Source organism: Physcomitrium patens, chromosome 6 (assembly GCF_059467195.1).
Source record: "Physcomitrium patens ecotype Gransden chromosome 6, ASM5946719v1, whole genome shotgun sequence".
Taxonomy (NCBI): Eukaryota; Viridiplantae; Streptophyta; class Bryopsida; order Funariales; family Funariaceae; genus Physcomitrium; species Physcomitrium patens.
The window spans coordinates 3,483,823-3,541,937 of record NC_143415.1 but is presented as its reverse complement, the minus strand read 5'-3'; the positions used below and the strand labels follow the sequence as shown (position 1 = coordinate 3,541,937).

The window sequence follows — 58,115 nt, the reverse complement described above, 5'->3', positions numbered from 1 at the left end:
ACAGCAAAGTCAATTGCTTGACTCAATGTTTGAGGATCAGGTAAGTTGAGCATTAATTTTTTTACCTCATATTGTAATCCGTAGAAAAATTGGCTAATAAGTGCAACATCATCCCACTTGATATCAGTTGCAAGTTGTTGAAATTGTGAAGCGTATAACGTTACTGATCGATTATCTTGTCGTAAAATATGAATCTTATTAGTTGTAACACGAATTATATCATGTTCTCCATACATGGATTGAAACTCCATCAGAAAAGCCTCTAGATTATCTAATATTGGATCTCATCGTTCAAGAAAAGATGAAAACTACGATAGTGCTGAACTTGAAAGAAGCATACCAATGAATCTAATTTGCGATCTTGGAGTTGGATAGCTTTGGGGTTGAAGTTCAATCACAAGTTGCACTTGATTGATAAATCCTCAAAACTTGGATTTGGTGCCATCAAACTTCTCGAGTAGGGTAATTCTTGGTTCTTTAACATTAGAAGGGCGTTCCACCATAAGAGAAAGGACATGGTTTGGTGCAAATGTTGAAGCAGCTCCAACCATTTCTATATCTTCACTTCCTGCCAATCTTGTTGCTCCTTCTGATGGTAAATTGATTTGATACATCACAAGCATTAACTCCCTCAATTGTTCTTACATTTGTGCCATTGCACTCTTTATTTCAACAAGTTCTGCCATGATAACACTTAGAAAAGAGAAGATGTCTAATATCGCTCAAGTCAAATAGAAGAGAGGACTTGAGAACAAAGAAAATACTAAGGACAATATCAGTTTAGAAGAGGGTAATCCATAACTTCTAATATGCTTATATCTTATCAAGAAAAAAGCGGTAATCCATTCTTAATCAAGATTAGACAAAGCTCTGATATTATACGTGTACTCTTGTCAATCTATCAAGGACAAAAACTTGATGAAAAAGTAATTCAGACAAGTAAGCCTTCACTCAAAGAAAGGTATAAATAAACAAGTATATATATTAAAAGAGAAATTGGAATGGCTATTGCCAAAAGACAAGAAAACTAGAGATCCTTGAAACTAGACTAGAAGCAAAAAAGGAGTTCACAAGAATGAAGAAGGCTTCACTCTTGTCTCTATATATAATATCTAACTAGGAGCTACATGGCGACGTTCTATAGGACCTCCAATATGTGTTGACTTTGTAGGACACATGCCTTGACTTAGAAGGTAAGTTTTTCTACATGTGGGTGTTAGGGACATAGTCCTTAGACCTTTCTAGAGACAAGTTTCTAGAACCTTCTAGAAAGAAGTCTCTAGAAACTTCCAAAAGATTCCTTGAATATTCTCTTAGAATATTCTTCAAAGATTCCCTAAATATTCTTTGAAGATTCCCTAAAGATTCCCTTAGAAGGCTCTAGAAGATTCTTAGAATATTCTAGTAGATTCTAGGAAGTTACTTGAGAAGCTTCCTAGCTCTTGGGTAGTTGCTCGAGAAGCTTCATAGTTCTTAGGAAGCTTCTTGATGCGCTTCCGTAGAACCATAGGCTAGTAGTATATATAAGAGTCGAGGCTAAAGAGTTCTTCAGTCTCGACAACACATCTCTTGAAGCTCTAGCTCAATTCTCTTAGCGTTGCTCTTCTACTCATCTGATAATCTAGTTGTTGTCATTTCTTCTTGAACTTCTTGTTTAGATTTCTTGTTTGTATTTTTGGTCCGTGACAGTTTGTCGAGACTACCTTTATCTTAATATCAGAGCTGAATCCTTCTTGTTTGAGAGCGGATTATCCCTCTTCTTGAAGGTATTCTAGCGCTTTAGGGGTTGCGGATTACCTTCCTCTAAACTGATATTTTCTCGATCACAATATCAGAGCTTAGTTCTTTGAGGCAGAGAGTGGACTATGTCAAGGACAAAGACTCGATGAGGAAAAATATACACCAAAAGGCTATCTCGATATAATAAGTCAAAATATAAACAAGTAGGTATATTAAAAGGAAACTGGAATGGCTATTGCCACAAGACAAGAAACTAAAGACTCTTGAACCTGGACTAGAAGCAAGAAAGGAGTTGACAAGAGTGAAGAAGCCTTCACTCTTGTCTCTATATATACTATCTAACTAGGGGCTACGTGGCGACGTTCTATAGGACCTCCAATATGTGTTGACTTTGTAGGACACATGCCTTGACTTACAAGGCAAGTTTTTCTATGTGTGGGCCACATAGTTAGCTTGATCTTCAAGCTAACAACATGTGTGGCACATGGCCAACTTGTTGACCACGTTTCTAATCCAAAAAGTCAATTAAAGACACCTATGAAGTCAAAGCAGCGTCTAGGAAGTTTCTAGGAAGCTTCTATATTAAATATTATACAATTAACTTACTTTTATCTACTTTTACTTACTTCTACCTATTTCTATATGTAATTATTAGCTTACATGATTATGGCCGTGACATTACCCCCCCTTCTAGAGACGAGTTCCACGAGGAGCGGTCATCATATGTTGAGGAAATCTATGATGCGACGAATTGTATTCGCCACATACTCTGATCTCTGTTCTCTTCGAAGATGATTGATAGGGCCTCTCAACCATCGGTAGTGTCCCATACTAGGGCGGGAAGACCACCCAATTATTTGATCATTATTGAGGCCTTCATAACTTCCTTCGAATAGAATATTCGGAACACCATAAGGAGTTGTTCTTACCTCTAGCAAAATCACCAAACATCGGGAGTCCCTTCCCAAATCGTGATACCAAACGCGTTGTATCTCACCATCTGTTCGAGGAAGAACATGTCGTTCTTGAAGATCTTCATCTCGATTGCGTCGTCTTGAAGGTTGTGACAATCGTAATGTCTCGTCCGGCAGGTCAACAAACGAAGGTTCTTGAGTTGAATCTGCTGGTTGTTGGCTCTCCATCTAATTAACGTCACAAATAAAAAGAAGTTATAAACAAGGATAGAAATTGAATGTTGTCTTGCTTCAATCTTGTCTCTTTTATAAGAGAGATTTTCATCTTGGTTTTGATGGATGTCGTTGATGAAAAACTTTGACTTTAGTTGATGCATTTGCTAGATTCCTGGATGGCTCCCATGTGCATTCACTAATATCATATCCGCGCCAATGAACAAGATATTCCAGCTTATTTCGGCGCCGCCTTGAGTCTAATATCTCTTCCACCTCAAATTCTTCATTATTATCTACTTCTATAGGAGGCGGTGGCATTTGTCTTCTTCCTTGTATATCCACTGTCTTATATGGTTCAAGAAGAGATACGTGGAATACAGGATGGATCTTCATTGACTCTGGTAGATGTAACCGATATGCAACTGGGTTGATCTGTTCAGAAACAGAAAAGGGGCCAAGCCTACGATAGTCCAACTTGTCACAAGGTCGAGTAGTCTTGATATTGCGACGAAGTAGCCATACCTTATCACCCACGTTGATCTGTGGTTGCTCCTTACGATATAGATCTGCGTTTATCTTTTGTCGTTCTTGAGCTTCCTTCAATTGTGTCTTCATTATTGCATGTAACTCTGACAACCGATTTGCCATATCTTCTGCTGCAGGATTATCAACTTTTGAAAAATCAAAAGTATCAAGTCGTGGATGATAGCCATAATTGGCAAAGAAAGGTGTTTGTTGCGTGGAAGAATGTACCGTATTATTATAAGCAAACTCTGCCAATGGCAGAAGGGTTGTCCAATCATCTTGTTGGTAGTTGATAGTACACCTTAAATATTGCTCCAAGACTTGGTTTACGCGCTCTGTTTGTCCATCAGTTTGAGGATGAAAAGCCGAAGATAGTTTTATGTCCACTTTTAAAATCTTGAAAAGGGTCCTCCAAAATCTTGACACAAATTGAGTTCCCCTATCCGATATGATATCTTTAGGTAATCCATGATAGCGATAGATATTATCAATGAAAAGCTTAGCTGTTTCTTCACCTGTGATAGATTTTGTACATGGCACAAAATGTGCCATCTTGGTGAAACGATCTACTATCACAAATATAGAATCATAAGATCTTGAGCTTGGAAGATCTGTGATGAAATCCATAGAAACAGAAGACCATGGTTGTTCTGGTATAGGTAATGGCTGAAAAAGTCCGTAAGGTCGATGACGAGGAATTTTTGATCTTGAACAAATATCACATGATTGTACAAAGTCTTTGACTGACTTCCACATTTGTGGCCACCAAAAATCTCTTGATATGAGTTCCAAAGTCTTATTATATCCAAAGTGCCCTGCTGCTGGAAAGTCATGACGTGCTTGAAGAACACGTAAACGTGCTTCTCCTTCTGGAACATATAGGCGTCCTTCAAAATATAATAGATTATTCTTGAACTCAAACTTAGAAGGATCATGAGACTTGGAAGAATTATTCTCGATATCATAAACAAGAGGGTCTGAGGACATACTGGACTGGATTTGCTTGAGAAAAGTTGAATCAACAGTCAATGTTGATTTCATTGCTCGGAGATGAAATTGCTCTGGTTTCAAGAGGACCGTTCTTTGTTGCTCAAAAGCTGCATCTCCTTCTTTTGGTGCAAAATAAGAACGTCTAGATAGGGCATCGGATAAACCTTGTTGTTTTCCTGGCCGATAAGTGATAATGAACTCGAATCTTGACAAAGACATACTCCAACGAGCTTGACGACGATTCAACACGCGTGCTGACATGAAATACTCGAGGTTCTTGTGATCTGTATACACAGTGACTGGACTAGAAGCGCCTTCTAGATAATGACGCCATTCTTGAAAGGAATCCACGATCGTAAGAAGTTCTTTATCGTGGATCTCATAATTGATCTCGGCTGCTGAGAATTTTCTTGAATGAAAAGCTATCGGATGGAGTTTGTCATCTGTTCCCATTTGTGATAAAACTGCACCCAAGGCAAAATCTGATGCATCTGTTTCCATAAAAAATGCCTTGGAAAAGTCAATACGATATAAGACTGGTGCAGAGACAAACGATGTCTTCAAGGCTTCAAATGCTGCTTCCGCTTCTTGATTCCATTGAAATTTATCTTTATTAGTCAAGCGTGTAAGTGGAGCTGCAACTCGTGAGAAATCTTTGATGAAGATCCGATAGTAATTGGCAAATCCCAAGAAACATTGAACATCTCTTACTGTCCTTGGAATCTTTCAATCCACGATTGTTTGGACTTTCTTAGAATCCATCATGAGACCATCATTTGAAATGATGTATCCTAAAAAGTCAACTTGAGTAGTATGAAATACACACTTTTCCATCTTGGCGTACAATCCTGCATCTCTAAGTTTTTGTAATACTTGACGAACATGTATTTCATGTTCTTCGACGTTCTTGGAATAGATCAGGATATCGTCTAGATAGCAGACGACAAAATTGTCTAAGAATTCACGAAATAGATCATTCATGAGATGTTGAAAAGCAGCTGGTGCATTCGTGAGTCCAAAGGGCATGACATTATATTCGAAATGTCCATACCTGGTTCGAAACGCAGTCTTCCATTCATCTCCTTCTTTGATCCGTACTAGATTATATGCTCCTCTTAGATCTATTTTTGTATAGATCTTAGCTTGATTCAACTGGTCAAGGAGTCCTGATATCAAAGGTAATGGATACCTGTTCTTGATTGTGATCTTGTTGAGTCCTCGATAATCAACACACATTCGTAAAGATCCATCTTTTTTCTTTACGAATAGAATTGGAGCTCCTGCTAGAAATTTTGAATGGCGTATGAAATTCTTCGCTAAATTCTCGTCAATATATGTCTTGAATTCAGCCATCTCATCTTGCGATAAACTGTAAATTGGTCCAAATGGTGGCTGAGTTCCTTCCTTGAGGTCGATTGAACAATCATATGGACGATGCTCAGGAAGAATATCTGCATTCTTTTTCTCAAAAACGTCTTGATACTCCTGATATTGACTTGGAATGCCACTTGAAGTCTTTACGTTTTCAAAAATAGGTGCAGCATAAATAGCAAAAGTTGATCCTTCTTTTGCTGCGTGTATAAATGCTTTTGCACCTATCAGTATGGGTTTTACTGTACTAGACTTATAATTTTTTACTTGGTTCGTAGAACTATTAATAACGCTTTTGGAAAAGTCAAGTTTACGCGAATTCCAATCTATTCGAGGGTTATATTTTTCTAGCCAGGATAAACCTAAAATAACTGGATTGGACGGGGATTTAATTATGTTAAAAGCTATGTAGCTATCATGACCGTCTATTGTTACTTTTATAGGATGAGTTTCATGAGTGACATCTCCAGAAGACAAGGGACGACCATCTATGACTTCTACATGTACTGGTTTAGGTTTCTGTACATAGGGTATTTTACGACTTTTAACAAATTGTTCATCTAAAAAACATGCTGAGGCTCCCGAATCTAATAAAGCAGAGGCTTTGTAATTCTTAGGTCCTAAATATAAGTCTATTATAAAACAAGGAGAGGGTTCTGAGGAGAGGATAGGACCTTCATTAGGAATTGTACAAGGTTCCAGCTGCACGGTCCCTATTGTAGCTGGACGAATCCGTTTTCCGACATGTTGTCTTCTTTGACCGTCGTATCCCTCATTTTATAGTTGCGTCGTTTCTTTGGACAATGTTGAGCAGTGTGCTTAGGTTCTCCGCAATATAAACATAATCCTTCTTGACGACGACGAATCTTTTCTTGCTCAGTTAGAGGTTTAAAACGTACCGCGTCAATTTGCATGTCTTCTACTTCCGAATGTACGTTTGGCAAAGATGTTGATGTTGCCATTGAGTAATAACGTTGAGGTTCCCGTGAATGATTCTCAGATCGAAATTCAAAAAGTCGATTATCACATTTTACCACAAAATCGATTGCTTGACTCAAAGTTTGAGGATCAGGTAAGTTGAGCATTAATTTCTTTACTTCGTATTGCAATCCATAAAGAAATTGACTGATGAGTGCACCATCATCCCACTTGATGTCAATTGCAAGTTGTCAAAATTGTGAAGCATATACTGTTACTAAGCGATTTCCTTGTCGCAGAATTCGGATCTTATTTGTTGCAACACGAGTTGCATCGTGTTCACCATACATAGATCGAAACTCCGCCAAAAAAGCTTCCAAATTGTCCAATATTGGATTTCGTTGTTCAAGAAAAGACGAAAACCACGATAATGCAGAACCAGAAAGTAGAGTGCCAATAAACCTGACTTGTGATCCTGGAGTTGGATAGCTTTGCGATTGAAGTTCAATTGCCAATTGTACTTGATTGATGAACCCTCGAAACTTTGATCTCGTACCATCAAATTTCTCAAGTAAGGCAATTCTTGGTTCTCAAGTGCTTATAGGGTGTTGTACAATTGGAGAAGGAACGTGATTTGTTGTAGATGTTGAAGCAGCTCCGATCATCTCTATATCTCCACTTTCTGCTATTCTTGTTCTTTCCTGTGTTGGTGAATTGAGTTGATGCATCGCAAGCATTAACTCCCTCATTTGCTCTTGCATTTGTGCCATTGCACTCTTCATTTCAACAAGCTCTGCCATAATGACACTAAGAAGAAAAATTTGTTTGATATTGCTCAAGACAAAAGAAAAGAAAGACTTGATAACAAAGAAGATACTAAGAACAATATCAGTTTAGAAGTGGGTAATCCACAAACTTCTAATACGCTTATGTCTTGTCAAGAGAAAGGGGTAATCCACTCTTACTCAAGAAAAAATAAAGCTCTGATATTGTAAGTGTACTCTTGTCAATCTGTCAAGGACAAAGACTCGATGAGGAAAAATATACACCAAAAGGCTATCTCGATATAATAAGTCAAAATATAAACAAGTAGATATATTAAAAGGAAACTGGAATGGCTATTGCCACAAGACAAGAAACTAAAGACTCTTGAACCTGGACTAGAAGCAAGAAAGGAGTTGACAAGAGTGAAGAAGCCTTCACTCTTGTCTCTATATATACTATCTAACTAGGGGCTACGTGGCGACGTTCTATAGGACCTCCAATATGTGTTGACTTTGTAGGACACATGCCTTGACTTACAAGGCAAGTTTTTCTACGTGTGGGCCACATAGTTAGCTTGATCTTCAAGCTAACAACATGTGTGGCACATGGCCAACTTGTTGACCACGTTTCTAATCCAAAAAGTCAATTAAAGACACCTATGAAGTCAAAGCAGCGTCTAGGAAGTTTCTAGGAAGCTTCTATATTAAATATTATACAATTAACTTACTTTTATCTACTTTTACTTACTTCTACCTATTTCTATATGTAATTATTAGCTTACATGATTATGGCCGTGACAGACTACCCCTTTCCTTGGAGATACTTGAGCGTTCTAAGGGTTGCGGATTACCTTCTCTTGGACTGATATTAATTCGTTCTTTTTGTTTAGCATAGCTAGTAAAAAAGACTGTTAACATCGATTTCAGAGCTTTGCCTTCTTGATAGAGTGCGGATTACCTCTCCTCTAAAACTGAAATCGTTTAGTATTTTTTTTCTTTTCTCCGAGTAGGTTTTATTGACAGATAGTGCTACAATTTTCTCCAAGAGACTTAGCAATTTCTTCTTCTCTCAAAATTTTAATCCATCTATTCTCTAAATATGGAAGTAGACCAGGTCATAGACAGTGCATCTCCACAAGTAGACAATAGAGTGGCAACTCTTGCAGATCTTCAAGCTCTTATGAATAGTATACGAAAGGAGATTGTATTTCTTTGCAATCCAAGTAAAGAACCTCAAATTGATCTAGTGACCGAAGAAGCTAGACGCAAAATTCATAGCCTACAAGAAGAGATTATTCGACTGAGAGAAGCAAGACATGTGTCACATACGACCCCTATGGATACTTCAAGGATTACTACGAAAGAACCAAAAGCGAGTATGCCAGACAAGTTTGACGGAATAAGAGCCAACTTTCGAGGTTTTGTGCAACAAGTACGGCTTTACCTACGCCTATACCCTTCTCGTTATCCGAATGGATTTACCCAGGTTGCTTTCATAGGTACTCTTCTATCAGAAAATGCTCGCTCTTGGTTTGCTCCACTATTGGAGAAGGATTCTCCAATATTGTACGACCTAGAGGCTTTCATAGAGAGACTTACTGCTGCGTTTGGAGATAGCGATCGAGAAAGAGTGGCTGAAAGAAAGATACAAAATCTGCGACAAGGATCACGTTCTGCTGCAATCTATGCTGCAGAATTTCAACAGCTTACATGTGATCTTGATTGGAATGATAAGGCATTCATGACACAATTTCGATATGGACTGAGAGATGATGTCAAGGACTTATTGATCACCATGCCTAAGGCGGATACTTTAGAAGAACTTATATCTCAGGCAATTATTTGTGACAACCGCCTCTTTGAATTACGACAAGAAAGACGATCAGGCTGGAGAAATGATGGAGCATTTGCTACATTTTCAAAAGGTCCAGAGAATCACTCGACAGATCCTGAACCCATGCAAATTGATGCGGTACGTTTCAAACCCCTCACAGCTGAGGAAAGGAAGCGACGGTTTGAACAAAACTTGTGTTTATATTGCGGAGAAGCGGGCCATAAAGCTGTAGATTGTCGGAAGAAACAGAAGCCTCAAACAACAAGACTCAGGAGTACAAGCATGCAGGAAAACAAGGACGCCCAGCCACAATAGGGACCGTGCGGCTGGACATCTCAACATCCAAAATTAATCAAGGTCCCTTTCTCTCAGCTCAACCTTCAGATTGTTTTATGGTACCTTTACATCTGGGTATTCAAGAACTATAAGTCGATGCTTTATTAGACTCGGGTGCATCCGCTTGCTTTATAGATGAAGAGTTTGCCAAGCTTCACAATATTTCTCTTGTAAAGAAACTTAAGCCTGTCCATGTAGAAGTCATAGACAGACGACCATTGTCTTCGGGCAATGTTATCCATGAAACTAAACTATTGAAGGTACGTCTTGAAAACCATGAGAGCAATATTGTGTTTAATGTTATCAAGACCCCTTCATGTCCTATCATTTTGGGACTATCTTGGCTTGATAGATATAATCCATTGATAGATTGGAAGTTGCGGAAAGTGACATTTCCAACAAACTCCTTGAAGGAGGAATCTGCCAAGACAATGTCTAGAAACAAATCCTTGTTTATAGGTGCAAGGGCTTTCATGAAGGAAGCCAAGCCAAATACACCTCTTGTCATCTTCGCAACTCCGACTTGAGAAGATGCAACTCCGACTTTGGTTATTCCAAAGCAGTATGAAGAATTCAAAGATGTCTTTGAAAAGAAGAATGCTGATATGCTGCCAGAGCATCGACCCTATGACTGTGCCATTGAATTGCAAGAAGGAGCACAACCACCTTTTGGACCAATCTACAATTTGTCGCAGACGGAGTTGACTGAGTTGCGGAAGTACATTGACGAGAATCTAGCCAAGAACTTCATCGGTCATTTGAAGTCGCCAGTTGGGGCACCAATCTTATTTGTGAAGAAGAAAGATGGCTCACTACGGATGTGCGTGGACTATCGAGGTCTCAACAAGGTGACAAAAAAGAATCGCTACCCACTGCCTTTGATCTCTGGTCTTCTAGAACAACTTGGGCGTGCAAGGATCTTTACAAAGATTGACCTAAGGAGAGCTTACAACCTTGTGCGAATCAAGGAAGGAGATGAATGGAAGACAGCTTTTCGAACAAGGTATGGCCATTTTGAATACAATGTCATGCCATTTGGGCTTACTAATGCTCCAGCAGTCTTTCAACACATGATGAATGACATCTTTCGAGAGCATCTAGACGATTTTGTTGTCATCTATCTAGATGATATTTTGATATTTTCTAAGAACAAGGAAGAACATGAGAAGCACGTTCGTCTGGTACTCAAAAAACTACGGGAGCAAGGACTCTATGCCAAATTGGAGAAGTGCTTATTTCACCAAACTGAGATGGAGTTTTTGGGATTCATCGCAACTACAAAAGGCTTGAAGATGGATCCAAAGAAGGTGGAAGCAATCATGTCTTGGGAAGTTCCGAAGACGGTTAGGGACGTACAATGTTTTCTTGGATTTGCTAACTACTATCGGATCTTCATCAAGAATTATTCTCAAGTTGCTGCCCCCCTCACTCGGTTAACGTGTAAGGACAAGCTCGAATGGGGACCTATCGCAGAAAAAGCATTTCAAGATTTGAAGATGGTATTTACTACAGCTCCAAACTTGGTACATCCGGACTTTACAAAGGCCTTTTATTTGGAGACAGATGCTTCGGATTTTGCTTTGGGAGCTGTACTTTCACAGATGGGCGTAGATGAGAAGCTCCATCCAGTTGCGTTCTATTCTCGAAAATTCTCTGCTGCTGAGATCAACTATGAGATCCACGATAAGGAACTCCTTGCTATAGTAGATTCTTTCCAAGAGTGGCGCCACTTTCTCGAAGGAACTGCACATCCAGTGACCGTATATACGGATCACAAGAATTTGGAGTATTTTATGTCGGCTCGGGTTTTGAATCGACGTCAAGCTCGGTGGAGTATGTCGCTATCCAAGTTTGACTTTGTTATTACTTATCGGCATGGGAAGCAACAAGGGTTGTCCAATGCATTATCAAGGAGATCATATCTCGCGCCAAAGGCTGGAGATGCAGCATTTGATCAACAGTGCACGACATTGTTGAAGCCAGAGAAATTTCGGCTCAACGCAGCTATTGTATCAATTGATGCTGACTTCCTCGACCAGGTACGGGCCGCAACCATTGAAGATTCTCTAGCCCTTGATATCAAGCAACATGCTAGTGATGATAAATTCAAGATGGAAGGAGATCTAGTATATTTCGAAGAGCGGTTGTATATCCCAAAAGGGCCAGCACGACTCCGAGTTCTGCAATCTCGTCATGACTTCCCAGCTGCGGGACATTTTGGATTCAATAAGACCTTGGAACTTATTTCCCGCGATTTTTCGTGGCCTCAAATGTGGAAGGATGTAAAAGATTTTGTTGTATCTTGTGACATTTGTTCAAGATCCAAAAATCCTCGACATCGGCTTTATGGACTTCTACAGCCATTGCCTATTCCGCGCCGACCATGGTCTTTGGTTTCCATGGACTTTATTATGGATCTACCACCATCGAATTCATTTGACAACATTTTTGTTGTCGTAGACCGGCTTACAAAGATGGCACATTTTGTCCCTTGCAAGAAGACATCGTCAAGCGAAGACACAGCAAGACTCTTTCTTGATAATGTGTATCGATATCATGGTCTACCAGATGATATCGTATCGGATCGAGGAACCCAGTTTGTGTCAAAGTTTTGGAAATCTCTTTTTGAGATATTGAAGGTGGATATCAAGCTTTCTTCGGCATTTCATCCTCAAACGGACGGCCAAACAGAACGGGTGAATCAAGTTTTAGAGCAATATTTATGTTGCACCATCATCTATCAACAAGATGATTGGGTCGCATATCTACCGCTAGCCGAGTTCGCATATAACAACACCCTTCATGCGTCAACTCAACAAACGCCATTCTTTTCCAATTATGGATACCATTCGAAGCTTGACTTATGGAGTTCGTCAACGATTAACAATCCGGCAGCTGAAGGATTGGTGAAGGAGCTTTCGCAGCTTCAAACTACATTGAAGCTTCAATTGCAAACTGCCCAAGAATCTTACAAGGCGTCCGCGGACAAATTTTGGAATCAGGCACCTAAATTCACGATTGGAGACAAAGTTTGGCTGCTTCGACGAAATATTAAGACCAAGCGGCCATGTGACAAATTGGACTATCGGAGATTGGGACCATTTGTTATCCAGAAGCAGGTCAATCCTGTAGCGTATCGTCTGGAGTTACCAGCTACTATGAAGGTACATCCTGTCTTTCATGTTTCTTTGTTGGAGCCTTATCGAGAATCGTCTTTTCCTGGAAGAGTACAATGTCCACCACCTAGCATAGAAATAGAGAACCACGAAGAATACGAGGTGGAAAAGGTCCTGGATTCACGACAAAGACGGGGTAAATTAGAATACTTTGTGCATTGGAGCGGTTACGATATTAATGAACGAACATGGGAGCCGGCCGAAAATCTCGCGAATGTGCCGCAAAAGGTACAGGAGTTTCATCGACGATATCTTGAGAAACCCAAGCCGGTTCGACGATAGCTTCTTACTGAAGCTTGTTCATCTAGAAAACAGTAAAGATGAGAGAGCACCACCAAAATCCATAGTTGATGTAGTCATTCTCTCCAAGATAGCGTAGAACTTTGTTAATAATCCAAGTTTGTTCTTATTGTTTTAGCCTTTGAATATAGATAGCCAAGGTACTACACTTGTCATGTCATCTCAAGCAACTAGCTCACGAAGACGACCGCGAGATGAAGAACCGCCTGCACCACGACGACGTCGAAGGATTCCGAGCAACAGATCGCTGGTGATTGTATTTGAGGTCGAGCCTGCCTACAATGGTCAGCCAGAAGGAGTGTTTGCAGGACAATTTCACAATGAAGACACGGAGGTTCATGCTTGGTCAGAAGTTGAAGGCGTGGGCCACTACCGTTGGCTTGAAGGACCATTGAATCACTTGCCTCGTGAACAACAATTGGAGTTCATAACAGAGGTTATGCAACAGATCTTCATTTTCTTGCATTGGTATTGACTGACGATAACATTGCTTCTCGGAGACCTCGAAGCTAAAAGAGGAGGTGATGTTAGAGACATAGTCCTTAGACCTTTCTAGAGACAAGTTTCTAGAACCTTCTAGAAAGAAGTCTCTAGAAACTTCCAAAAGATTCCTTGAATATTCTCTTAGAATATTCTTCAAAGATTCCCTAAAGATTCTTTGAATATTCCCTAAAGATTCCCTTAGAAGGCTCTAGAAGATTCTTAGAATATTCTAGTAGATTCTAGGAAGTTACTTGAGAAGCTTCCTAGCTCTTGGGTAGTTGCTTGAGAAGCTTCATAGTTCTTGGGAAGCTTCTTGATGCGCTTCCTTAGAACCATAGGCCAGTAGTATATATAGGAGTCGAGGCTGAAGAGTTCTTCAGTCTCGACAACACATCTCTTGGAGTTCTAGCTCACCTTTCTGGTGTTGTTCTTGTACTCATCTGTTTAATCTAGTTCTGCCACTTCTTCTTGAACTTCTTGTTAGATTTCAAGTCTGTATTTTGTGTTCGTGACACAAGGACACAAATTAGAAGAAGATATATAAACTCGTAGAATTTGTGTCATAAAGAAAGTGAAAAAATAGAAAAAATTATGTATATTCAAGGAAGAACTGGAATGACTATTGCCAAAGACTAGAAAACATAAGACTCTTGAAACTAGACTAAAAAACAACTATTTAGAAACTAGACTAAACTAGACTAGAAAACATAAAACTCTTGAAACTAGACTAAAAATAAGGGTTTCATTCTTATCTCTATATATACTATCTAACTAGGGGCTACATAACAATATTCTATAGGACCTTCAATATGTGTTGACTTTGTAGGACATATGCCTTGACTTATAAGGCAAGTTTTTCTATGTGTGGGCCACATAGTTAGTTTGGTCTTGAAGCTTAGAATATGTGTGGCACATGGCCAACTTGTTGATCACGTTTCTAATCCAAAAAGTCATTTAAAGATACCTATAAAGTCAAAGCATCGTCTATGAAGCTTCTACAAAGCTTTTGTAGAAGATATTATAGAATTAACTTACTTTTATCTACTTCTACTTATTTGTGTAAATAAAAAGTAGCTTACATGCTTATGTCCATGACAACAAGTTTGGTTTCTACTATTCTTTCGCAATTACTTTCTCCATATATAGCTCTAAATACTTCCAAAAATGAAATCAAATCATAGATTAGACATAAAAATATTTCCATCAAAGGTTAAATCAAGAGAGAGTAGTTTTTGATAGAAGTGCATCTATGAATCTTACTTGAGTATATCCATTAAAATATTATAAAATATAAAATCTTAAATAGAGCTTAATTTGTTGTAGAAATCTTCAAAATTTTGATCTTGTTCTACAAAACTTCTTAGTATAGACTCTGCACTTCTTCTATATGTGTATGAATAATACCTCCATGATTCATATTAAAAATACATGAGATTTCTACTCTTAGAGTATTGATAAGCTTGTGAAGATTTACAATAGTTGCAAATCAACTCTTACTTCCGTTGAGAGTATCATCTATAATTTTTCTTTCTATAGACAACTCAAACAAATTCAAAAAGTTGAATTAGAGGAAGGTAATTGGCAACCTTTAATAACAAATGAAAATTTCTACTAAGAAGCATAATCTACTCCCTTTAAGAAAAAATCAATGTTATAAAACCAAACTATTCATTCAAAGGTGGATAGTTTGCAACCTTCAAAACACAACAATAGAAGTGGAGTAATCCACTCACTTCTAAAACAAGAGAAGAATAATAAATTAGGACACTTGTCAAACTATCAAGGACATGATCCTCAAAAAACTAAAAGATTAATACAATCTAAAGTCACTCAAAAAAGACTAGAAAATCACTTAAAGATGATATAGTATTAAACTATAATGATTATTGCTAAAGACAAGAAAATTAGAAAGTTTTAAAGCAAGACTTTGGACTAAAATGGCATTGACAAGAATAAAGAAGGCTTCACCCTTGCCTCCACATATAGTCTTTAACTAGGAGCTACATGGCAATATTCTATAGGACCTCCAATATGTATTGACTTTGCTAAATATATCATTTAACTTGCAAAGCAAGTTATCTATATGTATGCCATATAGTTAGCTTGTTCCACAAGTAACTAACATCTATGTTACGTGGCTTACTTGTTGATTAAGTTTCTAGCCTATCAATTAATTATATCACATGTAAAGTCAAAAGAAAATTTATGAAGCTTTTAGAAAGTTTTTTTAAAAGATATTATGAAATTAATTTATTTTTACTTATTTCTATTTAATCATATAGGTAATTATTGAAATAAATATATATATGTCTATGATAGTTTTTGGCATGGCTAAAAAAATTAATAATAAAATAAAAATAACTAATTAAGAAGTAAAAATTGCTTCTATTAAATAATGTCCTATTATATACTAAAAGAGATTTAGAATTGATAAACATTAAGTTACTAATGCTTCTTATAAACTTACTATTAGAAATTTAATCCATAGATATTATTATTATTAAATTATTTAATGATAATATTATTTTCATCAACTTTAAGATGTAACTAATATGGATGAATTTTAAGAGAAAAATATTTATAAAACTGACTAGTTGATTGCCATAAGATAGATCAAGAGAATCTTAAATGAAGTTTTTTCTAAAATAATTATAAATTATTTTCTCCTTGTTACATTATTCAAAATTAGAGTAGATTTTGAAAATTCAAATTTAAAATTAAGCTTCAAGAAGATCAATTTGAACAAGAACTTGAAGAAGAAGTTAATGAGTTCTTTGTGCACCATTGTATGTGAGTTGCCAATTTATTCAACCATATAAAAGAAAGAAAAATTGTACACAAAGAAAATTTGGACAAAGATTTGCTTGCCTTCGTTTGTGCAAAAACTATTACTAATAAAAATTTCAATGATAATGGCACACTAAAAAAAATATCCATATCTAAGAAAGAAAAATTAAGTTACTTGCAACATACAATTCAAATATTGGACATGATAAAAGTCGACTATGCTATTGCCCAAAAAGTACTTCAATGCATTCAAATAGATCTTTTTGCATCAAAACAAGAATAGACAATATTAGATTCCTAATTCAAAGCCATTTATAAAATTAATATATCAAAAAAATAATATTTTTTAGTTTTTGAATTAATTATTAGATATCAAGGATATTAATTTTACATGTATTTTATGATTAAGTAAAAACTATTGGTGGATATTAATTTTAAACAAATTGATTTTTATACATTCAATTGTATGTGATTACTTGTGTAATTGAAAAAATTTGTAATTGATATAATATCAATAATAGTGGAAAAAAAATTCAATAGAAATAATACATTGGATTTTTGAATATGTTTGTGTCTGTGTTATGCACAAACACAATATTGTCAAAGAGAAAATTTTAAATATAATAATTAGAACATAAAACATTGTAGATATAAAGAGTGGTGAAACTATTATGAAATTGATATATTTGTGCATGGCCTTTTGTCAAAAAAGAAAAAGATAAAAGGAGACAATTTTTAAAACAATTTCAAAACTTATAGGAATTCTTTGATTTTTCAAATTTCTCCAACATCCTAAAGATTCAAATAACTTGCATACGAACTTTTATTCAGCTTATACTTTTCAATAAAAGCTCAGATAAAAAATAAAATTTTTATTTTAATTTAAATAAAAATGTATGATTTTACATTAAAAAATTTAATCCAAAATATTATATCACAAACATTAAAATATATTTTGTAACAAGTGATATTCATAAGAACATTTCTCTATCAAATAAAGAAAAAGAACATGTGTTTTTGATTCTTAACTATATATATATATATATATATATATATTTGAAATTTGATCCAAACGTTCAAGATCACAATCCAATTTTTCAAAATCGTTTATTTACTTAAATTAAATCAAATTGTAGTCGTTTAAATGTTTTTGTCATATATATACGAAATTTAATTAATGCCTAATTGTAATCGATTTTACTCAATTTCTTCTACTCATTAAAATTTTAATGCTAATAATTATTTTTGAAAAATCAGTAAGTTAAAAAAAACTTATATATATATTTGTAATATGTTTGACGATTCTAAATGTTTTCATAAGAATGTTTTCATAAGAATGTTTTCAAGACTGGCCACTTCATGATTGTGACCCAATAAAGATGACATGGCATCAAACCGACATTTGTAAAGATATGAAATTGTTGCCATACTATCCATTCACCAAATTTATGGATCAATGAACATATCACAGATCAAAAAAATGAACAAGGAATTCTCAAGTTTTCTGTTAATATTGATTTTAAATAATTTGATGTTAAAAAAATATCTTTGAATGAGATGTTGATGTTTCACGGCTTTGGACAATTATTTTTAATTAGATTCACTTGTATCTAAAAATACCAATCATATTAATAAAGTTTTGAAAAATGGTTTTAATAGGATAGTGAAATATGTATATATATATATATATATATATATATTATAAAATAAAATTTCAAATAATTTAAAAATCAAACTTTGTATATATAATCTTGTTACATTATTTATACACTATCGATAAACAAATATATGACTGAAACCACATATTTTAAGATAAAAGACAACTAATAACCTTGCGTTTCCTAAATGCACTCAAAATTCTTTTCACTTAACTAAAATCAAAAGAGTGACCATGTAAAATAAAAATATATCTAATTTATAAAAATAAAAATATAAAAACAGATAAATGACTTAAAATCTAATAAAAAAAACCACTGAATTTGATTAAGAAATATTTTTGAAACATTTATTACCAGAATTACCCATTAGTCATGATAATATAATTAATCTTTAAATTTATTTAGTTGACTGACCTACAAGAGAAAAAGATAGTACAATTTCACTAAGAAAAATCTATTTTTATTCAATATTTGATTTTATTAAAAAAATTAATATACTGAAGTAAGTATGTATTATAATTAACTATTGACACCAATTCAAAAATAAAAGGATTCTTTATTCTATTAATTTTGATTATTTTTAAAATTTTCCCAAATTAAAATTATGTGTTAAATATATGTATATATGTTTATAAATAACTAATTATATTTATTTTTTATATTAAACTATGCTCTAATAATATCTTTAAATAATTAATTTTTATATAATTTTAAAAAATACCTAAATATTGTATTATACCTTATTTTTCTATTTTCTATTCTATAGCCAAAATGTTTAATTATATTGTATCTTAGTTGGTAGTAAAAGAAAATATCAAAGACATAATACTTTATTGTTGTTAATTCAAAAAAATAACTTCAGAATGTTTCAAAGCCATGTGAATTACATTATTTAGGAGAATGTTTTTATTAGACCTTTTATAAATTATTAGAAAAAAGTTGGTATCTTTTTAAGATTAATGTATAGCAATAAGACAATTAATTGTGAAAGTACCAATAATTCATGCATCAATCTAATTTGGTATATTTGTTTAAGCATAACAAAAAAAAAAAAAAAAAAAAAAACAAAACAAAACAAAACAAAAACAAATTTACACTTGTATAATATTGAATTGAATTGATAAAAAAATATAAAAAAAGAAAAAACATGTACGAGATGTTAAAGCACCAAAATCAATATTTTCAACTACAACATTACTGTAAGTTCTTAAAGTAAGATTGAATACAAAAGATGCATTGACAAGCTTGAAGATGGCTTACATATGATAACTAATAAAAAGACTATGTATTCAAACCTTTAGTACATAGGAGTAGAAAAAAAGAAGATTATATATACATAAATATATATATATATATATATATATATATATATATACTTAAAACAACTGTTGCCAAGTACAAAATGATTATGTAGATTTAAAAGAAGACTAGAGTATAAAGAAGATGTTTAATAATAAAAGCTGTAATATTACTTCTATACATCTTAATTGACAAGAAGGTCAAATAAAAAATTCTATTGATCCACAAGGTTTGTAAAAAAAAATATTGAAGTTATGAGATGGTTTTAAAATATTTAATAAATATAAATTAATTTTTTAAATATAGTTTGTTCATCACTGTGATTTATATCATGATACTTGTAGATTCAATCTACGCCTAATTATTTTATTTTTTTTTACATTGTTTTACAATAATATATTATCAAAATATCATGCTTTTACTTATTTCTATACATTTTTATTTATTTAAGTGACAGAGGTGTACATAATATATATATATATATATATATAATATTATCATGATTCAGATAAAATCATAACTTTATATTAATATCTTCTATATAAGAACTTAGGCATTGCCAAATATAGTTAATAATTATCTCAATTATGTTAAAGTTAACAAAAAATATTAGAAATTAGCATAGAATTCATTAAAAAACTAATTTAAAAAATGTATATATGGTACAAAATAAAGGTGATTAATCTTTGTTGAAGCTGTATAGACAAGAATAACAATTGATATTGCTCAATCTGTATGTATAGAAACAATCTTGCATTAGATTTGAGTGTGCAATTTGATACTTACCATTTGAATATAAACAACAAAATTTATACATTTGTTAATACAAGACTATCTACACCTACAACGATATATTAAAAAAAAATTAACTTATTGATATTTCAATAGGATTATTGTCTACTCTTTATTAATGTTTTAAATATATCTATAAAAGTGGATGTAATGTAAATGCTTTTTTTTTTTTTTTGAAAGAATTCTTGTTAAAAGTAAAGTAATGCAATCTTCAGTGGAGTCCATTGGATTTACACCAACTTTATTTGCAAAGTTCTATTAATGGTTATAAACTATGATCAGACAACACAATAGAAAAATAATAGATACAAAAGAAATCCAACATTGCAGAACAAACAATGACATCTAAACAATAGTGTTTCAAATTATGACATAATTAAAAAAGAGGAATGTTAAATAGACCCAAACTTTTACTAAATTAACCCACCCATCCTAACCATCCTAACTATCATGAATGAACAAAAAAAAAAAAAAAAAAAAAAAAACTTAACATTCATTTCTCCACTACTAGATCCATATTCTTCATCATGGGTAGATCAATTTACTAAAAGCCAAGGCCTATTTAACATTCTCTTTAAAAAAGACCAAATCAATAATCAAAGTTGCCCATTATTATGCACTCTCTCTTCCTCCAACACAATCCTTGGTCAATCTGAGGTAAAGGACTTTCTGCAACAACCAAAGCTTTTTGCAACACTTCCACGAACCTAAAGCTTTCCCTTGTCCCAAGAAAAAAATAAAATAATAAAATACTAAAATAATAATAATAATAATAATAATAACAATAACATACAGCAATTCCTTGAGCAAACAATGGGTCCCAGTCACAAGGACAACTCAGCAGTGTCAGTAACCCACCTCACTCATAACCCAACACGTGGCACAACGCCTGGAACGACCGCGTGCGCAATTATACACGCGGTTGCAGACGTGGCATCCTAGTCAGCACCGCTGCTTCTGCGGCGTCGCACGAGGGGGAAGCGGCAGCGGAAAACTGAGAAGAAATTCGCTGGTGGTGTCGTCCAATTGGGTCCAGAATCGAGCAGATTGACAGTAGCATCAGCAGCCCACCATAGCAGATTCGCTACAGGGCGTCGTCATCGTCGTCGCAGTGAGGTTGGAATCAGCTTGCAGGTCGCCCCCCCCAGGACGCTTTCCAAATGGAAAAAAGGATCGGTGTGTGTGTGTGTTTGTGCGAAGTCAAGCGCTAGTCTTGGTTTTCTCCGCCTGCTAGAAACGACACACGATGGGATATGTCGTGGCTCCAGCGGGTTGAATGGAAAGTGGTCACGAGGGTGGGGTGCTGAGGCCCTCCTGCATGCCGCTTGCCCCCAGGTCATCAGGTCACGGAGACCCAGTAAGACGCGACTCGGCTGCAGGGCGGTGGAATCTCCCCGGGATTGCTAGTGTTTTGTTTTGTAATTTTGTTTTTCTTGCTTGTTGGTGCCCGAGTTGCTGACGCGGTTCAGTTTACCGCGCACAATTCGTATATTGGCCGCTCCAAGTTTTTACCTCCAGAAGTGGGTTCTGTCAATGATGGTCCTAGATACGGACCCAACCGAGCTCCGAGGCCACTTCTTCTTGTGGCCGTGCCACCGCGCAAGATTGGCGATGGAGTCGGACTCTGAGGACTCCATACCAGCCGCACTGTTCATTGCCAGTGCTATAAGCGTGCTGTAAAAATCACTGTTTGTTTTGTTTTATAGGAGCTAGGATTGGTTATCCATTGAAGAAAGAATAGTGGGTGTATCTCCCAGAAGGAATCCTTTTTTATAAGGAAGGTTCTTTCTATTCGGTTCTTGTTTAAAGTAGATGTTCAACCCAAATTGTGGCGTCTAGTAAGCTTCTCCAAAATGAACAGAGTCCTGGGAATTTGCACCGATTGTAGATCTCTTGGAAACCAAACTCTAGCTTAATTTAGACTGGCACCATGAGATAAAATCCAAATGCAGACACGTCGGAGGTGACCTTATGAATTTATTATTAACCATGTTCATCTCGCAACCTGTCTTGATTTGCCATGCCACCTTGTGTCGGAGATTCTTCATTCACAATTCGATGAATTGTACAGAATTACACAGAATTCATTGGCTCCTTTGCATACCATTGGGTTTCATTTGCAGGTTTCTCAACCAGGTAAGAAGTGATCTTACGCAGGTGCGGGAGGATAGGGCAAGTTATGACTGGAATCATCCTTAATCCACGCTGGCCGTTGCGAATATTTTTACTTCTGCTTGCAAGCAGAGTAACATAGAGGTGAACTGTTCGGAGCACGCAGTTCCGTAGATTCAGAGGAAGTAACCGAGAGTACGATGCGAAGAGGCGAGAAATGGTGGAATCATTCAAATGTCTTGGCTAAGGAGGACTCGAGCTCTGCAGGAACTAACCAGTTGGAACATCACACGCATCGAGCGGTAAGGTCATAAATTCATCTCAGAATAACCCTCCATGGATTTGAATTGTCTAGACTTCTTGTGCTAGTGCGCAGACTTTTCTTTATTGGGCAAAATTCAAATGTTCCTCTGGGAGGGTGGTGGGTCTGTGCAGATGCTCGTCTGCAGAGTGAGTGAGTGAGACTGAGGAAGAGAGAGAGAGTTGAGAGTTTGAGTTAGTTTCGAGGATCCCTAGGCCAGACTGTTTCCTGGATAGTCTTGAATGCTTCACTCGTTTCCCGGACTTCAGATATAAATCATTCATCGCGTGCAGCTGAGGCTGTATGTCACTAGAAACGTTTCTTCTTAATCTTTGGTTTCTTCGTCTAGCTTGTTACACACTGTCCACAACAACAGGTAAAGCAATGGCGTTTGAGAGTTTGGTTTTCTTGTAGCAAGCTTGCATCCAGATTCTAGAACTAGGAGCATCCTTTTCCCGAGGGATGTGATCAGTCACAGCGAAGTTTTGCAGCCTTAATGCCAGACCTGCACTGCTTTTCGTGGTGGACTTTGGACTGTGTTTGATTTGCTGAGGACTGTGAGCGTGTGTACGTCTGTGGAGGTGGTTACCAGGATATCATTGAAAGCACTGCCCGAATCGTGATCGCGATCTCGTTTCATCGACCAAGTGCGGTACGATTAGTTTTCCTTGGTTGCCATGCTCTTGGATGTTGTGCTAGGTCTGCGGGCGCGGCTGCCTTGTGTGTAGAATTCTCTATATTCGGCGGGCAGGCTTTACCACGCGGGGTGGTATTTGTGCCCAACAGTGGAGAACATAGTCAGTGAGCTCGAAATGGCAGTGAAGTTGCTGGGTTCAACTTTCAAGGTAGAATGCCGTGAACAAGGGTCAGCGCGGTAACTTAGTGCTGGCCAATCTGTGCAAACATACAATACGTGAGAGTGTTTTTGTGTTAGTGAGGGCTATGATTTCGGGATTCGTTTAAATATTTGCATCGTGGTCCCTGATAATTTTGGTCCGCGTTAAAAGGACCTTAGAGGAGGATATTGAAACTTCAGATGAGTATGTCGTGTGAACTTTGAAGGAAATTAGGTGGAGTCAGCATAATGAGTAAACTGCAGCAACTGCAGAGTATACCATGAGCACGAAATAATCTACAAGAAACCATTTACCTTTCTTGTACCTTTGTGTGGCTCCAGCCGGCCATGGTAGTCATAATTTGTTTGTTTCTACTAAAGACTTGCAAATCCACGGTTAAAATTAAAAATCTGTGTCGCGGTGGGCGTAGCAGAGCGCTCATACATTTGTATGCTGGTTGATGGATACGCTGACATTCTGCAAAGTTCCTCAACTGTGCACTAAGTGATAATTGGGATCGTTTTGTGCAGCAGAATCGTAGAAGCAAGTCTTTAGCTGTGGTAGGCTTGCGGATGTATTTTCAGAGTGATCAGAATGGTACCCACTCAAACCCCTTCATACACTCCTCCATGCGTGATCATATGCATATAGATACCTTTATTTCCGTTTCATATTTCCCGCATCATAAGCTCACAAGGGTCGAGAATTTTCAACAAGGGCCCCTGTCTACAACATTCTCCATGTTCAATTGTCCTCACAGAGCTCTGGATAATATCTAGGTGTTGAGTTTTTTCGTCTGATGACGTTCACTTTGTCTAGAAACTGATCATGGGCTAGGGTCTGATATCAGGTCCACAACGAACGAGAAAGACCTGCCGAGGCTAGGAACCTTGCGTATGCACCAAAATGTCGATCTGGAGGGTGCTCTGAACGCGGCAAGCGGCGGACTCTGGAAGATGCTCTTGTCCAAGTCGACGATCTGTCTGATCAACTGGGCTCCTCCGGCGCATTCTATGGGGTGAGTGGTGACAATATCAGCTCATCGTTCAGTCTTTTTTAACGCGTTAGTTATTTTGACTCGGCAATTGAATTTTTACGCTGGGCAATTTTGAGTGCATCATTCCCCATGGAGTCTCGAACAGTTTGTACAGAAACATTAGGGATACATCTTTACCATGGACATTGTGAGGTGTTTCTTCAACCACCTAACAGAGGACGCTTGTGTGGCTTCCTTCCTTCCAAGGTCTTTGATGGGCATGACGGCGCTGATGCAGCCTTGTACGCGAAAGAGCATCTGTTGTCTCTCCTTCTTCAGGATCCACTATTTTCTACTTCGGTAGAGAAGGCTGTGAAGAAAGTGTTTCTAAGGTTAGATAGGGATTTCAAGGAAGCTTGTCAACGGGATAGCAGCCTCGACTCGGGAACTACTGCCCTCATCGGTCTCTTACAATCCAGATATCTTTCTTTCGGCGAAGTAGTGTAGGAAACTGTGGCCTGATGGGTGAAGGGGTTATTGCCGTATTGAGCCTACTCAAAGCTTCTCATGTCTGATCAACCTCAGTAGAAGCTTTGAGCCTATCTGGTTTGGTCTATGAGGCTGCTTTCCTCATAAAGTTCATGTATTGATCTTTCTGGACTGCTATTTTCTTTGGTTAGTTATGAAGCAGTAGATTTCATGTACGTATTGCTCATGTCTTTACTTTTCTCCGAGCCTGACTATCGCTTTTGGGTCACCATCTTCATCGAAGGAAGCATGTTGAAAATCATGAACTTGGAAACGTTTTGGGGATTTTCAGGCACTTGCTGGTGGCGAACGCCGGCGACTGTCGCGCAGTCTTGTGTCGAAGGGGCCTGGCGATTGAATTGTCTGATGATCATACTCCTCTTTCCGAAGGTGAGAGAAAGCGCATTGAGTCAGCAGGGGGCACTGTAACTGAGACGGAGGCCGTGGGATACGTGAACGGGCAGTTGTCCGTGGCTCGCTCAATTGGAGACTGGTTTTACGACGGCTTAAAGGGCCTTAAGGGCCACTGTGAAACTGGGCCTGTGATCGCAGAGCCCGAGATCCGGGTCTATGAACTTTCTGAAGAGGATGAGTTCTTACTCTTGGGATGTGATGGATTGTGGAACAAGATCTCTAGTCAAACCGCCGTCCAATTTGCACGCAACCAGTTGATGAAGCACAATGACCCAAAGCGCTGCTCCGAAGCTCTAGTCCAGGAGGCACTGATGTTGGAAGCAGATGACAATGTCACCGTTATCACTGTCTGTTTTCAAACTAAGGCTCCCCCAGACATCAGTGCTGAAACACCGAGGGAGCCAGCAAAGATTAGATTCAACTACAGTCGTATGGAGCATTTGGTAAAGAAATAGTTTCATGCAGACTTCGGCGTTCATTCTGACCTTTTCGAGTTTGCGTGATTGGTTTCTGTGGACGATTCATTCATTTAGGAGCAGACGTTTCTGGAGAAATGTGATATAATATGTTATAGATGACGACCATCGGATCATTTAGGATCCCTGTTGGGCTTTTGGGTTGGAACGCTGGTGTCTTAGCTGCGGACATGAGAAAGCTTTTACTTGTAAGCACTCATGGAGAAACATTTTATGCTCCCATCATGGACTCGGTATTTTGGGCTTGTATTGTCACATTCTAGGGGTCGATTCTGCCCCTTCAAATTACCTGGACCGAACTTGACAGCAGGAAGAAGACAAGCTTTTGCCTCCTAATGGCAGGGGATTCATTTGTAACCTTGCCAGGAATTTTATACCCTCATCCAGATTCTGCATACGATTCATCGAAAGGCCTCGATTTCCCTGCATGGTTGTGCAGATTCAGTGTGCTAAACCTCACCACAAACTTTGTCGGCGTACAGGAATGATTTCAGGATTTAGTTTATTTTTCGTTTTTTGGTTACTTTTTGTGCAGCCGGATTACCGTTTGACAGATAGATTGTGAGACAGGTCTTCCATCAATTAGGGATTATAGCCATGATTCTCACATCAATATAGATAACTAGGATCAGATGTGACATGTAGTGGAGTTCAACCTTTCGCCAAATATTTCGAGGTATAGTAGTGCGAGGTATGTATATTGCAGAGCTCATCTGTGCGCTTCTTGGAGCTTGTTCATACTATGTTACCTCCTGTGCAGTGCATCTCAAAGCAGTGTATTTCAGCAAGTCTTGCTGATAGAGTTGATTAATATGTTAGATTTTTCTTCATACATGCCTCACTGCTTGGAACTTATATAATCTGTGGTCGAAAAACCACATGATCCCTTCTTACGCGAACCGCGACTTGGGATCATGAGAACGACCTAATTCGATGGTATTGACCATTAAGTGGGTCATCAATATCAGCAATGAACATTGCGCTCTTTATTGATACTGAGGCCATGGTTAGGACCCCTCCTCAACTGGCCCAACTGGAACTCTGAACCTACCATGGAGTCGCTTTTGAGAATGCGGCAGCTTGTCCTTGCGCAGAATTTGTTGCCTTCGTTTTTTTTTGTTAGTTTGTTCGTTTATCACACCAAGTTCCGTTTTCACAACGTGGGCATGTCGCAATAAGTGCGAGTATGAGCAACCACACATTCGAGACGGTTCGTCAAGGCTGTCGGAACCTTCTACGCCAAATAAAACGATTTGCAATATGGTCACCACAGGTGCACCCCTTGGATAATGCACTGCTACATACAAGCACACGCCATGGCACAATTTTCTGATAAAAACCAGATCTGAGTCAGGAGGGGAGGTACGATTTTCTCCGACTTGTCCACTTGTATTCTCCTCCAGCTGACGTGGATCCAAATCCCAGGTATAAAATCATGTGGGCCCATCCGAATCAACGGATGGTCGACGACAGAAGTCAACTCCTTGTGGAACAAGTCAGCCTCCAAGGATTAGGTGAGCCCAACTCGGATCCCAAAAGAACACAAACAGAAAAAGAAAAGTCATTTAAAAAAAACACCCCGCAGAAAAGTACAAGAGGTGACCAGCCGCAACTGCTAAGGGGGCGGACCAGGATTAGAAGCAACTGCCACGTGCCGCACGAGCCAGTTCTTCGCCACGTGGAAGGAAGGAAGTGATAAAAGTAAAAGGCATATATTCAAAAAGTTCCAGAAATTGGACCCTTGTTACAGGAAAGGGCCCTCAGGAACAACGAACGAGGTTCTTTTTTTTCGTTGGGGATGGGAATAGAGATGAGAATTGAGATGGGGACCGGGTTGGGGGGGGGGGGGAGAGACTGCAAGGGATTTTCAGATTTCCACTTTGCCCTTCCCGTGCTCTGCTGCTGCGTCGCTTGTGCCCCGAATTGCCCACAGAGTGTGACCCCGTCGCTAACGCGTCTCGGATTGTGGATGCGTCTCGTGAATGCAACTTGGGTTGTTAGAATCGCCCGCATTTTCCAATCCACCCTCGCCTTGCCGTTGGTTTGTTCGCATCTAGGTTGCCTCCCTGCCTACCCGCGATCGTATTGGTGTCGTTGAGAGTTATCTCGGTTGCTGATTATTGTGCGCGAAAGAACTTGGAATTGGCGTGTGCTCTGTTTGACTTCGCTTTGTTGATTCTTATCTGCGTCGGTTAGAGGTGGTTTGAAGCTCCCCGTTTTTGTTCTTCGTAAGCCGCGCTGGTTTGGAAGAATTGTTTATCAGTGTAGTCCAGACTCGCCGGATTATTGAGCTGCATACGGAGTATCTGCAGTGAAGTGCTCACTCTTCACCGTTATTGCTTAAGCTTTCATCTTCACGCGTACATCGCCAGTGCTCCTAGGGTTTTTCATTGTAATCTAGAGATTTGGAGTGACCGCCGGTTTTGGGTTTTATGGTTCTTGGTCGATCATTAACAGCTTCTTATTGATGTGTTTGGTTTGATCCTGAGCAGGTTCCAGGGCTTGACTAGATTCTTCGATCTCTGCATCTGTTCTCAAAATGCCAGAACCTTCTGTGAACGAAGACACTAAGGTTAGAGAAAAGTCCCTGAAACGTATGGCTTCTCCGACCTGCGGGTCCTCTCCTTCGTACGCGAGGTGTTCAGACTGTCCGGGGAGAAACAGAACGCCCATGCTTCACGCTGATCATTGTTCATCTGATAATGTAATGCTCAACGAATCTGGTGTGGAATCGGAAGTCAAAGCAGAGGTCGTTCTTAACAAAGCTCCTCAAAATCAAGCCATTGAGTAAGTTTTCCCTACCGCACTGTCATGCCACGAGTGCTTAATCAACTGTCATGCACTGGGAAGTCTCGATATGTCATAGAAAAATCCTCGTACTTGTCCAAGTATTACGAGCGAGTTATCTTAGTAATCACATTCTGGTTGTCAAGTAACCAGCCGAGTCTTGCTTACTAGTTGATTTAGAAGCTAAATCATTGGCAGATATCTTCGATTTTTTTATTTTTTTTGTTTTCCTTTAATAGCATGATGGGTATGTGTGTTTTTGTTTGTTTGCGACTAGGTTGTATGTTTCAAAACATCAGAATTTCTCTCGGTGAATCCTCAGGGACTGTAGCTCAAATTTGCAGAGGCTCCTCTTTATCAATTATCAGTCATCAATGCGAGGTTGCGTTTAGCGGTAGGCGTGTGTAACATTTACACATAATATGTTCGAGAACACCCATGTGATCAAGTTTTGTATTATGGGTTATCAATATACTTTTCTGTAGAACCAGCTCATGTAGAGCTTCTCTTCCATCCCGTCCAGGAATGGTACAATGTACGAGAAATTTTTCTTAGTTTAAATTCTTGTTTAAACTAGTGAAACGTCAACCAGTGAGATTTTTATTTAAATTCAAGCTCCACCAAATGATCCATCAGGAAACTAGCAGGTAGTAGTAAAATATAATTATTTTGTTTTATTTTATTGTACTCTTATTCAATGTGCCTTAATAATTCCCCATCATTTTGAGAATGTGAACATGCGATTTTCCAGTATATTGTTTTTAGTACTTTTGTAATATTCCGCATATTATTTAGGATCTGTTGATATTCCTGTATGTAGGAACATGTTTTCAACACATAGGACGCTGGGCTCTTGTACTGGAATTTCGTTCCTTGCACGTGAAAATAGAAGAGAATAATTCAAAACATGCTCGCTTCCCGGTCATCCTCTTAAGGACATAGCAGTAGACTCAGAAAGTTTCTCCCTGTCCTAGGTGTTGTTGCATGGAATAATATATTATCGCTAACACAGGGAAGTCCAGTATTGATTACGACAAGGTATCGTTTGGGAAATCTGTACTTGACTGCCCTATATGAGTTATTCATGTCACTTTCGTGCAGCCGGAATTCCACACTTTATGTCGTTCTAGGTTGTTCGTATTGTTACTTTACATGAACTTTTAAGCAGTGAGGCTTGCTCTATGTGTGTGACCCACCCCGACGCTTGAAATAGTCTCTATAAGAAGCGTCTCACATGATAGTATTGAAAGGAAGAAACTATAATACAGGACGGTATTGAATTCTCTTTTGTTTCTGAGAGCCTCAAGGACATATTATTCATTCTGTTGTGCCTTCCACTCTTCAGAGTCAGTCGGTCTTAACGATTGTTTTACGAAGTCTTACAGTAGCTCATCGAGGGTAATAATGCCACGGATGAGGTTCAGTAGCGTTAAGGTATAGTTCGTTTTAATATATGTGCGAACTTTCTTTTTGTGGACATTTGATGTATTGTTTTGACGCGCTGCTAGTTAAGAATCTAGCAAATCATTGACATACACGTCCGTCGTGGAAACGGTGTTGTGGTCAATCGAATCAAAAATTTGATTTATTAGCCCCTATTCGCTGTGTAAGCCAACCATGTTGATGGAAGTCATGGGAACTGTCGGGGGTGCAGATCTTCACCTAGCTGCAGCTTTCGACAACAATTTGAAGTGGGCACGATTTCCCAATTTAAAGATTCGAAAGTGAAAGACTGTGAAGAGGCGCCATCACCCTCCGACACTGCTTCATGCGTCGCCGATCCTTCCGTGTTTGACTCGACCCCCGACATCAGAAATGCCCTTACTTTGAGTCCTCGCAAGAGGCCTCGCAACTATTTTACGTCCGAAGTTAGTGTCGGAACTGTAATTAACTACACCCTCCTTTCGCATGCTCTTCTCACTTGGTGTGACATTGAACTTCGTATATTTCATGCAAATAGTTGCGTGTGCTTAGTCTTTGTTTTGCACGAGTAGCTGACCTGATTACTGTCCAACGAACGTATTTGAGAGGCTGCAGCTGGAAGGTGGACTCTCCAACCAGCGTCAGTTAATTGACGTTAGTTTCCATTTATGAAATGCTTTATCCTGCATTTTAGATTCTGACATAGCATGATGTAACGGTTCACAGAAGGAATTGAAAAGGATTGGGGAACTGCCAGAGCAACCAGAATCTTCTAAAGCCCGAGTAATTAACCACCTGCTCTGCGCACAATCTTACGCCACGACAAGTCCCGACATTTCTTATTCGCCCAGCTTTTCAATCGACCTTGATTCCGATTCACCTGGTGGGATAAGATCCGATTTTGTAGAATTCTACGATATTGGGTAGGTTTGGAGAGGAACTCGCTATCACCAGTGACATCTTTTACAACTCGTGTGTTTCGGGTCCGTATTACCGACTAGCTGGTCACTTTTTATCGAGCAGAGCAAGCAGCCTTCCTTGGCTACGATTCAACGACTGCTGCGACTCGACAGACTGGCGCTGGGAGAACTGCTGAAGTGGTACAATGCCAACATTATTTTCTAGAGTGAGGAAGCCATTATATTATCCTGTCCGTGTATTCTAACTATGTTAAGGCTATTTGCTTTGAGATCCCAGGGGCATGTCGCGAATTCTGCATAGAATGTCTTGTATGTGCATTGGTGGTATATAGTAGTTGCCGCTCCGACACCAAAACCCGCTTCAATAATTTGGTTTCTCAAGTATTTGTCAGAAATTTTCAGGTGATTAGTAGTAGAGTACATATATATGTTTCCCATTTTCTTGTTTTCCTACTATAAGTGAACCAAGAAAGGGTAAAAGATGCTATGGTCTTGGAACGTTGTCGTGCCTAAGAAGACATTCTTTATTCTAATGATAATTGATACACATTTTACATTCATTTCAAAGAATTTTTTTTCGATCTTTTAATGTTTTTTTCCGTAAAATATTCGGCTATCTGTTGCTACCGTTTTTGTGAAAAAATGTTCTTTATAACTACATTTATCGAAAGAATTACAAATTACTACCAGGTAACAATTTACAAATTGTATATGTTAAGAATTGCTAAGAAATAGTTATATGTTTTAGCTAGTTTGTGTGAGAATGATAAAAAGAAAATTGAATGTAGGAAACCCAAAAAAACTTCCTGGTAATCTTCTATATTAACGAGGTCCACTAGAGAATTACGATTGATTACTAATTTTTCCCCGTCACAAAGACTATCCATTTGCATGTATTCATATCCAATTTATATCTAAACCCCTTCAACCTTTCTGACAGTTACAGTCTATCTTTACAACAACCATCTTCACTTCATTAGAATATTGATTAAAATCAATACATATTATGCGAGATGAAATCCTCACATCATTATATGAGCATTTAATTTTATAACAAATATATATAATTTTTTACCTCAGTAATTCAGGAAGAGTTGAGAGGAAAGAGAAAACTTCCAAACGCAACGTGTGTGCTCCTGACCTGAGAAGCTAAGCCTTGTCTCACTGACGCCTTTCATTGAATGAACGATTACCAATGCCGGCCAACCCAAAAAAATTCATGCCGTGGACTTAAAAGCCGTTTTACCCATTCAACAATTGCTCAGTCGGAAAGGAAGCTGCATTCAAAAGAATGAACAATACACACAAATTTGAAGCTCTGTGTACCTGGCAAAGGATGATGAGCTACAAAGCCTGAAGATGAGCACCAGGGTAGTTTACAGAGCGCGGGGTTTGGTGCAAATCTGAAGCTGGAGCCTGCAATATGAAGCACTCTGGGATGAATGTCCTGTCAGATCTTGTTACAGTAACATCAAGTCCGCTACAGGTTGTTACCATCTCCGGAAATCCCACTTCCTGGACGTACTTGTAGCCATCGCATTCCTCCAACAAGGCAGCAACTGTTGTAGAAACGGATCGAAACATAACTGCAACAATGCCGCAATCGCAGGTCTTTCTGTTGTTGACTACTGTGACTATGTTCACCGCCAGCATGGGGTCTTCCTCAATGGGTTTCTCAAGAGGGCTTTCTGCCTGCCTTGAGCGAGAGGTCGAAATTCCATTCTAACTCGAATGCAACGGTAGAGCACATTGGTTCCGAGATGGACTACAACGACGTGGATTACCTTTCCAATGAGCTTGAGCAGCAAAATCTAGAGATTCTCGGCAATGAAAAAGGCTCGGTGCACAAAATGGAAGATATTTATCCTGGCAAGATGGGCAATCCGAAAAGCCATGAGAATCGTGTGATGTACACTGGGAAGAAGACGCTATATCTCCGGTAAATGTATTCCTTGCTCTAATTGGTACGTCCTTGTTCGAATTTTTAAGCGTGGAAACCCTACGAAACCTCTCAATTCACAAAACGTTGCGTTGATTCATGGTTGGGGGAAAAGAACATTCACAAGCCTCGAGTGGTGACCTGCAATCGACCGAACCCCAATCCTTTACAGGAGATAAACTGTGAAATTTGTTCGCAGCAAGCAGAGGTTGCCAATTGACGCACTGCGATACCAACATAGCAAATCCAGAAACATCGTGCTCATGCCGTTTTTTCGGAGGAAGATCGCCAGCTGGCAGCTAGAGATTTTCTGCAACGCTATGTTCGAGCCTTTCTGGCCAAAGATGCGATCACGGTTGAACTGGTCTGACAACCGGCAGTTTGAGCCCCAAATCCTGCAACTGGTAGAGTACGTGAAGCGGTCGGTTCACGAGTGTTCTGATAGACTTTGGCATGGCGTGGTCATCAACCCCCAGAAGCGGTAACGCACATGCGCAGTGATAGGAAACAGCGGCATTCTATTGAACTCTTCCTACGGAGCTTCCATTGACGCACACGAGATGGTGATGCGAATTAACAACGCCTGAACAGTGGGATTCGAGACTTCAGTGGGGCGGACGACAACCATCTCATTCATGAACAGCCACATACTGCGTCCTTGTGCAAAACGTAGCCAATGCCGGAGACATCCCTACGGCGCCAACGTAAGATCATGCCCCCATCTACACACCAAACCACAAATCGTCTCAAATTCCTCAACACCCAGACAATGATCTACAAAAATTCTACTCCAAGACGCTAACCCTAACATCAAGACCTTACAGGTACCGATCATCACGTACATCTGCGCGCCGTAGCATTTCATGCCCATTGCATTTTGCAGCTCAGAGCACTCTGCGCCCCTGCTGGTGACAGCCCCGCGCTTCGACAACGATTGCAACAAGATTGCGAAATGGTAATCCTTCATCGTCATACTTGCACTGAAAATCTAAGACGAGTTAAACGAAGAGAGTAAAATGCTCAAGTTAGCGGTACACATTTACAGGTACTCCGTGAAACTGTTTAGCAAGAGATAAACATGAAGCCCGAGTGGTGGACAACGCTGCGCAATCCGACTCGCCAGTTCCATTACTCCACGGGATTACAAGGCGTGGTGATGGCGCTAGGGTTGAGCGAAAGCGTCCGCATCTACGGATTCGGAAAAGCTGCGAGGCTGAAGCACCACTACTTCTCGCAGCATCACGAGGAGCTCAAGGAGGTCCACGACTACAATGCCGAGTACGAATTCTACAGCGATCTAGAGCAGCGCAACATCGACGAAATGCCGTTCTTCAAAGCTGCCAGCATTACGCAGCTCCCAAGCTTCCGAATCATGGCGTGATCGGTTGAATCTGCGCAGTTCTGGAAGGTTTCAGATATTAAGTGTGGTTTAAGAATCAGCAGGAAGTCCTCAGCGCCGCCGATTTCGGCAACAATGACGAAGGCGACGCCATCGCGGGCACGATCTCGGCAATGGCATCGTCCCCGAAAGGACCCTGGAAACCAGAGCGACAAGGAAATTAGGGTCTTCCATTTTAATCTCGGAAAGGAACAATAATATTATAAATTATAATAAAACTCAAAAGAAAAATAACTAAATCAGAATAAAAATATTATAAATCCCAACAAATTCCTTGTCAAATTCTAATCAAATCCTGTAGTAAATTCAAAACCTCAATTACTAATAATTTAACAATTGATCTTAATTTAAATTTTTTATAATTCTTAATTTTTTTAGTTGAAAATAAATACAACAAATTTGAAGAGGATCAAACTTATCAACTTATCAACAAAAAGGCTCATAATAGGCTTCTTCTTCCAATCTTGATGCTAATCTTTTAACACCAATGTATCTCTTTTGCACCATTCAATTGCTCTAAAAAAATTTACAATTCTTAGAAATTAAGTTTGCTACTAATTCATCAAACTTCACCTTAATCCAAGTGGCAAATTGTTGCAAATCTTAGAAAACCTTACTAGCCTTCAAAATCCACTTTTTGATATCCTAATCTACTTAAATTTTAATGACTTTTACTTTAACAATTTGATCAAGCTCAAATTTACAACATTGGTAGATTTTCACTTATAGATCTATTACAAATCTCACAAGAATCAAAGTCACCTCAAAAAAACCATGACTTTACAAAGCTCTTACAAAGTTGTTACAAACATAAATTACCTACAACTAATGCTCAAAAAGTTCACTTTACTCTACTCTCAAATTCTACTCTCCAATCAACAAAAAAACCTCAAAGTCACCTTAGGTCTGTAGGTTTGTTTTTAGAGGCTTGATTTCAACCTTGATTATCAATAGGTTATCTTTGGATATCTTCTTATAGCTTTTAAAGGTAATATTTGTCAAAAACTATTCTTAATTCTTTCCGTAAAATGTCTATATTATTATTTTTTTATTTTTTTTTTAATCCACTTTATTTTTGTCTTATTTATAGTCCTATAAAAAGTATAAGTTTTTTATACAAAAAAATAGCATTAGCACTTGTTAGTTTTACTACCTTCTTAACTAATATCTATATTTATAAGGTAATTTGTCACAACATTTTGAAAGAAGATATTTATAATTTTCTACTAATGGTAAGATATTTTTATAGAAGATCTTATTTCAAAATATAGTAGCAAATTACTTTGGAAATATAGATGATAAGATATTTAAAATTTACTGCAAAATTATTTATAAAAATCTTAATTTAATTATGCATTTATATATATATATATATATATATATATATATATATATCATTTTATCTTGGTTTAATAATTTTATACATGTTTAATTGAAACCAATAATTAATTAAATATATTTTTTAAAATAATAAAAATATATATATGTATGTGTGTGTGTGTGTGTGTGTGTGTATATATATATATATATATATATATATACTATATTTATTATTTGTAAAAGATGTTTGAAGGATTTAAGACTTTGAAAATCTTCTAGTATATATAAAATTATATGTATATATATATATATATATATATATATATATATAAAACATAAAAAACATAAAAAATATTTATAAAAAGCTTAATTTAATTTTTTTTAATCTATCAAAATTAATTTGAATCTTTAACTTTATTTTTAAAACCATTGAAATTATATTCATATACGAGTTAGTGACTATATATATATATATATATATATATATACTTAATAGTCTTAGCTAAAGTTATCTCAAAACTAATATTTAATCAATTAAAGTATATGTGTGGATATATATATATATATATATATATGTATGTATATACACATGTACTTCTAAAATAATATCAAAAGATTTTAATCTAGTGTTTCGATGTATAAAGTTATATGTAAATGAAATATTTTGTATAAAGTTTGATAGAATTCTTTTAAAAATAAAACCAATTAGAACTTTCTGTATCTTTGTAAATAATTTTTATTACAAATATATTTTTAAAAATTAATAACATTTAAGTTTTAATTTAACAGCATTTAAAATTTGTTCATTGGCTATGGTATGATGATTTTTTACTCATTACTAGATTCTTCATATTACTATCAGGATATGTATATACACAAATTTATACAAAGACTATTAGATTATGTCAGCATTGTTTTATTTATTTCTTATGAAATCCATACGAAATATATATTTTTAATATAATTTTGAATTTTTATAAAGAGACATAATTCAAAGAAATATTTTCTTTTTTAGAAACTCGTTGCAGGAAGAAATTTAAATAAAGTAATATCACACAAAAGATATGTACATATATTTTTTCAACAACATACAATTAAAAAAATGTTTAAATTATCTATTCTTTCTTTTAAACATATTTTGATGAAGATCTCTCTATAAATTAGTACAGATTTAAATTAAAATTTGAGATTAGTTTTTTATTTTATTGATTTTATTATTTAACTTAGTAAAACTCAACACTAGGTCTAATAAATATGTAAAATTATTATTCATCAAGTTGAAGACGGTGTGAAATTGGGTTAGTGAATGTACTGACCCAAACTTCAAAGATGGTGAGATTTGACTAAGAAGTCTACTAGATAGTCCAAGTTTGAGTATTGAGGTTTGTCTACAAAAACCTTACATGCATTATATTTTTTTTGTGTGTGCAATGTTACTACTTGTTGTTGTGTGTGGAGTGAACTTTTCATGACCAAAAGGATCCAGGTGGTGGCTTCCAAAACAGTGAAAAAAGCTTGGTGGCCAGCCCTAGGGAAGGTGGTGAGGAAACACACAACAATATCAACAACAGCGGAAGCAAGTTATGAGGAAGGATAGAAGCACTGCCCCTTGTGGGTTTAGTAACTCTTCGTGTGGTGTGATAACAGATGGATCGGGACAGATTTTTCAATGCAGGAAATGTTGCTGAATTTGTGTCTACTTCTTAGTTTTAAAAAACGCGGTCTGTTCCCTAACATACTATCTTTGATTGCAAACACGACTGGACACCTTGACTGTTTTAAAACAAAGCTAATAAACTAATCTGGAAAAACAAGTCCACAGTTACGATAAAATTTTTACTGGGACCGGATTATAAGGACCCGACTGAGCTTTTTATGCTTCTCATGATTCGAGTGGTACGTTTAGTATTTTTAACTTGTAGACAGTGGTATACACATGGCAGGAAAGCCCCTTTCTAACCTCGAATCATGGAGTAGATTTTAGCCAGATTATAAACCAATGGCATATATGTGGAATCTCCAGGTCAAGAGAGACGTAGGGGCGTCTTGAAGGGTGATCACATTGACTTATTGCTCACATTAATAGTCCTCGCGAACTTTGTTTTCTATTAGACTCAACCGCGTTGACGTTGACACCCAAAATTGAACAAGTCAATCAGATGTGAACACATTTTGGATGCAATAGGCCTCGCTGATTATCAGGCAATGTGACCAGCAGTGGTTTTCCTAATTCTGAAGTTTTTTCCCTTTATTTTTCCCTCGAAGCAGGTAGGATACGACAAAGATTATCTGCATATCTTATAAAATCAACAGCAAATTGTTTGTCTTCCTGTTCTCTTTTATTTGTGCACTTTTCTGAATGCTGTTCACCTGGATTGCTTGTAGCTCACTCGAGTATGCTGATCAATCATTTGCACTTTCCCGAAGAATTAAAGAAACAAATTTCATGCAACGACAATAGTGCAGTTCACATGACACCAGCATGACAATAAACCCGAAACCTGGCTGGAAACTACATGCGGACCGTCTGCTGCGAAGGAGAGCAACCAGGTATTTCAACAAAGTGGATCCAGTTTGCGGAGGGGCATGGATCATCACGCACGCTGCAGTCTGGATCGCAGGGTCCAATGCATTATAAAATTGTTCTCTCGTTTAAAAGGGTCACAAAGGAAGGTAACATTGGAGACAGCCGACCCCGTAACTTGTCCTTCAAAGATGACAGGTAGGGTGCATGGTGACCAGCCAAGCATGCGCTGGCACAACCATTTCACCCACCCAATCCACGCCTAGTTTGACGCTACGCTGCGAACCTCCGAGTCGGTCTTTGATAATCGTGAACATATTCCCATGGCTCTTCAACCCTGGTAATCAAGGACTCGATGCACAAAGAGGGACTGTACATATTAACTACCTGTTCTTGAATGTTTCACACTGCTCACACATGAGCTTGCTGGAGCAGCCCACCCTAAACTGAAGGCTCTCTATCCCATCTTCCATTGCGAGGCAGTAGGCAGGACGCGTGTGCAACGAGGCGAAAATCGGTTCTTCATTACGTTGAGGTTTTTGTCTGCACCTTGTACCTTGTGGCGCTCTGTCTATGCATGTCGTACATTTTCTTTGAGCTAGTTACTTGCTCAAAATTCCTATAGAGTTGTTTTCGTATCGTAGCTTTCTACACTATCCTGTACAGTCTTCATGCAACTTAGCCAGTGCATCCACCTACTTTTATGAGAGCTGTGGGATCCTCTCCAGTTTAGTTGCTCGCAAAAAGTAGCTAAGTATTCTCTACTTGGGTATAGCCATTGCTGTCCTTAGCTTTATTATGCGAATTTGATAGCCATGACTCAACTTTAAAACACTGGGTTAATTTTAAGGGATGCCGGATTTTTGACAGGTTTAATCCGTAAGCAGTGCAAGTGTACCCCTTGGGAAACCACAACAAAAAAAAAAAAAAACAAATGGCCCAGGGAAGAGGCAGTGCGATGGTCATCGTTGTTGTCTCAGCTCTACTTGTGCTTGCGCACACTGTCGTCGCAAAAGATTTCACTGTCGGAGGCACTCAGGGCTGGGGCTTTCCACCCGGAACACAAACGGACTACTATGACACCTGGTCATCTCAGCAAACGTTCGAGGCAGGAGATAAACTGAGTGAGAACCTGTAGCTTCCTATACTTTTCTCAATCCTACACGGCAGTTTTCATACTGCTATTTACTTGAATTGTGAATTGAATCTGATCAGCCTCCTTGGACTTGTCATCTTGCAGTTTTCACATATAGCCCAGTACAACACGATGTACAAACCGTGACCGTGTCGGAGTACTCAGGCTGCACCCCGAGCCAAGGCCTGAAATACACAACTGGAAAGGACACCATCGCCCTCTCCGCACCCGGCACTTACTACTTCTACTGCAGCATCGTTGGCCATTGCGACCAGGGGATGAAGATGAAGGTAGTGGTGAAGGCCGCCACCGCGGCTGCTCCCGCGCCGCTCGCCACACCACCAACCGGGTCCACCGGGTCCACCGGGTCCACCGCCACGGCCTTGTCGATTTCTCACCGTTCCATCGCGGCTGCCGCGGCGGTAGCTTCGCTCATCGCGGCATTTCTGATCCAAGTCTAGATCTCCAACAACCTGATCACTGCGATCCGAACGCCAGCCGCGAGATCGGCTTCGTGAGTGCGACTGCGGCGACGACTCCGAATGTGACTAGAAATCGCACACAGTGCTAGTGTCGACTGTTTCCATTTTGATAGAATCTAGAGTGAATATATGAGTAGAGTGCGATGATCCAGGGCAACGGAACAGTCGAGATCGAAGGTAGTGCTGCAGGGTCAGTGGATCCATCGCCACAGCGACACACTTACCGATCGATACGTAGCATCTCCGACCCGTGAAGCTTGCTTGCGATGTGCCGCGCGTGTTTGCATGGACCTCTGCTCCCGCGGCTCACAATCCGGCACTCTCACCATCTCTGATCTGCATAGCAAGACTGTCTCCTTGTCTGTTTTCAGCGGTGCTTCTGTTTTGATCATTCCTATTCTTAGTTTTCGTGGTTTCTTAACACCCCCTGCATAGTGAGAAAGTGAGTGTGGTTCCATTTGTTGTCCATGCTTCATTTTGTTTGTGCATGTGTTTTTATGGAACTTGCCCTTGTTAGTATGGTGATGTGGCAATTTGGGTATGTCAGATTAGGTTAGCAGTTTTATATGTGAGTCTTTGTGTTTAGGTAGACTGTGAGAAGTTACAACTTTCAAGGCTTGTGATTGGTTGAAACAAAGAAGTCTCTCTTAAATGGCTTTGTGTTCAAGAAAAGCAACTGAGAGATTGTGATAGGAAAAATGAGGTTGAGTGAATAGAATTGTTTTCCCCGTGGTAAACATGCCAACTCTAACATGCATAGGGTTGTCTCCCAAAATTTGTGTTAGACCCATTTTGAGGTAATTTTATTCAAATATGGAACTTTATTTACGATGGCTTAAAACAGCAATTACGAAATTTAAAACCATTTTTTAATTTTTTTTATATTTAAAATTCAACTCTGAGTTTTCATATATAAGAGAATTACTTGGTTAATAAGATTACTTCTTATTCTACATTATCTCCGAGAGTAAAATACTTCCAAAGTAATCTTGATTTATCAAAGTTTGAAAAAACAATTAACCGTAGCCTATCAAATCGACTTCTTATTCTTGAGACCCTCTAAGTTTTTTGAATTTATATGTAATAGAATGCTCAAAATATATATATATATAATACTTTTAAGTGTTTTTTTAATATTATTTCAAAAAAATGTAAGACATTTACACAAGTAGAAATATTATTTGGATACGTTTGTTTATATGACAATTAAGACCATTTAAGCACCACTTCAAAATGAACAATTAGTTTTATTTTTACTATATGTTATTTAGTTAATTTTTAAAATCTTTAAATGTATTTATATAAATATCTTACAAACATGCAAGAATCTTTGTAACAAAACTTCAATACAAGCCAAATCGAAGCCTTGTCAGGACATTGTTAGATTTTTACTCTCTACATTTTACTCCAATAATAAAGAATCAATTTATTTTTTTAATTAAAAATACAAAAAACCAAAAGGGTGGCATGGACACCTCCAATACTTCATAATGAAGGAAATGAAGCATCATTTACAGGATAGCAGTACATAATTTTTATTATTAGCACACTGATCGAAGATCACAACTCCAAACCTTCATTGAAGCAATACATTGTTCTAAATTGAGAGCATCCAATCCAACAATGTATCACAATCCATCTGCGTGTATAATCACGACCACATTACATATTAAGGATGCAAGTTAGGTGATGCGGCAAACATGACTGGGATATGGTTCCCAGATTCGAAAAGAGCTGCAGGATTGTCAACTTGCAACTATATCCATGAAAGCTCAAGTTTCAGGCAAAAAGCAATTTTGGGTGGGAGCATCACTGGCTTCGGCAGTTCAGGTGCAACCCATGATTCCCCTCCTTTGTTTTCCCTCTCGTTTTCATGAGAAATGCTGGGCGGCAAGCTTGCCCAGCTGAGGGCTGCTAACAATTTTGCATCACCTGCAGTTGAATCCATATAATTGGGACTCTTTGCAAAATCTGCTGCAAGAAGACCTGCTCCTTTTCAGCTGTCCAAGTCTGGAACAGCTGGTTCACTTGCTTAAATCCGATGTGGAGCAGGGTAAACACGATTACCCACACCTTTTGTGCTTCCTCATTCCCCTGCTCAAAACCCCTGGGAGGATACCTACCACTTGCAAGACAAAAACCTCGAAGCTTGTCGAGTCTTCATCGCTACCAGTGAAGGTTTTGAACCAAAAAGATGACCAGTTGGAAACTCCTAAGGTGACGGATGGCTCTTGATACCGTATCAACTACAAATACTCCGAACTCATGAAAGCATCACAAGGCGCAAGGTTAGGCATCTAAAGGATACAGAGCCGTTTGTATTCTGCGAAGGGCAACCTTGATGCGCTCTTTCAGGTTTTCATCCTTACACTCGATGCCTTTTTTAACGTGGTCTACGGTTGCTACAGTGCCATCTACATTTACAGTTAAAGTTTGTTGCTTCTCATCTAGTGTAACGTCTCCAAATAACGAAACTAGAAGCGAGTGGACTATCTTAATCTCATTTTTCTCTAATCGGGTTTCTTTAGATCGTTCACCTCCTACAGCAAACATGGATTGCGAGTCCAGCTTCAAGATCATCGCTACCACTGAGTCGGCTACCATATCACTAATGGGGTCGGAGACCCATTGCAGAATCACCTGGTCAGCTCCTTCATGGGTTATTGTGAGGTTTCCATGTACTTTCAGAATTGGACTGTCTGCTTTCGCTACGGCCTCCACTTGTTCATACATTTGCTGAAGCCGATGGCGAAGCACGATGAATGTGCCCTTGTAAGGAACCGATTGTCGTTGCATGACACTGCCGGTAGAAAGCTGAGTGAAGCTGTGCAGATCATCTGGCGCCATCAGCTGATATGTGAAGCCCTTCCGCACCAACAGGCCACTCACAATGTCTCCTTCTTTAGCTGGCTTCTCCGCAAGACGACCCACTGCCTTGGCGATCTTCTCTCCCTTAAAAAACATTTCAACTGTTTGACAATTCTTTGGTGACAGAATCTTGACGTTCTGCTCAGCGAATTGCGTGGTCAGCTTCGCCTTCAAGCGTCCCATTTCATTGGCCTCTCCATGGACGAGAATAATGTTGGGTGGTCTCAGCTCGTGCAAAAATGCGCTTGTCTGAGTGAAATCTGCATGAGCAGAAAATGATATGTAATGTACCCGCATGTTTAGAGGTACGACCAGACCACTGAGAAGAGTCACTTCCTTAGGCTCATTCATGATTGCCTTGGCGGGAGTTCCCTCAACCACGTATCCAGGAATTACACAAGAATTTTTCTTGTCTTGGCACCAGATGTCAAAAAGTTGTCTTGATAACCCGCTCTGAAGCCCTCCAGGAGACGCCATCACAACAGCAGGGCCAATGTCATCGAATTCGTCAATGTTCTTTAATGGCTGAATGTGTTTAAAATCGAAAGGGTTTGAGACCTGCTCTTCAAAAAATGCCAAGCTGAATCAGTTACGGCGGGCATAATGTGCGTGGATGTACAAAGGACTACTTGAGATAATGAAGAGCATGAAAAGATCAAAGGAAACAAGGATCACATCATCGAATGGAAGAGGACTACACTGGGACTAGTGAATCCTCCATTCGGACTACAACATAGAGAAAGAAATAAAGCGTGAACATTCCAACGTAGTGTTTGAAATGAGATATGTTCGCTGGGGGTGATTGCCCTCGATATGCAATTACTGGAACTGATTAGAAAAACAAATACTTGATATTTGACCCAAACACTGTAAGTTGATTAGTACTGAGTACCTTGTTGATGGCACATTGATATGATAATCAAGAAAAATCACACCTCATTTGTACCCGAAAACATTAACATTTTCGTTGAAATGCAGAACATGATATTAAAGGAGTGTGACCATACCTCAAATTGCTTTTGAATACGTTCGTTCATAGCATTAATGTAGGTCTGATACACTGCCATGCATTTCTTTGCAAGAGGGGATGCATAGTATATAGGAATGTGTTGTAGCTCAGGGTGCGCCTCCCAATATTCATCAAGGATCAGGAGTAATTCTTGAGCTCGTCCTAAGGCAAAGGCAGGGATCAGGACCTTTCCACCCTGTTCAAAACCATCCAATACGTTCATTGCAGACCATTTAGGAAAAGTAAAAGTATTGAGAACAAGAACTAAAACAAGTGCCTTTAAAACCACGCTGTACCTGACTAACAGTTTGAGCAACGGTATCCGTGAACCTTCTTTCTCGCATAATGCGTGGCTGGTGAATTTGCACACCGTATGTTGATTCAATAATGCACACATCTGGCGAAAAGCGTGGCATCTCAGCAGCACGGAGATGGCGATCCTCCTCACAAGAATAATCCCCTGTATACAGCACTCGCATGCCAGCTATATCAACCATGAACATAGCTGCACCCAATACATGGCCTGCTGTATAACACCAGAACCGAATCCCATTTACTTCCATGGTTTGATGAAAATCAATCACCTGCCAACACGAAAATATAGTTTAACAATCGCCCAAATAGAGTACGATACAACTCATTCAAATAGTTTACACTAGCATGTTAGTAAATAACACAAACACATATAGTAAAACCATTAAGATGTGAAAAGCTTCCTTAGAAAGCCACAATGAAAGCAGTAAATGAAACACCTTGCAGGACATGTATAACAACTTGTGTAGGTATCAGAATATGACTAACCTCAATTTTCTCCATCGTGCGTGCAATATCATGTTCATCGTACAGCATGTCGTCCACTGACACCTTACTGATTTTGACAAAATCGGATAGAAGGAGCTTGTAAATGGCTTTAGTGGCATGTGTCATGAATACCCTTCCTTTGAAATTCGTCTGTCATTCACAAACCCATGAACAGTAAACTTCTGAAGGACTACATTAGACCAATAAACAAGCAACGGACAGCTTTGCATCACAATATCATCGTTAAAATGGTGTAGACTCAAAACAGTAACAGTCAGACCTTCTCCAGGAAATAAGGAAGTGAAGCACAATGGTCGAGATGAAAACTGCAAAATGAAAATTAAAAGTCTCCGTCAGATAACTGTTATCAGCAACAAACAGCAACCATAGAGATTTATAACAGAGCTACAGCCACATCTCAGGATCATGATCGCATTCCCCTCTAACAAAGAAAGCCTGGAGCATTAAGCTGCACTTGCTCACTCCAGATGACAGCGATAGAACTAGACACTACCATAAAGAATCTGCTCATATCATACATATTTATAGGGCTAATCAGTCGACAACAACCTAAGAAAGGCCGAGACTACATGAACACGGTCATAATCACATAAAATATGGGTTTGATTCACATGAAAAGAAGTGCAATGCTTTCCTCTCGTTTGCAATACAAGCAAATGAGACTTAAACCCTAACCATCATTAGAAGAAATGGATTGATGAAACAAACAGTACCTGGAAGGTTAATAGTAACTTACTGCGTCACGAGTAGAACGTCTATGCTGATAGGATCTATCTCATCGAAATAGGGAAGCGCTGCCATTCCAGAGTAGCCAGGATGAATTCCACAATCAAACTGCACAGAAGCAAAAGCGACATGAAATGCGACATCATCGCTGCTTAGGAAGAGAACTAGACATTACCATTACACTATCGAACCAAACCAGTAGAAATTAAGCTGGTATATAACACGAAATTGGCATGAACCTCTCAAGCAAAACTCTCGTGTGCTCTTCGCAGAAGAACATTATAAGAAAAAGAGAGTTTGGCAATAAACATGCATCTTTTAATTCTCAAGCCAAACCAATAAGAGAAGGCCCATATATTTTGGTACACACCATCACAGTTTTGCCTTTGTAGGTCATGTAGACACACGAACGTCCAACCTCATTTCCAGCACCAAGGGGGGTGACCTCCAGCTTATCCCCCTCCCGCGTTATCACCGTGGCAGTATCCTTACGCTTCGACATGGCTCCCCCACTCACACGTCTCGATCAATCTGCCAGTATGGCAGAAAAATCAATACTACCGCATGTCAACACAACCACAATTCTGAGACCCACAGCCCACAAGCAACGTAAAACCCTCTCCACCGGATTTCTCAACATCAAGACTCGCAATTCAACTGCACTTACGCTCCTAAGGAACCCAACTCAAATAAAACCTCAGCCAACCACGACTCCAAAACTCTGCACTGCAATGATCCGTCCACACAGCCTGTTGCTGCTACTTCGGGAAATAGACCAGAATGCAAGAGAGCCAGAGAGCAGGGCAAAACCCACCTCGCAAACCTTGACCGAATGATCGTGGGGTAGTAACCGATCGAGGTAAACTTCGAAAGATCCTGGGAGAACCCGGAACGAGGACTCATTCGACAATTTTGTTGAAGTGGACGCGGTGCCCGTTGTGTTGAAACGATGTGCTCAGTTCTTGGCAACGGCGCGGAACTGAGCCCTGGTTTGGTCTGGCGGGATACTGGAGGGCAGGAGGCATTACAGATTTCACTCCCGGCGACCGAAATACGAGAAAGCGCAGGATGATAAATCAATCGACAATGTCGCCATGGAACAATCCGGAGGAGCTCACTCACGCTGCGGCGTCGTCGCATTCTGCCCAGCCGCGGCTTCCAACTGCGTCCCGCCGCTCCGTAGCCCTGTCACCGTGTCGACACCCATCGCCGATTGGCACCCCCACAACCGTCCATGAAGCTTTGCTGCTTGCCCCTTCAATGCCCTCCATTCAAAAATTGTTTTTCACTGGAAACAAAGTTGGAAAGTAGATATTCATAGAATGAAGTGAACTGTGAATGTGTGTTTGTTTATAAGTTTTATTTTTTATATTTAAAATATAACAGAATAAAACAGAATGTATAAGAGAATTTCTTTTTTACTTACATTTCATTCGAATCCTTTTAGGATTTTAGAGGTATTTTATATGGACCTTGTTCCACAACTTTTCTAAGAGCGCATGTTGCGAAAAGTTTTTAGACTTTCCATAATGTACCTATTCTATCCTGTTTAATCACTGTGGCTTGACCAAGTAATAAAAACATTGGTTTATAACCCATTTAGATATCCAATATGTAGAAATATATTTATAATTTTTAAGATTCTGGAGTTCAGTGATAAATTGACTGATATTTTAAAAAATAAATAAATATTTCTTTAAATACTTATTTATTGATATTTTATATGTGTGGTTGAACAAGAAAAGTTTGGTCAATTGCTATAAAGCCAATCTAAAAGTACATTGGGTTGAGAGGGATTAATATCTATTTGGATCAATAGAAATTTAATGTGTAAATAGAAAATTCAATTGTGATAGGATAAAAATAGATTTTTGCATCTTGTTGATTATATATATATATATATTTATATATATGTATATATATATATATATATATACATATATATAAATATATATATATTGACCCCCTCCCCTTAAAACTTAAAACCTAAAACCAGTTGTTTTGAATATTTTTATTTGATTTATTATTGTATTTATGGTAATACATACAATTTGAAATCTGTAAATGCATATTATGAAAAATTAATTTGTTATTTTTAGAATGAATTACTGATTCTTTTAACAATATTTACAGCCAAATTTCTAGTGATTGATTTTTCTTTCATTACTTTTTTAATTATAAACTTAAAAGTTATTTGAAAAAACAAAAAACATATCTCTATAAAATTTCCTTGTAAGAATTTTAATATGTACATTCTTGAAGATGCACAACAATAGGTCTTCCAATATTTTGGTCAACATATTTTGGGGAAAAAGTTGATAAGTAAAAAAAGCAACATGAATCTTTATCACTTATCCATCCAGAAGTATTCATCTGTAATTTTATAACTTTTCTTTTTAGTGTGGCATAGAGGCTTCTACATCTTCTTAGATTTTAATGCACTTTATTTTGTATGTATAATAATTTATTCCTTTTTTTTACATTGTGAAGGGAATTTCTTTTGCACTTTCTTTTGACAATTTGAAGTAAAAAATGATACAAAATCAAATTGATTTTTAATGATATAATTTTTAATTATAATTTATGAAATTTAATGTTTTGTAAATTGTTGCAAAATAATTTCCTTGCACAACATATAAGGCGTAAATTCAATAACTTTATGGGAAAAAAAAAATGCAATTTTAACATTTTTAATTTTTTTTTATCTTGTAGCATCTTATTTTATTTATTCCATAATTTAAAATATGAATCTATGTAAGAAATGAGTATTCATATGGAAACAAATAAAAATAAAGTTTATTCCCTTTCAACATAAGATAATAAACTTTCTTTATATACTTGTTGTCAAACCAATATTAGAGAAGTTGAGGACAAACTCAAAGAATGTTCAAAAATGGCAACTTTTTCTAGGTCATAGAAAAATCTTTACATCTCATTTTTGTTTACTTTGGTTAAATTTACAATAATTATCTTATTGATTTCTATTGTAAATTATTAAGCAGAACATTCATAATATATATATATATATATATATATATATATTGTTTAAACAGAAATAGTGGATGGTATAAAAATGTTATTTATGTTTTAGAATGCAGGAACTTGACCAAAATTTCAACACTAAAATTATTGTAAAGTTTTAACATTTAGTTACTAACACTTTATTGATGGAACATTATTCTATTACAATGCAACAACTACTACCAATTTCTTTAAGTAGTCTAATAATAAGTACAAGAATGTGTGGAAGGTATTCAAATACACTAATAAGGTGTTTTTGAATCACCACTCTAACCTTCACTTTTTTTTAAAAATAAATTTAATATCATTCTTCTCTTAAATTAAAAAAAATCTTGTTGTTATAACATTTTAAGAATTTCTTATGTTATAAAAAGATATAAAAATATAATAACTAATAAATATAAATATATATTTATTTGGATGCAAACTAACAAGATTAATGTTCTAGTTGTATATCAAATCAAATACAAAAGCAACAAAAACAACAATCATTTAACAAATAATACAAGAAAAAAAAATCTACAAATTCAAATACACATTTTTTGGAGAAGAAATCAAAATACACTACTTATAACTTATTCTTTAATTTTTTTTAATTTTTTTACTTCTAATTTCTACAATCCTTCTTAAAATTATAGGGTTAAAAACCTCACATACAGTAAAAATTAAAATTTAGAAATGTAAAAATATGAAGACAATTGAATAAATTAAAATTGAAATTGAATAATATTGTTTTTTTATGAGAAATGTTGACAATTATTTTTATAGTTTTTTCAAACAACATAGTTTCATCATATACTGTATGAACAAGTTCATTTTAAGTATCATTTTTTAAAAAAAATTAAAAAGGACGATTTACCTTGTAAAATTTAAGAAAGCATTTACAACCTTCTAAAGTCTTAAATGTTTGATTTGGGAAGTTATCTTTTGCTACAACATTAAGAATATATATTTTTAAAAAGAAACAAGGAGTTTCTATTCTAGTTTTTTTTTTTTTTTTTATATATATAATTTTTAAAATAAAAATTATTTTGAATTGTCAGAGATAATTAATACTGACCTACAGGTTATGTATTAATATTTTAGAGGAAATATCTCCAGAGCTTTTTATTGAAATTCCATATTGTCAAGAAAAATTTGTTTTTGGTGATATTGAGTATACCAGTTATCAAAAATTTAATCATTGGACAAAAAACATTTCACAAAAAGAGAGCAATCAGTATATTCTTGTGTTCATTGCAAGCTTTTACATGATACTACAACATTATTTAAACAAAATATTCTGTCCAATTTGACTTCTTATGTAAACAAAGAAACAGTTCTAAAAAACATCCACAACCACAGTTGCCTTGTTCTACTATACCACAGGTTTTTTTGAGAATGTTTTCACACACCCAAAATTAACATGGTAATCCTCTCTACAAGAAACAATTTACTTACACAATGCGTGTCTTCGCACTGTACAGATCCCAAAACAGTAGTGTATATCAATGTAGAGACATCCCTGTTAATATACGCACATACACACACAGTAACAACAGCAATTGATCTCAGGACGCTTATTTCTAACAGAAAGGAACAAAAACAAGCCAGAGGGGGAAAAAGCAATGAAAGCAAAGTGGGAGAGAATCAAGTCGGAGATTGGCAACATCATGGCACTTGCATCACCCCCCCCCCCCCCACCCAAGTTCAAAGAGAGCATTAGGCTGTACTGCCCTGCCCTGCCCAGCATGTGAGAGCCTCACAGGGTTCAGCAAGGTTTAGGGTTTCGCATGACCCGTGATTGTGCAACTGCTGCTGCTGTACGCCGTTTGGCATCAATCCAAATATGGCGCGGGCCGTCACGTGTGACTCGTTACCAGCTTGACCATGACTGCCAATATCTATACCCTTTGCATATCCATCCGCACCAGTTCGCGGGTATCAAGTCGCGCACTCCTCACCTGTCTTTCCAACGAATTCGTTTGTTTTGTATATATATATTTTTTAGAGATGTAAATTCAAAGGAGTCAGAATGCACACTGAGATCGTGTGCAGGGCAGAATCCTGACAATCGTCGCGGAGTTTGCAGGGCAGAATCCTGACAACAGTTTAAAATGGGGGGAGGCTTTTACCGATCTGTGGTGTTGTTGCAGCCGCTAGATCATCATCGCTTAGTTCATGCGTTGACAATCTTTAATTTATTTTTTCGTTTTTTATGTTGCTCTGAGTTGAATTGTCGCATTTGTCAGGATGTAAGCGGCAACTGAGCGTTGTCAGAAAAAAGTCTCTCCATTTCGGCAGCGGAGACTATTTAGGATTTTTGTTTTCCCTCCAGGTCAAAGAAACAGAATCCGCCTTCGCTGACGCCGGAATCAGCACAAGCAAATCTACACGTCTAGATCCTAGTGTCTGGCGGATTTGCGTCGCCTGATTTGCTGAAACCTGATTGTCCGATAGGACTGTTGGTGGTATATGACGGAGGGATGGACAGCTTCCCCTGAATTAGAGTTTCTATTTCTGATTTTTGATGAACGATCATAGTAATGCATGCAGTGTGATACTTAATGATCCTCTTTACGAAGTAGGTAGTAGGAGTTTGGTTGTGTTATTTGAAGGAATTTTTCAGACAGCGACTGGTGTCATAGAGTGTCAGGCTTTAAACGCATGCTGCACAAAGCCTGCCACTCGCACGACATCCACTGATTGCAAAAGCTCTACTTGAAATATTGTTTCATTTCAATCACTGCAAGCTACGTCCCATCACAGCTTAGATATTTAATTCCCAGCTTGATCTTTCGAAGTTGAGTTAAATATTTATGATTTGGTTATCCTAGAGGCAACTCCCATGGACTACTGGGGGGCTACTCATCAGAGAGATCCATTTTCACTGTCACATGTATGCTTAAAGAGGCGTCAATAATTGGCGGCTGTGGCATCTCCAAGTACAGGAAAATTACAAGCCGGTGTCCACAACCAAGCATTGACAAAGCATGAGCAATTTGCAGAAGCCACTTTAAAGAGGGCCAGTAGGCTTGAAGAGCAGTACTGCGCAGGGGAGATCATGAGAGGGAGAGAGAGAGAGAGAGAGAGAGCGAGAGGGGGTAGGAAAAAGAAGAAAGAGACGACAGCAGCCGCTGAGAGCGACTTAGCAGCAGACTGACTGCTTGGCTACACTGCTGTGCACTAACTTCACCCTAAGGTAATGGCAAATTTGCCATGGTATGATAGGGAGGAGGTTCTACTGATCATCGTAGCCATCGTTTACATTGTTTCGTGGATGAAATACGATTCTTCTTTCCTTCCTCTGTTCACGATGAAACCTGTCAGCAATTACACCTGATAATCCGCTTTCGGTCTTCTAGGTTCATTGGCAGGAGCAGAAGTCTGCGGCAAATTTCCTTTCATGGAGTGCTGTTGCTATACTGTTACGGTTGTGTCACTGTGCTATTGCATGCTGCCAGTTAATTGAGCAATGAGGTGGAATTGTACGAGGTTGTGGCAGGTTTCAGAAGCTATAGTTTCTACGCTGGAGGATTAGTCATGGCGTGTAGAGGGAAGAGGTGAGACCAATTACAACACCGAAACAAAGTGGATGAAGAGGAGTTACGTTGCAGAGAGATAGAGTGAGTTTCGAGGGTGTAATTCTCCGTAAGCATGCGTGTGGATTGGCTGCTAGTTGATGAATTGGTTGTTATAGATGTCAGTATCCGTGACGATGAATGATTTGATTAGTTCGTGAGGTTGCACGCTTGTGGATTAAGGTTCATATTTTGCTTAAGTTTGAGGAGCTTCTTAAGATCGTCACTCCTGTTCCGAGTGCTTGAGAGAAGTTTGGAGACACTTCGTTGCCCTTTCTGCTGAGTCAAGGCGGATGTCTCTGAGTCTTAGGTCTTGAAGCCTAACGCTAGTCCTCAGTCCTCGGATAATTGAACCCCTTAATGCCGAGTGCTCTGGGAGCTATTAAAGCTTGACGGGACTTGACCTCATCCGGTTGGAGCAAGTCATAACCGCGGTGAGCGTGGCATGTATTAGGGGTTTCACACTCTTACTCGAATTCAACAACACTGTGACATGATTCATTTCCATTAAAATCGACTTTTATCTTGAGATATTTTGTTTTTCTGAACCACGGTAGGCCACGATTAACGAGAGAGATGACATAGGAGGAAGATTGCAGTCAAGAATTTATCTCGGTCATGTTTTCGTATGAGATCTCGGGAAATGCACTCCGGACTTGCGCATTTTCGTCGCAGTCGTGATCGAAATATGCTTAGCCAACGTTTGTAGACCTCTCTGGAACCTATTCGTTAGGGGAATGCTTCTAGCTCCTGAGCTACTCCCAACAACATATTGCGCCAGCCTACATTTGTGGGAATGATTAAGGTCTAGTTCCGAAGTGTTATTTAGAGTGTAGGTGCAGAAAATTCCCTGTGTTTCTGTGTGTTGTGGGAAGGTGGAGGATGTACTGTGAGAGAGGAAGAGGTTATGACAAGTGGTTGTAGTCTGTGCCCCAGCTTCCAGACTTTTCTTGATAGTTATTGAGATTACAAGGCTGTAAAATTTTGAAATGATTTTAGAGCGCAAAAAGGCCTCAAAGAACGGATATATGAGCGAGACAAATGCATGAGCCGCCTAGACTGGCTGCAGGAGAGAATTAGCCCAGTTTTTTGGGCTCAGGTCAAAGATGTCATGTGAGAGGAATCCTATTAGAATTTCATTCCATCTTCCTCAGTTTGTGTTTAGCCTTGGCAATTCGAGTCACGATAGTAAAAGTTAGCAGAGTAGAGCTTATGAAGGTGCATCAAAAGCACGTGAGACCAAGGAGCACATTGTTCTTTGACACCACAACTGGATATCAGTCTAGAGAAATGAAGGATAGGTCATGGGGTTGCTCGGTGTCAAGAACATGCTTGAAGAACACTGCGACGGATCCTGTGGTAATACAAGAGCGTTCATCGAACCCGAAGCAAGCAATCTCGAAAGGTCCTGTTCGGCAGGTAGAGGCCATGCCCTCATTTACCATTGATATGCCGGTGACGAACAAGGAGGGCGTAGACGCGCTCAACACACTTATCCTAAGAAAACTGGCTAAAGAGTCATTCATGGGTGACAGCGTTGCAAAGAAAGTAGGATGCTCAGAAGAACCCAATTGTGAGGAAAAGGCCGGAGTACGGGAAAATTTACGGGAGGCAAGGAGCACAATAATTTCATGCAAATGCGGCATGCACGCAGGGAAGGAGCTATCTTCCTCATTCTTTGACCTGCAAAAAAATACAATGTGTATGGACAGGAAAACTAATCTAGCATCTTTTAGTAGCGGAAACATCCCCGAGGGAGTTGGTTCTCTCTTATCCCGAATAGGTCTTGACCACAGGAAGAAGTTCGACCAAGAACTGCCGGTATTCCAGAATTCAAGCGCGTTCGACAAGTCTCCTCAACACAGGACCTCTGTGTTAACCCAAAACACTCCGAAATCGACCTTCCTCCAAGATGCTGGTGAAGAGCAGAGTTTCGCTGCAAATACTGTGCCCAGGGAATTACTTTCAATTTCAACAGAACAGGTAACACCAACTTTCACAAAGTCCATGGTGTATGCGTTTGTCGAATAGACATCGTTCATTACCTGTTAGAAACAAGTGTAAGTCTCCTCAGCAGAATCCTTCCTTCTTACGTAAACTGAAAGATGAAAGATGAACCTCAAACATGGATTCCGAGGGGGGGGAGTTTGATGCTAACGAGGTGATTTGAAAACTTCAGGCTAGCAAGTCCAGGAGTTCTATGCATCCCGGCAGGTACATGTGCATTCCCGAAGCTAGCTCGTTGGAGAATTTGATGCGCCCCGATTTCAGCCCTTTTCGGAGGTCAGTGACCATACTCGTCACATCTATGCACTTCATGTCGCAAACTAAGCAAATACTGAATGTTTGACCGTTGTGAGCTTCCGGAGGTGAAAATATCACCCTTACGAGAAGTAATTAATGCGTCTCCTTCCACCCTCGAATTTGCAGTTCATGTGGCTGCTTTCAAATTAGTTCGTAAAAATCTAATATAACTCCAGCCTACGTAACTCTGAAATTTGTTTTATGAACGGCCGCGTCATTCTGAAGGCTAATTTCGTGTATTTTTGCTGCTCTTCGTCTGAAAACCAGTGATGTCAATGCAGAATAGAATTTCCATATCAAGTCACTGGATAAATACATCCAGACCTGCTGTATACAGATTGGTCTTTCACCGCAGCAAGTAGTAATTAAATTAATCTATGTTCTGCTGCATTGAACTGTTCAAAAGCGACCAGTTATGTAGCCATCATGTGGCTAGGTATGAGTACTGACAAGCTGACTTGATTCAATCAGAAGGGCCATTGACAGTAAAATCACTTGGGGCCTATCGTTGTACACAACGTGGTATTGTCTTAATTTATGTTGAATCAATCATCATCGCAATTGATTTATCATAAATAAGCGACGGAAAGTATCATCTTTCCCTTGCTGAATCCTTATTTATAGTCACCTGTTCCTAGCCTTTATTAATCGTTAAGAGTCTCTTACACATCAAAATGTGCTAACCTCAGTAAATTCTAACTCACATGACTCATGCAGCAGGTGTTCAGCAGTTAACCATGGGGAATCCGCAGCTTTTAATAGTAAATTTATATGCCCATCGTCCACACATGATGAACTTGATACTTTTGAGAGGTATTTACCAAGACCACACGTTAATTCTCCAGTGCACACAGAGGCTCCTCAAGGCCTCACCAAGCCGTCATCACACCACAATGCTCTCACCGAAGGTATGCAATTCCGGATGGATGAAATCGGGGATTTTCGAAATCTGCGAAGCAAGCCACGGGCTGAATCAACGTTTACTTGGAAGGATCCCGCCAGAAAGATATACCGAGATGAAGGTGAAGTGGCAGTAGCGTCATTAAACACTTCATCGCTGGAGCAACTGAAAACCTCTGAACATGTTCACTGGAACCTTGGAGAATTGATGCAACGACAGGAAGTAGAAGATGATGTGGACGATAACCTCGATGTTTTGAGAAACACATATGTTTTCAAACGAGGGAGTGACGAGATTGGCTGCCAGCTAGAGGAACTGCCCAGGAGATTGATTAGGAATCGATGTGATGCTAAGCAGGAGGAATTGAGAATAGGCCGTGGCACTCCACGAAGGCATGAGCTAGACCCTGTCAAGTTGAAGCATGGAGAGAGGCAACTTGATGGACTTATCCAAGAGGCGAAGAAAGCGGAGTCTAATGCTAAGTCAAAGAGCAAATTCCTGGAGGACAGATCGTTTCGGCCGCTTCAAATTCAGAAACAAACAACTGAAAGAAAGTTTTCACAGCAACGGAGTCGAGTTCGCTCATCTTGTACTAGTGAGAATTGCAGGAATGTTGAGGCCAATGAAGAGGACGGCAAAGTTTTCCAAGGTATTGCTTCTCGATTGGATACTAGAAAGGTGGTCACATCACAGAAATCTCTTGACGATTCTGCAGTTATTCAAGAACTTGAAGGAGACTGGGGGACAGGTCGAGATGATCTGGAAGTTTTGCTGAAATTCCTGACCATGAAGCAACAACTCAGAGAGAATAGACAGAGTGATGTTGATGTTGTTGTCCAAACAGAAGCCACTGTACGGGAGTTACTCTGTCGGATGAAACTAAACAGCTGTTGTTCCTCTTCTACGGATTCAGATTCTTCATTTCGCTTTGTCCCAAGGTCAAATGCGTGCGAGCCAGTTGTGGATGGTAGCTATGGTGTTAAAGGAAAAATATGCAAATGGCAGGGCAGGAGTTCAAGCTCGACTACTGGCACAATCAATGCTATCGTGCATGACATGGACGCGGGATTAGCACCCGAAATCAATGCTGATTCTCATGTAGTTTCCCTCCAGAAGCAGAGCATGGATTGTCAGAGCAGGTCAGAAATTTGTTGGCCACCAATTCAGATGCCGTCTTCCTCCGAATCCCAACCCTTGCAGTGTATGAAGGGATCCGCTAGCGTCAGGAACACTACATCTTGTGATAGGGATTTCTACAATGTCCAATCTGAGGAGCACGATGAAACTGTAAACCCGAGTCCCCCTGCAAAAAGGCACATGATTGATTTAAGCTCCGAGGATGTTGTCCGTGTTGGCAGACACAGAGCTGTTGACACAGGTGAGTCTTCCTCTACCACAAGGGTTATTCTGGACAAGATGGATATTGGGTCAGAAATGTTGGGAAGTACTGAATGTAAGGGTATCAAACTTTCTACGGAGGCATCTTGTTCGTCGGTGAGTTCGCAGATGAAGGCTGCAGATGATCAGTCCCGAACTGCAGACGCAATTCAATTACGTGCAGGCAGGAATTCGGAAAGCCGATCAGTCTCGGGAAGTGCTCCTGCAATACCATGGAACTACCAGCGGGAGATGAAGTCGCCAATTGGTCGGAGCGTCCAACCTGCATCCCCAAGCAGACGATCAGCTCTAAAATCACCGACGTACTCCCCTCAGCATCATAGACAATGTTGTGAATCCTCGGCAACAAAACCTTCCCCAAACAATAGGTATTCGTCCCTTTCTTTGCCACAAGGACAACAGAGACAGCGACCTGCAACAGCTAAAATACATTCCTCAGCAGCCCAGCACGGAGCACAGACATCAACCAAGATTCCTTCGAAGGAGCTCAGTAGTCAAGCTTCACAAGACGTCAGCATGTTCCCCGCAGGTATCTCGGATTCAGTAGTTCAAGAAAGCATTGCCTTGGCGAAAGACTCAAGTGATCCTTACGCAGATTTTCGCGATTCTATGTTGGAAATGATGCACGAGAAGAACTTGTGGCAGCGACAGGATGAGCTGCAAGACCTACTCCAATGCTTTTTGCACCTGAACCAACCTATGCATCACCAATTGATTCATCAAGTGTTCTCCGATGTTGTCTGCAATGGCAGCCACTTGAATAACCATGCCCAGAGCTCAAAATCGAAACGCTCTAAAGTAATTAGCAACCATAAATCTTCTCCATCCAGACCGCGGCCAGAATCACCACATAGAAAATCTCCAGGAAGAGGAGGCGGTTGATTTTTAACCCATGTAGACAGCAACTTAACCTCGAATGATTAAACTCAGTGGATGACGAACAGGTGAACTTATATCAGCTGTACAATTAGAAAATAGCAAGTCAGCATTTTCCTACTAGTCAATTACAAGGGGTAATGCTTCTCATGTTTCCAGCTTTAGTGCACAATAAGCAGCCAGAATTCTGAAGTTAGGACCAATTCCATGGCAGCAGCTGATTTCATGTACTATTGTTAGAATCTTTTGACCATTTGCACACACTTAATGTTGAACAGAAATAGGTGTACATGATAACACCGTGTACAACTATTGGGGAGCTTGTCACAGATGCCACGAGCCGAGACGTCCTTGGAAGGTTAACATCACTCCGTTGGCACCATCGCCTAGGTCTGTAACGCACAGGATGCACACCCCACAACTCATCCAAATGGTGTGTTTGTGTGCCCTACTCCTTTCGCACGACCTGAATGATTTGGTCTCACCTATCTTGAATGATACTCTAATGCTCTTTGCCCTTTGCTCTTTGATTCCTGGGAGAGGTTAACCAATCATTAGAGTACTGTTGCCTTTTTATGAAGGTGCATCTCGGTGTCACTCTTAGCATGTAGAATCTGCTCCAAGTAGTATTTTTATTTTATTTTATTTATATAAATATATTTTTACTGTTCTCATTACAAAACCAAATATTTGCGCTTCCGTTGCTATACAAATAAATTTCCTACGTTGTTGTATTAATAAGCTTTTTTGAAGATAGTGATTTTTGGACTAGAATAGAACGACCTATTTTATTAGTACTCCTTGGTGATGCTCAAATGACCCAAGTACAAAGACTTAGTCTTAAAATTAAACTTAAGTAAAAAATTATAATTTTTTGCATTTATAATTATTAGTGAACTGATTACTATCAATTGTAGATAAATGTTTCTACGAATTTTCCACTTTAATCCTTAATT

General features: G+C 38.6%; 6 protein-coding genes across 11 annotated transcripts; 5 read left to right on the top strand and 1 right to left on the bottom strand.

Annotated features, from left to right (window-relative positions):
* The first annotated feature begins 21,105 nt into the window (after positions 1-21,105).
* On the top strand, positions 21,106-26,576 carry LOC112283635 (putative protein phosphatase 2C 22). Its single transcript, XM_073534640.2, has 6 exons — positions 21,106-22,517; positions 23,098-23,168; positions 23,886-23,949; positions 24,203-24,370; positions 24,596-24,832; positions 25,069-26,576. The coding sequence occupies exons 3-6, from the start codon at positions 23,947-23,949 to the stop codon at positions 25,723-25,725; spliced, it is 1,065 nt and encodes a 354-aa protein (XP_073390741.1). The 5' UTR covers positions 21,106-22,517; positions 23,098-23,168; positions 23,886-23,946; the 3' UTR covers positions 25,726-26,576.
* A 993-nt stretch (positions 26,577-27,569) lies between these two features.
* Positions 27,570-31,435, top strand: LOC112283638 (uncharacterized). 2 transcript variants are annotated; one of them, XM_024522652.3, is made up of 4 exons: positions 27,570-27,803; positions 28,239-28,533; positions 30,188-30,416; positions 30,682-31,435. In XM_024522652.3, exons 2-4 carry the CDS (start codon positions 28,286-28,288, stop codon positions 30,880-30,882), a joined length of 678 nt encoding a protein of 225 aa, XP_024378420.1. In that variant the 5' UTR covers positions 27,570-27,803; positions 28,239-28,285; the 3' UTR covers positions 30,883-31,435. The 2 variants fall into 2 exon arrangements, with proteins under 2 accessions (XP_024378420.1, XP_024378419.1); XM_024522651.3 differs by having other exon boundaries at positions 27,577-28,057.
* A 1,864-nt stretch (positions 31,436-33,299) lies between these two features.
* Positions 33,300-35,039, top strand: LOC112283640 (beta-1,6-galactosyltransferase GALT29A; the record flags this gene model as incomplete). The annotated part of the gene is given in 3 exon segments (XM_090251561.1): positions 33,300-33,518; positions 33,639-33,761; positions 33,881-35,039. Coding segments are annotated over 3 exon segments (657 nt in total), but the record flags the coding sequence as incomplete, so codon positions are not given.
* A 3,099-nt stretch (positions 35,040-38,138) lies between these two features.
* On the top strand, positions 38,139-40,502 carry LOC112283639 (mavicyanin). Its single transcript, XM_024522654.3, has 3 exons — positions 38,139-38,592; positions 38,928-39,181; positions 39,298-40,502. The coding sequence occupies exons 2-3, from the start codon at positions 38,992-38,994 to the stop codon at positions 39,651-39,653; spliced, it is 546 nt and encodes a 181-aa protein (XP_024378422.1). The 5' UTR covers positions 38,139-38,592; positions 38,928-38,991; the 3' UTR covers positions 39,654-40,502.
* Positions 40,503-41,229: 727 nt separating this feature from the next.
* LOC112284035 (cleavage and polyadenylation specificity factor subunit 3-I) lies at positions 41,230-46,220 on the bottom strand. Of its 2 annotated transcripts, none has more exons than XM_024523527.3 (8): positions 45,914-46,220; positions 45,470-45,630; positions 45,110-45,207; positions 44,633-44,678; positions 44,353-44,502; positions 43,848-44,135; positions 43,550-43,747; positions 41,230-43,100 (listed from the first exon to the last, which is right to left on the bottom strand). In XM_024523527.3, exons 2-8 carry the CDS (start codon positions 45,599-45,601, stop codon positions 41,964-41,966), a joined length of 2,049 nt encoding a protein of 682 aa, XP_024379295.1. In that variant the 5' UTR covers positions 45,602-45,630; positions 45,914-46,220; the 3' UTR covers positions 41,230-41,963. The 2 variants fall into 2 exon arrangements, with proteins under 2 accessions (XP_024379295.1, XP_024379296.1); XM_024523528.3 differs by having other exon boundaries at positions 45,087-45,207; positions 45,914-46,184.
* A 3,892-nt stretch (positions 46,221-50,112) lies between these two features.
* On the top strand, positions 50,113-57,456 carry LOC112284084 (uncharacterized). Of its 4 annotated transcripts, none has more exons than XM_024523607.3 (5): positions 50,113-51,301; positions 51,605-53,663; positions 53,860-53,963; positions 54,456-54,506; positions 54,702-57,456. In XM_024523607.3, the coding sequence occupies exons 2-5, from the start codon at positions 52,893-52,895 to the stop codon at positions 57,163-57,165; spliced, it is 3,390 nt and encodes a 1,129-aa protein (XP_024379375.1). In that variant the 5' UTR covers positions 50,113-51,301; positions 51,605-52,892; the 3' UTR covers positions 57,166-57,456. The 4 variants fall into 4 exon arrangements, with proteins under 4 accessions (XP_024379375.1, XP_024379374.1, XP_024379377.1 ...); XM_024523606.3 differs by having other exon boundaries at positions 51,465-53,663; XM_024523609.3 differs by lacking the exons at positions 50,113-51,301; positions 54,456-54,506 and having other exon boundaries at positions 51,331-53,663; positions 54,705-57,456.
* The last annotated feature ends 659 nt before the right edge of the window (positions 57,457-58,115 follow it).

Excerpts from the sequence above, each read along its gene's own strand:
- LOC112284035 (XM_024523527.3), bottom strand. The coding sequence starts at position 45,601 with ATGTCGAAGCGTAAGGATACTGCCACGGTGATAACGCGGGAGGGGGAT. Across the intron at positions 45,208-45,469 it reads ACAAAGGCAAAACTGTGATG|TTTGATTGTGGAATTCATCC; the intron begins GTGTGTACCAAA and ends GCTTCTGTGCAG. Across the intron at positions 44,136-44,352 it reads GCACGATGGAGAAAATTGAG|GTGATTGATTTTCATCAAAC; the intron begins GTTAGTCATATT and ends TCGTGTTGGCAG.
- LOC112283635 (XM_073534640.2), top strand. Across the intron at positions 24,371-24,595 it reads CCTCCGGCGCATTCTATGGG|GTCTTTGATGGGCATGACGG; the intron begins GTGAGTGGTGAC and ends CTTCCTTCCAAG. Across the intron at positions 24,833-25,068 it reads TTTCTTTCGGCGAAGTAGTG|CTATCGCTTTTGGGTCACCA; the intron begins TAGGAAACTGTG and ends CTCCGAGCCTGA.
- LOC112283638 (XM_024522652.3), top strand. The coding sequence starts at position 28,286 with ATGCCAGAACCTTCTGTGAACGAAGACACTAAGGTTAGAGAAAAGTCC. Across the intron at positions 28,534-30,187 it reads CCTCAAAATCAAGCCATTGA|ATCTTCACCTAGCTGCAGCT; the intron begins GTAAGTTTTCCC and ends TCGGGGGTGCAG. Across the intron at positions 30,417-30,681 it reads CCGAAGTTAGTGTCGGAACT|AAGGAATTGAAAAGGATTGG; the intron begins GTAATTAACTAC and ends AACGGTTCACAG.
- LOC112283639 (XM_024522654.3), top strand. The coding sequence starts at position 38,992 with ATGGCCCAGGGAAGAGGCAGTGCGATGGTCATCGTTGTTGTCTCAGCT. Across the intron at positions 39,182-39,297 it reads CGAGGCAGGAGATAAACTGA|TTTTCACATATAGCCCAGTA; the intron begins GTGAGAACCTGT and ends GTCATCTTGCAG.
- LOC112284084 (XM_024523607.3), top strand. The coding sequence starts at position 52,893 with ATGAAGGTGCATCAAAAGCACGTGAGACCAAGGAGCACATTGTTCTTT. Across the intron at positions 53,964-54,455 it reads GATTTCAGCCCTTTTCGGAG|AAGGGCCATTGACAGTAAAA; the intron begins GTCAGTGACCAT and ends TGATTCAATCAG. Across the intron at positions 54,507-54,701 it reads CTATCGTTGTACACAACGTG|CAGGTGTTCAGCAGTTAACC; the intron begins GTATTGTCTTAA and ends TGACTCATGCAG.